We start from the raw sequence: 71,522 nt of genomic DNA on the forward strand, positions 1-71,522 counted from the left end.
TATCACTACGTCCTTTTTAGGAAGGTAGCATGGAACGGAGGTGGGCAGAAGTGTTTGGAAGCAAGGGAAATCAAGATCGACTTAGCACCAGTATGTTTCGGCATATATCACTGCATTAATCCCTCTCCAGAAAACTAGGAGGTAGGGATTAGTACTTCTTTTTATTGACAAGGAAACCCGATCATCATGACCACCAACTGCTAAGTGACCAGGCCACTTAACCCAGACAGACTGACTTGACAGCCCCTGTCCACCGACTCATGAAGCCTGAACTGCCTAAAATTTGCAGCCGAACGGGGGTGGCGCAGAGGGGTTTGTCAGCGGTGCAACAGAGCCCTGGAGTGTGCTTCTTGGGAGAGCCCGGCTCCTCTGGGCCACCTCCTTCTCACCCAGCTTGTGCGGGAGACTCCCTAGGACCCAGAAGAACCCTTGAGGGGCATCTTGAGAGTTCGCAAGCCCTTGCCAGGTGGCCTGGGAAGGGAAAGGAGAAGCTGAGATGTGGCCAGCCTCTACTGCCAATGCCAGTTTCCTTAGCCCCCAGGACGTACGTGGGCCACCCTGGCAATTCAAAGCCGCTATCTAACCTTTCAAATCATGCAATGAAACCATACCATGGGTTCTCGGGAAAGTAAAGGGAACAGATATGAACTCCCCTAAAACTTCATCTCCTACCTAGCCCAAGAGGTAGAGGTCGACCACCCCACACCTCCAGAATGAACTCCTTTCTCCCTCTCCCTGGCTCTCCCTTACACTGCCTGCTGTGACGGAAGCTTATCCCTCTATGTCCGTAAGTCTCTCTCCTTTCCCTCCACCTGCCCCAGCCTGTGCATCCCTTATCCTCAGGAGAGGAGGCCAATCAAGGCAGGTTTGGGGAGTTGAATGACGACGCAGTCATGAACTAAACAGAGGACCAAGAGTCAAAAGAAACACCGTCAGGACTGGCGAGGACCACATGACCTGGGGCAGCTGAGGAGGTGGCCGTGGGGCTTGGAGTGTGGGTGGTGACAGCTGCCTCTCTCCAGACCAGGCTGTTGCCTGTCTTTATGAACCAGAGCCACGGCAAGAGTTGCACCCAACATCCAGTGGCTCCTTTCTTACCTAGAGAATGTACAGATTATGATTTCAGTTGAATTTGATTACCACAAGGGAGATAGCTTATGCTTTCATTCTAAGGAGAAAGGGGAAAAAAACATTCTGGCTGGGGTACAGGTTTCTATCACCTTCAAAATCCCAAGGGCCAGAGGATCAGCACAGGGCTGAGGCACGCGGAGATGCAGTGGGTTTAGGTGAGAAATGGAACACTCCATCCTGCCTTCCTGCACTGCCCAGAACACAAGGGACAGCACCTGTCCAAGCTCTTATAAGGTGCACACAACTTTATATGAGTGTCCCCAAGCGAAGGAAAGAAAGAAGGTTGGTGGGATCTGGGACAAGGGTTCCCCAGGTGAGTTTTTAGCCTAGTGAAATCCCACATCTATGAACCCACCAGGGCAATTCTCACAGGGAAGGGAAGGGGCATTGTGGCCAAAGGGCAAGGGGGTGGGGCGCAAGGTAAGCAGAGGCAGAGGAGAGGGGCTCTGACCCGTTGGTGGTCCCAGCTGAGTACACATAAAAGCCTCAAATGTTTGGACCCGTGAAGTTGGCCATTCTTATACTGGGCACAGAACTGAGGGCTCCCGGCCTTTAGACCTAATGCACAAACTTTAGGTGTCTCCCCTTCCCCACCCCTCCTCTCCCTTCCCTCTCCACTCCCTCCTCCCCTCTTCCCTTTCCTGCCACCCCCGCCCCCCCACCTGGATGCAGCACAGAGTAGGGTGAACAGTGAAGGAAGGTGCAGGTGCTTGTACAACCACCGGGTTAAGCGCTGAGTGTATGTGAGTCCAGGGACCAGAGCTCATCTCAGGTTATTGGGAAAGCCCCCCTCCCCACAGCAGGGGGGCTCTCAGCTAGGCCTTGAAGGCTAGAGGGGACTTGGGTAGGAGAGTGAGGTGGTCCAGGCAGGGGAGGAGCCTGAGCAGTGGTGCTAAGGAAGGACAGTGAAGTGTGGAGGTGGGGTGGGGAGGAGGGTGAAGGGGAGTGAGGAGGCTCGCCTGCCAGGTGGAGAAGGGTTTACCCCAGGGAGATTAGATGCCTTAGGGCGTCAGATGTGACAGTGAACTTGATAAGGCTGGCCTCAGGGTAGAGGTGGAGTGAGCAGGTGGGTGAATGGCCTGGTGGAAGGCCAGCAGACATGTGGCAGGGGGCCTGAAGAGGTGAGAGGGGGTGAGCTGGACAGGAAGGCCACCTCAACCAGCTGCTTTAGAAACGTAGACATTCTCGGGGCGCCTGGGTGGCTCAGTCAGTTGAGCATCCAACTTCGGCTCAGGTGACGATCTTGCGTTGCGTGGGTTCGAGCCCCACGTCAGCACAGAGCCTGGAGCCTGCTTCGGATTCTGTGTCTCTCTCTCTCTCTGCCCCTCCCCTGCTTGTGCTCTCCCTGGTTCTCTCTCAAAAATAAAAAAGCATTAAAAAAAATTTTAGAAACATAGACATTCTGTGTTTCACCCCAAGTACAAAGTTCTCAATTACTTTATTAACAAGCAGACTAAGAACAATAACAAAAACTGACCTCACAGTTTCTCCTCTCATTAGTATAAGTCAAATATCCAAGGAAGATCTGAAGACTGGGGCGAGGGCAGGGCAGCTCTGGATTAGGATGGGGCTCCCCATCCCTGACATGCTAACTGCTCCAGGCAGGCCGGCCCACCCAGAAATGGACAAAGCTATTAGAGGGGGTCTTCGAAAAGACATACCTGCCGGGGCGCCTTGGGGGGCTCAGTCGGTTAAGTGTCTGACTTGATTTCAGCTCCGGTCACGATCTCACGGTTCGTGGGGTAGAGCCCCACGTCGGGCTCTGTGCTGACAGCGCGGAGCCTGCTTGAGATTCTCTCTCTCCCTCTGTCTCTGCCCCTCCCTCTACGCTCTCACTCTTGCTCTCCCTCAAAATAAATTTTGAGGTCCCCTGGATGGCTCAGTCGGTTGAGCCTCCAGCTCTTGGTTTCCAGTTCAGGTCGTGATCTCACAGTTCATGGGATCTGGTCCCGCGTCGGGCTCTGCTCTGAGAGCACAGAGCCTGCCCGAGATTTTGTCTCTCCCTCTCTCTCTGCCCCTCCCCTGCCCTTGGAATGTGGGCTCTTCTCACCTTCCCTGCTTCCAGAGGCTGCTCCAAGGACATGGCCTTGAGATAATGATGTGGTGTTGAGAACACCTGCACAGTATACATGACTGAACCCAGTGAAGGCCTCTTTATCTGTTCCTCTGAGGGTAGGAACCAGATCCAGATTATACCCGGGAAACTCCTGTGAGGATTGTGAGGCAAGTCTGTATCACATGTCTTGTGAATATCTGTGCTTTTTTTCCCCCAAAGATATTTCAGCGCGTTCAGTTACAAGGTGCTGGCCCAGAACCTCTTGGGGGTCTATGTAATTATGATATTGCTTTATTACCTTATTAAAATCTAAAAGAAATCTGAATTTCAACACACATCCAGCCCCTAGGATTTTGGACAAAAGATCGTGGACTGTTAGCCAGAAGAATCAGGTGCCAGGGATTGCTTTACATGTTTTAAATTTTTTTTTTTTTAATGTTTATTTATTTTTGAGACAAAGAGAGACAGAGCATGAATGGGGGAGGGTCAGAGAGAGATGGAGACACAGAATCAGAAGCAGGCTCCAGGCTCTGAGCTGTCAGCACAGAGCCCGACGCAGGGCTTGAACCCACAGACCGTGAGATCATGACCTGAGCCGAAGTCGGACGCTTAACCGATTGAGCCACCCAGGCGCCCCTATACGTTTTATATAATAACCCTCAAACAACACTCAAAAGCAGGCACTCTTGCTACCCTAATTTGACACAGGAGGAAATGGAAGCAGAGAGGTACGCAATTTGCTCGAGGTCATCCAGCTCGCTAGTGGTTCAGTTCCAGTGATAATAATAAAAAAAAAAGCATTGTGACTTCCAGGAGTCCACGTGAAGACATCAGACTCACATGTCTGCAGGAGCCAGCACCCGCATTATAAGTAAAGCAGGTTGGAGCCCAGAGACCCCAGGGCATGGGGGGGTGGCGGTGGGAGTGTGGTGTGCAGGAGGCCACGCTCTGCTTCCGGGAGGCAGCAGCTGATTCGGGCCTGGGATGTACTCCAAGTTCCCAGATCTTCTGACTCTTCGAGGAAAGCAAACCTTCCCAATCGTTATATGAAATCTCTTGATTTCTAAATATTGGCACCTAATTCTAAATTTTGAAAACAGTGTGCAGACCAGCTCCGGGAATGTGTGGGCTAGTGCCGAAACCGTATGCATAATATTTTAGTTCTCAAAAAGAGGGCAGCGAGGCATTAGAGGCAATCTGTTCCTTCTTGGTGATGGGTCCTGGGTGGGCATTACAGCATATTCTGTACTTTTCTGTATGTTTGATATTTGGTTGTGATTCTTCGACTAAATGAATTGTGATTTTTAAAAAAGAATGAGAACTAATGAAATGCATCTGCGGGCTAGACCCACAACTAAGGCTCCCAGTGTCCCATCTCTGTCCCCAGGCTGGTGGGGGCAATAAAGCGTGAGACATGGTAGGTACTGTACGTGGTGAAATGTACAAAGGCCATCAGAAAGGTAATGTGCCTCGGGAAGATCCCATCTGGGCAGGGGACTCAATAAAGCACTTGCACTGGGCTGAATACTGAAAGATGGTAGGATTCTAACGGGCAGAAATGGAGGGCCTGTATGCCAGGCAGAGGGAGTCTGCCGAGACACAGAGGTGGGAAAGGGGAGTCATTTTCAGGCAACGATGAGACCAGTGTGGACAGACCAGAGAGGACAGGTGCAGGGGAGAATGGAAGACGCACCTGGAACGACATAATGGGAAAAGACCAGGGTGACCTTGATTCACCTCTAGGGGAAACTCTGCCTCCTTCCTCCTTTCCCCTCAGAGCACGAATTCTGTTCCCCTTCTAAAGACCATTTGACATTTAGCTACTTTACGTGTAATATGCCTCACCTTCTGTGGAAAATTACACTCTTTCAGGGCAAAGACCATGTCTTCATGTCCCCACTAGCAATGAATATTGACAGTCAGGCGAAAGAACTTGGAGATTTTTCAATGTGCAGCCAGTGAGGATTCTTGTTCAGCTGTCCCTGGAAGAGGACTTGGGCACCAGTGTGCAGGATGGACTGGAAGAAATTAAGAGGATACCTCAAGGGGCGCCTGGGTGGCTCAGTCAGTTAAGCGTCCGACTTCAGCTCAGGTCATGATCTCACAGTTTGTGGGTTCAAGCCCCGCATTGGGATCTGTGCTGACAGCTTGGAGCCTGGAGCCTGCTTCGGATTCTGTGTCTCCCTCTCAACTCTGCTCCTCCCCCACTCACTCTCTGTCTCTGTCTCTCTCAAAAATAAATAAACATTAAAAAAAAATTTTTTTTAAAGAGGATACCTCAAGAATCTAGGCAAGAAATAAAGGTCTGATTTCTGCAGGATTAACAAAAATGGAATGCAGGGGGCAACTGAGGCCAGCCTGAGGCAGAGCAGACACTACTTTAAGAAATACCTGAGTAGGGTCACAGCACTCCTATGCACCCACTCTCTCCAGACAGAAACCGGGATGTCCTTCCCCGACTCTCCCTCCAGCCTATCAATCAGTCCTACCAACGTCACCTCCAGAGTGCCTCCTGACAGTGTCCTCTCCCTGTGCAGTAACACAGCCTAGTTTGGGCCCTCGTTGTCTCTTGCTTGGCCGCCCTGCCTCGGAGAGTCACCGATGAAATCCACTCTCTTAGTCATTGTCCATCCAACATAGACTCTGACCATGTGGCTCCTTTCCTGAAAACCATTCAGTGGAACCCCTTAGGATAACCCTGAGTGTCTTACAGTAACAGCTAAGGCCCTTCAAGATCTAGCCCCTGCCCACCTCTCCAGATGCAACGGTCACCAATTCCTGCCCACTCTCTAGATTGTCCAGCTTTATGTGCCAACGACAGGCCAAGACTTCCCGCATATGTTGTGCTTTTACATACTCCTGTGCTAAAGCTGTGTCCCTTCTGCTGACACCTTGACCATCACTCCTGCCAGCACGTCTTTCTCAAGTCCTTGTTCACTTACCCAAAGCTTCCATTGTATCATCTCTGCATCCTGTGCATATGTAATCGCATGGTAATTATTTCTATGTTCTGCCTCGCTCACTACACTGTCATGTCCTTGAGGGCAGCCACTCACCATTTCATCTCTGTGTCCCTAGAGCCAAGACCTGTGCCTGACACAAAGCAGGCACATAGATGGACTGCAGACTGACGGATGGATGGATGAGTGGTTAGATGGACAGAGGGACGGGTAGATAGACAGACAGACAAAACACAAACAAACTGAATTGCTGAGATGGGGAGGGAAGGGAGTCAGGGAAGGGGAAAGATTTCAAACCTCAAGAAATCAACAAACCTGAAGAAGCTGGGTCATCGTGAGAACCAGGAAGAGGGCAAGCAACATTGGGAGTGTGGGGGAGAGAGAGGAATCCATTTGTGTGGTACGAGGAGTGAGTGGTTGAAAGAAACGTTGAGAGGGAATGTCACCTACGAAGGCAGAACGTAACTGGGAAGATTTTTATGGGGACTGGAAGTTAGATGTACAATCTGAAACAGCGTGAGGCCCAGGGAGTTTTTAGACTACAAAAATAAGGGGATGCCTGGGGTGGCTTAGTCAGTTGAGTGTCCGACTCTTGATTTCAGCTCAGGTCATGACCTCACAGTACGTGAGAATGAGCCCCGAGTCAGGCTCTGCACTGAGCTTGGAGCCTACTTAAAATTCTCTCTCTCCCTCTCTCTCTGCCCCTCCCCCAAGTGCACACTCTCTCTCAAATAAAAATAAATAAATAAATAAAATCTAAAAATACAAAAACAAAAACTAGGATATTCTATTTTTAAAAACTAAATTCAGAAGAAAATCTCATCAGAAAAGAAGGAAGAGGGAGGAGGAGGGGGAGGACGGGGAGGGAGAGGAGAGGGAGGAGGAGGGGGAAGAGGAGGGAGAGGAAGGGATAGGAAAAGGAGGAAGGAAGGGGGGAGGAGGAGAAGGGGGGAAGAGGGGAGGGGAAGGAGGGGGAGGAGGAGGAGGGGGAGGAAGAGGAGGAGAGGGAGGAGGAGGAGGGGAAAATCTCCCATTCCTTAAATGATTACTTTAAGTGGTCACTTACAGTGCTCCTGAAAGCACCCAGGGACTCTGAAGAAGTTTGGAGGGAATCCCCCTCCATTCACCTGGGACAGATCCCACACAAAGGTAAAGAGCAGGGAACAGAGTTGGTGTTTCAAGGCAAGAGAGAGGCTCATTATGAGGCAGCGGAGGGGGAGGGGAGGACTAACAAAAAGTGGATTGGCCACTGTCCCGGAGGGCAGGGGACCCTGGGGTCAGTTGCAAACTCTGGAACAGTCACCAGTCTGTTCTAGAAACCTGAAGCTCCCCACTAATTAAAAATGCAGTCTTTCCTCGAGAAACAGAACCTGAGCAGGCAGAGTCAGCCCATCTTCCAAAATAGGGGCTGGTGACAGGGGGCGGGCACAGTGGGCACAGGATCTAAACTCCTGGCACCAGCTGGAGCCTGTAAAGCCACTGGCTCAATTGTGAGCAGTGCGCTTCATGAGCACGCGGCTTGTGAGGTCACAAGGGCCCTGTGCTTGGCTTACCGCTCTGCCCTGGGGGCCCCCCCACATCTGATTTTGCACCTAGCCTTGGGATTTAAGCAGCCAATCCTGATAATGAGAATTTCTTTCATCAGTAGGCAAAACAACCCCCTCCTAATCACAGGTAAACCTGGAAGGCTCCCTGACCCCTCCTGGAGAGATCAAAGTGTTGGTGGGGTTCAAACTATAGAGCTCAACTAGGCCCTAGAGACTCCGGCATTTAGCTACGGTTGCCTTCTCTTCCTCACTTCACAAATAAGAACACCGAGGCCTGAGAAGTAAAGTGATTTTCCCAGCGTCGCCGACAAATCAGTAGCAGAGCTGGCTAGAGTGTAGGTCTCCATTCTGCCCCTCAAGAACACACGAGAATCCCCATGGTGAAGAAAAGAGGAAAGTTTATAGCAGGGACACCTGGGGCCAAGCAACATACAGAGTTTGAGAAGCACAGCACATGGGCTGGGGGGGGGGGGGGGTTACTTTGTAGCCTCTGACACATCTGAAACACCCACCTGAACCCGGCCACACCACGCTGCTGCCATGGCCGCTCGTGCCTGCAACACATTCCTGTTCCCTGGCACCCTTCCCTGACCCAACGAACTGGTCCTCATGCTTCGGGCTGCGCCTTCCCTAGAAAGTCTCCAGCCTTCCAGGGAGGGGTAAAATGTGTCCCTCCGCTAAGGCACTTGTCACAGTCCAGGTGGTTGCTTATTAACTTGCCCATCTCCCTAACTAGACTGTGGACTCTGGAAGGCTCTGTGAGGACCCTGCTTGGACAACCCACGCCTGGCCCAGAGCAAGCATTCGGTCAACATTTACGGAGTGGAGGAAGGAAGAAAGCCAGTGTTCTTAAAGAAAGAGACTCTGGACCAGAAGAAATGGGATTTTAGGGAGTGGAGGGAAGGTTGTCCAAGTAGGCGTTCCTCTAAGCAAGACAAAGCTGGACTCCATACCCACCTGCCCTGGTGACCTACTATCTACTGCCAAGGTTGGCCTGTGAGCACCGTGCTCAGAATGGGTAGGAGAGACACCGCCTCCTGGAGGCCAAGAAGGCACAGAGCCAGGAGGCCGCCCTACCAACATATTTGCTAAAGAAAAAGAAACAGGGATAAGAGAGAACATTTGGAAAGGGGGCAGAGGGCAGGCTTACCCAGCACACCGAGCCTTCTGCCCGGAGCCTTCTGCAGAGCTGATACAGCCCAGTACGGCCTGTGGAATGCTGGTCTTACACAGAGACAGCAGGTGCTTCATAGGACAGGAACAAAAGTTGCAGGGGCAAAGGGGGGGGGGCGGTGCTGGGGGAGGAGGAAGAGGAGGGAAAAAGAGAAGACAGTATTTTCTCTCTTCAGAAGCTTCTATCTCCAGGGGCGCCTGGGTGGCTCAGTCGGTTGAGCGTCTGATCTCAGTTCAGGTCATGATCTCACAGTTTGTGAGTTTGAGCCCCGCATCGGGCTCTGCGCTGACAACTCAGAGCCTGGAGCCTGCTTCGGATTCTGTGTCTCCTTCTCTTTCTGCCCCTCCCCTGCTCTCTCTCTCTCTCAAAAATAAACATTAAAAAAAAAAAGAAGCTTCCATTTCTGCAAACAAGGGTGAACACCTGGGCTCTCTTCCATTTTGGCCCTTTCAGAATTAGGCAACTCTCTTTACTTCTCTCAGTCTGTTTCTTTAGCTGCAAAATGAAGGTCGTGGCCCATTCCTCAGGTCCATCCCAGTGACACTGGGCAATCGTAAGTGGCTTCCAGCACCACCATACTTCTGCAGCCAACCTTCACCAGAACACGGTCGTCCAGCTGTACATTTATTTGGGCAAAGCCAAAGGTGAGAGTGGCTCCCTGGCCCTGCCCCAGCCCTATTGGCATCTGGTTCCTCATCTGCACAGGACACACTCCCCTTCCCGATGTGGACGACCAAGGCCCAACCAAGCAGGAGCCCACCGGAGAGTCCCCTCCCTCCTGAGCCACAGAAGCTAACATGGACTGAGACAAGCTCCCACGCCATCCTTGTGTTGAGCTTTGGATGTTTCCCAAGCAGGGTTCAAGCTTTCTGACAATCACTGGACACTAGAGTGACACTAGAGTGGGCAGAGGCCATAGAGATGGTGTCTCTTGAAGAGGAAACTGGCCCAGAAAAGCCCAAGCCTTGCTCAAGACCACAGCTGGCGAACGCCAGAGCTCCGTCCTTTGCCCGTCCCTCAAAGGGATGGTAGACCGGTTCCTCCTTTCTTCCTCTGTCCTCAGGAAAGGAGTGAAGGCCATGGCCTCCCATCCCCTCATCCCTCTGCCTCTGGAGCTGGAAATCGGAGAGGAGACAGGCCAGTGGTCAACTCCATGACCCCTCCTACGCCCACTGACATTAATCGAGAGCAGTAGAGCTACTTCAGAGGAAGCCTGGAGGTAGTCCTTGTGTATCAAAATTCTGGCTTTCCTCACCACTTTCTAACACCAGACTTGACAAAAGAAGTGTCTAGCCAGGTCCCTTGGCAGCCCCTTGCTTCGTTAGCCTCTCCAAGGTCACACTGCCTCTTTCGCCCACCCACCAAAGCCAGATAAAGCGGATCACTGCCTGCTCTGCAGCGGCAGTGACCCTGGCACAAGTCCTTGGCAGAGTCCGTTTCCCCCTGAGCCTTTGCTGGAGGTACCACCTTACCCAGGCATCATACCTGAAGCCATACTCCATATTATGGAGTTCTTCCTTCCCCCACAAGGGGCCAAATCCCAAGTCACACTTACAGTTTGCAAAATAATTCTCCACCAGGAAGCTGGTTTGATGTTAGGCAGCGAACAAAACCAGCCTTCTCCTTCACCATTCTGGAGCGTTACAACACGTGAGCTTCTCTCTTTCATACCTATACCCCCAGCATCAAGCGCTACCCCAGCACAAGGTCACTCAGCAGGCTTATGGACTGGGCTTCTCAGGGTCTCTGCTCTTAATGAGCCACAGCCTTGGGGCACCAGGGAGGCCACCCGTCCATAGGAAATGTGTATAGGACATTATGGGTACGTCTCTGCGGAAGAACCACTCCAGCCCTCGTGGGTCAGGGAGGGCATCTCAGGGGAGCATCTTCTGTGAATAAATGACTACCCTAGTTTCCAGCAACTGGCGAAGTCTGGAACCGTTCAACCCTTTCCCTGGGCATGACACCCCTTCAAATATCGGCACGGGAAGGCCAGCTGGAGCCCTGCCAATAAACGGATACACTTCTTAAATCTTTCCTAAGCACAGGGAAGCTTGGTACATGAAACACCTTGCAACCAGGCTCTTTGGTTTCCAGAGCTGAGCATCTGCAGCTGCTGCAATGCAGGTGGATACAGACGAGTCTGTGAACAGTCGCCTGGACCCCAGTGGGGCGGTTGGAAATTGAAAACCGCTGGAGTGTGCTTCGGATGAGCAGAGCTGACCTTGAAAGCACAGGCGGCCAGCAGGGGACTGTAATCTGCAGACACTTGAGGCTCCAACCAGGAAAAAGAAGAGCCCAGCACTAGTCTGTTCAAGCTGGAGACCCGATGGGTGAGCTCCTCCCCTTTCTCTCCAGGAGCAAAATTCAGAAAACCGCTGGATTGCCAAGGGCAGCTCAGAAAAGGAGTAATGAATGGAATTTTGCTTTGTTAAGTGAGCTGAGGCGGAATGAAGGTCGGAAAGAAGGGAAGGCAGGCAGTCTATGACAGGCAAAGACACAGGAAGGCCAGCAGCTGCCTGTGATGCCTATCTGGCACTACCTGATGAAGGGTGAATGTGGGCACTCCCCTGGCCCTTACTTATTATCTATTTGGGGAAGGTGCATGTGAAAGGCAGGCCTAGCAGGAATGACAGGCAGCAAAGCCAGCAGCATCTGACAATGCCCTATGCCTCTATACCCCTTGGCAGAGGAGAGATGGAAGGCTTACCAGTTTTACTTACTGTAACCGCCAAGAAAGAAAGGAGATGCCTAAATGGTCCTACAGATTGCTCAATCCTGGTTGCACATTAAAGTTGCCTAGGGAGCCTTTATAAAATTACAGGTCCTTGGACTTCACCCCAGACCAATCAATCAATCAATCTCCGGACCAGTTTTTTTGGTTGTTTTTTTTTTTTTTTTTTGTGGGGGGGGGGAAGGGGGAGGAGGTTGTTTGTTTTTAAAGCTCTCCAGGTAATTCTACTGTGTAGTTAAGGTTAAATTCAGAAAATCCTGATCTTAAACTAATTAAGCCTAAAGAATTCCAAATTGACCAGATAACATTTTCTCCACCTGGATCTCGGACTGAGCCCTGCTCTAACAGCAAGTTCAGGCTGAGCATCCTTTCGTCGCATAGCCCAGAAGGCCAGGTTCACTGCTATGTCCCCACAGAGCACCAGACAAATACTTCAAATACTCGTTCCTAGGAACCAGGAGCTAGACTGGTTGCTTCAAGCCAGAACAGTCAGGCCTAGGGAGGAATGTTGCAATCTCAGAAGGGAGAGCCCCCTCCACAACTAGGACCCAGCGTTCACTGGACCTGCCAGGCAAAGAAGGACCGGCAGACACACAAGGAGGTAGTTGTGATCATTACAAGAAACTAAGGTATTTTTCACGCTTCCTTTTTTCTAGTTCTTGTGAATCCCTTTCTTACAAACAACTGTCTCATTGTTTCCATGAGGTTGGGCAGAAACCAGCTAAAAAAGATTTTAAGTAGGAGTCCAGTCTAGCTGATAAGTTCCATTCTGAATTATCAGTAGCCATTAAGTTACATTTCTGAGAGCTGAGGGAAAAAAAAATACTTTCTTAGGTGATTCAGGAATATATTATTTTAATAGATTAGAGGTGAGACCTAAGGCTGCCTCCCCTCCCCACCCCGACTTTTCCCTGCCCGCTGCCTAAATGCCCCAGATTGGTTCATACAAGGAATGAACACACAAATCTTTGGATATCAATACCAGTGGCATTGCATTAACATCCTCCCAACACCTCAAAGTCCCATTAGTACAGAAGTGCCCCGCTGAATTATTGGTTAAAATGGGCAGAGTATTTAGACATCAGCCAGTTCCAGGATGATCTAGGATCCACCTGAACATTCTAATAACACAGGAGTCAGCAAAGTTTGTTTGTAAAGATCCAGAGAGGGGCGCCTGGGTGGCTCAGTCGGTTAGGCGGCCGACTTGGGCTCAGGTCATGATCTCGCGGTCCGTGAGTTCGAGCCCCGCGTCGGGCTCTGTGCTGACAGCTCGGAGCCTGGAGCCTGTTTCAGATTCTGTGTCTCCCTCTCTCTGACCCTCCCCTGTTCATGCTCTGTCTCTCTCTGTCTCAAAAATAAATAAACGTTAAAAAAAAAAAAAACGTTAAAAAAAAGATCCAGAGAGTAAATATTTTAGGATTGTGGGCCACGCAGCCTCTGTGACAAAGACTCAACCTTGCTGTTGTAGAGCAAAAGCAGCCACAGACAATCTGTAATCAAGGTTGTATGGAATATGACTGTCACCCAAAAATTTTTACTTGCAAAAAGAGGCAGCCTAGGTTTGGTAGTTTGCTGACCCCTGTTCTACCAACATAGCTTCCATATACTGATCTGAGTGACATTCAATGGATGACAAAGAAGAAAAGAATGACATGGGGAAAGACTGATATGGATTTAATGACAAATATTCCATATTGGTGGCTGAACACCAGAATGCTGTCCAAGGAACCATCATTAAATAAAACAACCTGAAAATAAGGCAGTTCTCACATATACAAGCACACACACAAAAACTGTTATTTTCAGGATCATTAAGTTATTCACTATTTTAACAAACAGCTGTAAAATAACATTACAGTGAAGGAAAATGTGCACAAACTTCAGAAACACAGTTCAGATTGTCTATGAACACAGGTTCTTAATCTGTACTTTTCACATATGTACAAGGCTCTTGATCCTGAAGAGACCACACGGCTCAGGGGGTTAACTTTTCATCTTCTCTTTCCAACTCAGAACTCAAGATTTCGTCAAGCCATTTAACCTATTTAAACTGCTCCTGGCTTCGCCAAGTAAAGAGCAGCCTGTACTTGACCAAACTCCCCAGGAAACAAATGATACACTTGCCTCCGCCATCATTAATGAGTTGATGGAAGGAATCTTCAAAGTAACACTTTTAAGGGTGAACCACAGTTAACAAGCGCTGGCTGAAGAAAAACAATTCTCAAACTAAATGCGAGAAACAATCTCCTGACTGCATTTCGAGTCACCTAATGCAGCTCTGTTCCCTGAAGAATTGTAAGAGTGGAATCACATTTTAAATGCACCATGAGAGTGGGGGTGTTGGTGGCTGGACTGTTTTCTTCTGCTAAGGGATTTGCTCACAAAAGGGATACAGAAGGAGTAGCTGACTCTCTTATCCATGGTACCCAAGAGAGGTCGATGAAATCCAAAGATTTCCACTGCCACTAAGTTATTTTATATTAGCTTCAGTCTCCTTTCCCTGTTGACCTCTTTCTTGAAAGCCATCCATACATAACCTAGCTAATATAGATGACCGTGCAGTGGCAGCAAAACACCAAATAACCCATCAAGTGGAGGATCAATCCCCGAGTAATCAAAAGTTAGATGAGATTTCATAGGCATGAACTTGAGAGAACTTAAAATGGCTGGAAGAGGTAGATGTACACGAAAAAAAAAAAACAAAAACAAAAACAAAACAAAAACCACACACACAAAGGAATAAGATTACCTACAAATTGGCTATATTCTTTTCAGAGGAGTCCTACACACTTAGTATTCAGAGTAAAGAGTCAGAATAAATAATGCACATTTACTTTGCTCATAGTGCTGTCGAGTACTAAAAGAAAATAAAGAATTAGTATCTTCCAAAATTATCTATCTTTTGAAAATCTGTATTATTTGCATTTGTAAGTGACAATAAACTGATTAAGAGGGCAAGATCGACAGGCATTACATTAAGCCCAGAAGTCTCAAGACTTTTCTAAGAAAGTGTTTTCATAAGGACAGAAACATGCTTTCCTATAGTCCCCAAAGAGGTTCCTGGCTAAAACACAACTGATCAAGTATAAAATACCAGCATCCACAGAAACTTTGCTAAAACCATAAAAACAATCTTGCAATTTTTCTTCTTCTCCTTCAAGTGTGTCCAACAGCTTGTGAAGATGCTTCCATGAAAGGTACAGGACAACTCACGATCACTGGTGAGGAAAACAACACTGCTTTCCACAACTCTAACTTCTAGAGGCTAAACCAGGGGCGGGATTTTCAGCACAGGTAACCGAAATCTGTTTAACAGTCATCTAACTACAGCCCTACTAGAAATACAACAAACCTAAGACACCCTAATTGTGTGACAAAGACCAGCTTTGTCAACAAGGACATCTTTGGCCCTTCTAGACTAGCCTTAAGTTTTCCATAAAGCAGAAGAATTTTCAGTGTCTTTATTACATAAATCATGACAGGTTGTCTTCTAGCAGCTGAGCTGGAGAGCACAAAATGTCAGGCCGTACCTATCCCCACGGTCATCAGCCTCTCTTCAGAACAGCCTGCTGTACTCTTGTCCCCAGGCCTTCCCTACGATCATAATACTGATCTACCTCACAAAGATGTGAGAAACAACTAACAATCATTAAAAAGCATAAAGCACTTTACAAATATAAAAGTGCTGTTTTGGCATTCATATAACAACCAGAAAACATTCATTCCTTGTGCTATTTGGCAATGTTGCATTTACACCTCTCCCTGCTTGTGCCCTCCTGGTGTAAAGCCTTAAGCTTTCTACTGTGCCTCCCTGTGTAACAAAAAGAAATTTCTACTCAGACCAAAAGCCCGTATCAAAATGGATAGAGGTGGCTGTTCTATTCCCTCCTCCATTACTACCAAGGTGGGAGGGGTGCACTGGATACAGAGTGAAGGCAAATGAGACAAAGAAGCCTTGTACCCCAACATGTGACCATTTGCTTTCCCAGATTTCTCATGTACGGCTAGCAGAACTCTGAGCTGGTTGACTTCTGTAGCAGGTACTGGTCTGAAACCAGCATCATGCTGACCTGGGAAGGGGAAAGTCACACACAGCCGGGACTGTTTCATTTTCCTGCACTTAGAACCTCACAAGTGAGACCTCAAATACCCGGCTTGGCACACACCGGACTTCCACATGGACCACCTTGACCTAGCATGGAGCTAGACTATTTTAAAGGAAGTAATAAAAAGCCAGGGGCAGGACCAAGCTTACCCAAGTCATCTTAAAACCAGTTACCAATGCATTTCTAAACCTCAGTGTTGCGTTTGAAAACAGAGTGTGTAGCTTTCCTGCCCAGTTTCCCCTGGATGCCTCAAAATAGCAGCTAACTGTGGCTCAGAGAAAAGAAGGGAAGAATGTATAAAATATCCTCCCCCATAGGATCGACAAGGTTTCGTCTACTTTTCATGGGACTACAGCTGTTGGGGGGGCAGGGTTCCAACACTGACTTAACGCCTGGTGAGACCAGGATAGAATTATTCATACCTTCCTTTTATTTTATCCCATAATCCTCACTCTAACCACGCCCTCTCCCGATTTTCACAGGCCATCACCACCCTACCTACCCTATTGCCTGCCATCCTGTTCACTCCCCCACCCCGCCCCCTCTTCTTCAAGGTCCTCAAAGCGCCTGCTCCCCCCCACCCCGCCCCCGTGCTCTTCACCCCCTACTGCGTGCACCTGAAGAAGTCTTCGCGCTCAAGCACATCTCCCCCAAGCGTGCCCTCCTGGGGGAGGAGGCAGGCAAAATATAACACCCCCAAACAACGCTTAGTCAACCCTCCCCTTCAAGACCCCCTAACACCAAAAGACTCCCCCGTCACTCTCCGATTGCCCCTCCCGCCCCTTCCCATTTCTTTCTACATGGCCTATCCCCAGAACATCTATTCCCCTGCATGCTCCCCCCACCCCACCCCCAGGGCAGCCTCCCTGCGGCCCAGCCCTAACACAGGTGCAGCTTCTGGTGTTGCGCGAGGTGCGTTTTGTAGCGGAAGCCCTTGCCGCAGCCCGCACACTTGTGCGGCTTGTTGCCGGTGTGGATGCGGCGGTGGCGGATCAGGTGCGAGCTCTGGATGAAGCTCTTGCCGCACTCGATGCACGTGTAGGGCTTCTCGCCAGTGTGCGTGCGCTGGTGCTGTGTGAGCGTCGAGAAGTCGCTGAACCGCTTCTCGCACTGGCCGCAGCGGAAGGGCTTCTCGCCCGTGTGCACGCGCAGGTGGTTCACCAGGTGCGAGTTGCGCCCGAAGCCCTTGCCGCACTCGCGGCACACGTAGGGCCGCTCGCCCGAGTGCGTGCGCTTGTGCGTGAAGAGGTGCGAGCTGACGCTGAAGGTCTCGCCGCATTCGGAGCACATGTAGGGCTTCTCGCCCGTGTGCACGCGCTGGTGCTTCACCAGGTCTGAGCGCCAGCTGAAGCGCTTGCCGCACTCGCCGCAGCCGTGCGGCTTCTCGCCTGTGTGGATGCGCTGGTGGTTGGCCAGGTGCGAACGGCGCACGAAGCCCTTGCCGCACTCGCCGCAGGCGAAGGGCCGCAGCGCCGCCGCCCCCGCGCCGCTGGCCGCCGCGTGCGCGCGCCGGTGGCTCAGCAGGTGCGAGCTGAGGCTGAAGGCCTCGCCGCACTCGGGGCAGGGGTAGGGCTTCTCGCCCGTGTGCAGGCGCCGGTGCTTGAGCAGGTCGGCGCGCCAGCTGAAGCTCTTGCCGCAGTCGGCGCACAGGTTGGGCCGCTCGCCCGTGTGCAGGCGCAGGTGATTGGTCAGGTAGGTGTTGCGGCTGAAGCCCTTGCCGCACTCCCCGCAGCGGAAGGGCTTCTCGCGCGGGGGCCGGGCCAGCGCGGGCCCCGCCCCAAAGCCCCCCGCCACGCCCACGCCCACCATCCCCACTACCGCGCCGCACTCGCCCGCGAAGCCGAAGGGCTCCAGGCTGGCGGCGGCGGCGGCCTCCGCCAGGCGGTGGATGCGCTGGTGCTGCAGGAAGGCGGCGCCGGGGCTGAAGCTCTCCCCGCAGTCGGGGCAGATGGTGGGCGCGTCCATGATGCTGGCCATCAGGCTGTCGAGCTCCCCGAGGTCCATGGCCATGGGATGGTGGAGCCGGCGGAAGCGGCGGTGGGCAGGCTTGTCGCTCCGGTGCCGACTCCCCAGGGAGAGGTGCCGCCGCCAGGGAAGCATGGGAGGGGGCGGCTGCTCCTCTTCGTCTAGCGGGTTCTCCCCAGCGCTCTCCTCCTCCTCCTCCTCCTCCTCTTCCCGGGGGCTGCGGGAAATGCTGTCCGACTCAGACAGTCCCGGGAACATCGCCATCTCAGCTACACCAGATGGGTAATCTTCTTCCTCGCGGAGAGCAGCCCCTTCTTCCTCACTCAGCAGCCCCTCTGCAACAGAAAAGGTGGCAGTGGGGGGTGACCATACTTGGCGCTCAAAGGTAAACCTAGAGGAGACCAGCCTCTTAGAGTGTGGGCCACGGAGTAATCCCCTTCCCCAGGTACTCTCAAGCCTGTCTCTCCAGGGCCCCCACGATTCCAGCCTCTTTCCCACCTGGTACCTCCTGGGGAAGGCCTACCTGAGAGTGGGCTCTGAAACCTGGGAAAGGCTCACTCACCTGTTCCCTTGGGGGGCCAGTTCTTCCAGCAGCTGTCTCTGGGCCCAGGCCCCACCCACGGTACACATCTGAAGGCCTGACAGTCGGCTTGAAATGGTCAAGTCTGAGCAGGTGGGGCTCTGTGGGATCTAGGGACAGATTGGCTCACTCTAGCAGCTCCCAATGCGTTTCCAGGTCCTGGCCTCCAAAGACAAGACCAGTCCAGCCAACCACAAGAAAAGACCACCTGTCCTAACCAGGTAACGGGCTGATTTTTATAATTTGTTGGGGTGGAACAACAACCAACCCCAACTTAAGGGCTTTACTATGTAGGCCGGGCAGGGAGAGTGAGCGCAGGGCCTAGAGCTTAGAGACTGACTCAAAACGCACACCTGTCCGTCTCTGGTGGCCATCTCTAAGCAGAGGGCACTCCGGAAGCTTACTAGGATATGAAAAGACCACGTGCTTGTGCACACTGCAGGGGAGGGCAGCAGGAAGTCCAGGATGTGTCACAGGGGAAGGAATGTAACTCCACAGTCTTGGCCATAAGGTATTTGAGTTCACTTCTGTCCCCCAGGCACGCACAGGGCAGTATGAAGCAACGAATGCCCAAAGGTGGAACCAAGGAGGTGGATGGAGGGCCAGCACTTACTCTTTCCAGGTCAGGAGTAGCAAGGGACTTAGCAGAGGCCTTGAGCCCTCTGGGCATTACCCACATGCACCTGGGTAGTCACTTACCACTGAGTTTACTTATCTGCAAACAAAGATGATGACTGTAACTGTAAACACCTGGATGCTTTGTTTGCTCAGTGCTGTGCTAAGTTTTTATGCACAACTCATCTGAACTCTCCCAACACCCTGATGAGGTAGGTTCTGATCCTAGCTGTGTTCCCTCTCGTGTGGTTCCAGGTGTTCATTTATAGCAGTGTTCTGCATACTGTAAAGTGCCACGCCAGTGAGTTACCCTCTTCACCCGTGTTAACCAGTTACATCCCACCTCAGGCTGGACTCAAGAAAAGGCTGTTCCTCAGGCTTTCAGTGGCACCGAATCTGTTTAATGGTGTCCACTAAAGGACTCTCCCGCAACGAATGCCACCCCTGGTTCTAACTCTAGAGGAGCTAGAAATGATGGTGAGTGGGACAACTTCCAAGGAAATGCCAGCTTCGTCCTCACCTGGGCAGATGTCAGACACCAGTTCCCTCTCCTCTGGGTCCCTTCCTAGAGCTGCGTCCTGTGGGTTGGAGCCCATCTTTGGCTCGGGGTGGTCTTGTCTCTTGAGTGCATCCTGTGGATTAGAGCCCATTCCCGTTTCTTCTGGGTCCCGTTGCCTGTCTTCAGAGTTCTCAAAATCAGAGCCCATCCCCTCGTCTTCTGAGTCCTGGGCTTCACACACACCCTGTTTATCTTCTTGTTCCATCCGGGAAGAACAGGACAAGGGACGGGACCAGGGACCCCTGTTCTAGACAAAACACAGATAAAGGTCACGTCAGTCTGGCCTCCTGCCCTCACCATATCTGGCTTGGATTTCCATGAAAATCAGTGGCACAGTCTAAGAAAACGTGTAGAGTTCCATGCCCCAGATGGCAAATCTCTGCTCCACCTCTCATTTTAAGACGCACAGAACTGAGTGCAAAGGAGGCTGGTCTGGGTGGTGTAGGAACAGTGGCATTCTGAGGCTAACATGCTGACTCCCGCTGGATACAGGTTAATCTGCTTCCATATCTGAAGTGGATTATTCTATCAACATGGCTTTTTAACCTTCATGGTGGCTGCACCCAGTTTTCAGCTGAGAAAACATAAAGCTCAAAAAGAAGGCCCTGTTAGCCTTAGACTAACTTCTAAGCAGGAAAACCTCATTAATCCAATGAGGACCTACTGCTCTCCTACGAGCAGTGAGTCAAGATAATTCAAGCTATAGCAGGTCAGCTAGGGGTGGAGGCAGATGCAGGGACCCTCTATATTAGAAGCCATCTCTATAGCCTCAGTACATCTTTTGCCTTATATAATATACTTTAATTGTAGAAAGCCCTTAACAGGAACATGACCCTCACATAGTTTGTAACCCCTCTACAGAACAGGCCAACATGTGAACTGCAGGAAGAAAATGACATCGGATTCCTAAACCTTTTGTTAGACATCAGGTTTAAAGGCCCCTTGGGGCGCCTGGGTGGCGCAGTCGGTTAATCGACTTCAGCCAGGTCACGATCTCGCGGTCCGTGAGTTCGAGCCCCGCGTCAGGCTCTGGGCTGATGGCTCAGAGCCTGGAGCCTATTTCCGATTCTGTGTCTCCCTCTCTCTCTGCCCCTCCCCCGTTCATGCTCTGTCTCTCTCTGTCCCCCAAAAAATAAATAAACGTTAAAGGCCCCTTGCCAAGACTGAGCAGTTGAGCCAAAACTAATGGGCTCCTGCCATCCATCACTCCTACAGCTCAGCTCAAGGCAGCAAAGATCTTGAACTGAGACTCTGAAGTGTCCAGCTCTTTCCATGCCTCAGCAGCATCTGAACTAGCAAGATGCTCTTTCCTTGGCTGGGAGCTTTTCCTGCCTCTATTGAGAGGACTTCCCCAAGGCAACCCTGGTTCTGTAGGCTCTTGCCAGCCTTACTCCAAGGCCCAAGGCAAGTCAGTTCACCTGTCTTAGTGTCTTAGTGTCCTCATCAGTGCAAGGAGGACAATGCTACTTAGCCTTTCTCCCAGGGAGGATGTCCAAAGGAAACATTAACAAAAGTGCTTTGGAAAACACTGTAGAGAGGAATTGATAATTCTTGAGTTTTTTACAAATTGATCCTCACGAGAATATACCTGTCATTTCTATTTTTAATATGAAATACACGGATTATTTCTCTTGAAGTCCTGATGCCGTTTCCAGCATACCTCAGACACAGGGGCACCACCATAATTTTGGCAGATTTGCTGCCCTAAGTAGCAAATTCTATCCTTTCTCAAAGGTGAGGATATACTCCCTAGATTAGAGTGAAAACTCATGCCTGTCCCTTAAACATCATAAGAAAATGGCTGTGTCTGAGGATGTTCAGTCAGCAGTGTCCAGGAATGTTGCTGAGCCCCTTTAGAATATATACAGTTCAAAATGCAGGTTCTGGGACGCCTGGGTGGCTCAGTTGAGCATCTGACTCTTGATTTCAGCCCCCAGGGTTATGGGATCTAGCCCCACATCGGGCTCCCTGCTGAGCTGAAGCTTAGCATTTCACCTCTAAACCCTTTTAAAAAGGACACAAGACCTTCTGAGTACTTCAGAGCAAACACAGAATGAGAGTACTTTCTGATTTGTGATTTCTCAGGAACCAAGAGATAATTCATACCAGAGATACTAAGCAAAGAAACATAGTTTGTATAGATTTAAGCGGGAAAAAGGAAAAGAGGCAGAGGGTGAGTTCCCCAGATGGGGCTGGAATATAGAAGTTCACAGCTGCCACACTCAGAATGAAGAAAGTTCTGAGCTCCCGAAGGGAACATGCCCAGATCCTCATTTGCGCCAGGACATGGAAGATTAGGTATGCTCTAAAAAGGGTGGGAAGCTCCTGGCACCTAGAGCGACACCACTCATGGTGCAACATCTACTCAGATTTATTTGCAAGTGCATGAATGTTAGAGCAGACCTGGAAATCTGCATGGATTCAGTTCCATTCATGGCCTCACATCATGGGGTCCCAGGCAGCCATCAAATAACAGAGAAGGCTATTTAGAAGTAAGGAAAAGCAGTCATGATATATTGTTAGGTGAAAACTAGCGGCTCTTTAAAAAAAAACTCATTTTTTATTAGTATATGCATACTAGTATATGTGTATCTACACACACATATACAGGTTCAGAGGGGAAAACCAGAACATTATTTATTGAGCTGCTAATCAGCCATCTCTTGGCCACTTGTAAGGGTTGTGCATCATTTAATCTTAACCCAATGATGAAGGGTATGATCTTCAACTCCGGAGACAAAGATACAGGCACAGAAACTGTGACTAGCTCAAGGTCATATAAGTCATCAGGGGCACCACAGAGATTTGAGCCCCTCAGTAGAGAATTCCAGGGCCCATCTTCTTAGCCAGAAGCCTAGTGTGTCACTTGGGGTCACTCTTCCTTTTTGTGAACATCTGTATTTTCTACAATAAAGATACATTTTTTTTATCAGCAAAAAAGCCAACTTTGTCTCTAATGTGACAAAATACATTAAAGGAAAGACTACAATTATTTTAAAAACCACAAAAAGACAAGGACAGAAGTTGTGTCTGTCTCCATCTAGAGAGGACTTCATCTTTAGACCCGTTATCTAAACACTGCGGTATAACTGAAGTGTCCGTCAATAGTGCTGTAAGCACTTTTTGTTCCAACTCCTTTCCCATTCATTCTCAAAATAAAAGCTAGCAACGTGTTTTCTTGGGTAAGGCCAAGGGGTAGATACCGAATGGGTAGCAGGGCCCCGTGACAGATGTGCGGCTAGACTGCCCGAGGTTCAAATCCTCTCCTCTCTGTCCACTACTCTGCTAGTGCAAGTTACTTAACCTTGCTCATCCTCAGATTCTGCACCCGTAAGAACAAGCATGGTACCGCCTGGCCTGTTAGATTTGTTCCTTATATCCTATAAGGTTTGTAAAAGCCGTAGGCATAGAGACGTAATAAATGGTATAGTCTTACAAGCAGAGCTTCCTTTGGCCTGGCAACTAAAGGCTCTATTAATGAACAGCCCACCCTATGGACATGACCACCAGGGAGGGGCTAGCTGCTTGGGGGAGCAGGGGTGAGGGAAGAAGATTCAGTTCCATATTGGTTTGGGGATGTTAAGAAGGGATCCTGTATTCAGAATGTATAAGCAAGCTGAATGAGGTGCATGGCTCAGTAAACCCTGACTTCCACTGTGTGTAAGGGACAGCCTTCTCCCAGGCAGAAGAGTTAGAAGTTTACAAGGGTAGGGTGGGGTGGGGGGAACCAAACAGGTAATGGTGGGAGCAGCAGTCAGGCAGACAAGATTAATTCTGCATCTATTTCTAATCATTGCACTAGCAGCAATGGGGAAGAGCCCAGGTTTTTGGCCAGCACAGCCACTGTGCTGTGTGACTTTAAGTATCTGCCCCCCTCTGGAGCCAGGCTGGGTCTGAATGTACCTGAGTCCTCTTCTAGCTTGCCATACGGTACACGGGAGAGTTAATCCAACGAGGCACCCCTGTCAGCTTCGTTAGACATTTTCAACTGCAGCCTGTTTCCTCACCTAGCACAGCAAGTGGTTAACTCCCCAAATGCCCACCCCCTCCCCCCACACCTTTCTCTTGGGTGCAGATCACTTCAGGGTGGGATCAGTCAAGTTGGCCAAGGCTGCTCAAATCCTAGCTTTTAGAACTAGCAGTATTTTCATGTCCTCTACTCCTACCCAGACCTCCCCACTCAAAAAAGGGTAATGTTCGTTATCCTATAAAGTCACTACGAAAATGCTCACGTGCCTTCCACACAAACTCGACCCCATTTCAAAGACTGATCACATCAATTTGAGGAGAATGCTACAGAGTAGAAGTAAATGGGATAAAGGATGTTGGGAAGGAAGGAAAGGAGGGAAAGGAGGGAATGAGCTGGGGGAAGAGGAAGTAAGGCCAGTAGCACAGACAGAAATTAGAATTTACACGGAGTTTACTGGCACATTTTCCCAGAGCCCCTCTGCGGCTCTATGCAAACCTAGCCCTCTCCAAAAGCAAGAGGCCCACCAGTTCACAGAGTTGAGGGAACTTCCTGGGAGCGGGGGGGGGGGGGGGGGGGGGGGGGAGGCAGACAAGCGCACCCCTCTCCCTCACCTTCCTGAAAGATCAAGCACTGGCTGTCTTTCTCCAGGGCATCTGGCACGGATGGCACAGGGTCATGCCACCGCTGGCCAGGGCAGGTGGGGTGGAGTGGAGCAAGGTGCTCCCAGGCACCTGCGGTGAGACGTCTCCTGCTGGGCGATGCAGCTCATTTGACTCCAATAATCCCATGATCCCGTGAGGCAGACATGGAGGGTCACCCACCCTGTTCTATGCGTCAAGAATGCCGAGGCTCAGCAGATGAGCTCCAGGTGACGCAGCTCCTAGGTGGAGTAAGGACTCGGACTGGCCCCCTGCCTTGGGGGGACCCCAACCGGGGGGGGGGGGGGAGTGCTGGCAGGTGCTGAGCCCTGAGCCCCAGGAACCTGGGGGAGTGCGCGCGGCCCCCCAGGGGCCCTGGGCAGGCGGAGGGGGCTGGCCTGCGCACAGACCTCCCCCTCCCAGGTCCAGCGGGCGGGGGAGTCATGTGCCATGGCCATTGCCAGGTGGCCAGGAGCCAGGGCAGCGGGGCTGTCATGTCAGGGGAAGGAAGCGGCTGGGCGGAGGGCCAGGAGCGGCTCCCACTCCGCCTCCTCCAGGCTGCAGCGCCTTTCCTGTCCCCCAGTCCTCTAGAGGGTGCCTTCCTTACCTCCCTGCGGGCTGGCCGGCCTCCCGGCCTCCCCCGCGGCGGTCCGAGGCCTCCAGCCTTCACTTCCCACGCCCCCTGCACACCACTCGCTCCCTGGGGAGGGTTTCCATAGCAGAGGCAGGGCCAAGACACCCCGATGGGGGGAGAATGCTGGAAAAACAATCTGAAGTCTGCGGTCCAAAAGGCTGAACTCATGACCATAACTGGGGTCTAACCAGGGATTTCAGGGGGTTAATCATTTGTCAGTCCTCAGCACCAACTGAGTAAACAGTCAACTAGCACCAGCCTCTCAGGGGATATGGCCAGCAGGATCCTGCCACCTTGCGGGAGAGCCTGCGGTCAGCAAGAAGGCAAGGGCAAAGAAATCCACCCCACCACATTTGCACAGATGCCTCCGGTGATCCGGGACAAGGTGTCCATATCCAAAGGGTGCAGCTGACTTCCCCAGTCACACACCCAGACTGCCAACCCAAAACGCCAACCCTCCTGAGTGGCAGGCTGCCACATGAGTGAACATTCATTTCCCACAGAAAGCCAGAAGATGACTGCAGCTAAGTACCAAGTACTGTCCAGACAGGAGAAGCTAAAATAATACGGTTTCCTCCTTGTGGTTACTGCTTTTTTTTTTTTTTTTTTTTTTTTAACCTGGAGGGGGAAGCCTGGGTTGAAAAAAAGAGAAAGGCTTAAACCAAGGCCACAGAGAAATCAATTCACAACCCCAGTGGTCAGAGCTAGTCTGAGACGCCTTCCAATCTCTTTAGTCAAGAATAGCATGAATGTCCTTGGGGTCAGGCATTTCCTGTCTGTTGGTTGTGCTGGGGCCCCTCAGTTTGGCCAGAGGGGCCTCAGCTTGTCACAGCTGTCAAGGCTTCACCAACACCCTACTCCTGCTGCAAAAAATAAGGATGACTGCAATTCAGAGACAGATTCTAAGCGCCCTCAAAATTAGACCATCCGCCATCAGAGGAGAAGTCGCAAAAGGTAGATTCTCAGGCAGGCATTTACTCGTCCATGGTTTATGTTTAACCGATTCGAAAGTCCTACCTGATGCACAGAGTATCCCCTCTGTTGATATTTTTCCTCCACTCTGCTTGGCATTGTACCACGACCACTACCTGGTACACAGCCTCAGCCTCTTTTCTTATCTTGCACTTGGTAAGTCCTCAGAACTGTCTTCAGATACCTCGTCAACAGCTGGCTCAAATGTTCCACACCTGTATTTCATGGAATCCTAGAGCTGGAAACCCCTTAGCTCAAACTCCTTTACAGACAGGAAAGTGAGGCTCAGAAAGGGAAACATGCGAGGTCAAAAATTGAAAGTCTGCTAGAAAGGTTATGGCCAGGAGAATCTCAATTTTTTCTGATGGCCTCTCCAATGACCTTCCCATCTCTTTAATAGAAAACACCACTTCAAATACAGCCAGCCAGATAAACCCAGCGCATATACTTACTTGTCCTCCCCCCACTCCGCCACCCCCACCACACCATTTGTCAGCATTCTCCAGAGAAACAAAACCAACAGCATGTGTATATAGAAAGAGAGTTACTATAAGGGTTTGACCCATTTTGGAGACTAGTAAGCCCAAAATCTACAGGGTGGGTCAGCACACTGGAGATCCAGAAAAGATGATGCTACAGTTCCAGTCCAAAGGCACGTCTGCTGGAGAAGTCCTCCTTACTCAGGGAAATCTGTTCAGGCCTTCAGCTGATTGGATGAGGCCCATCCATATTATGGAGGACAATCTGCTTTACTCAAAATCTACCCATTTAAAGGTATAAGCCTTCAGGTTTGTTTGTTTGTTCTTTTAATGTTTATTTTATTTTTGAGAGAGAGGGAGAGACAGTGAGCAGGGGAGGGGCATAGAGAGAATGAGGCACAGAAGCTGCAGCAGGTTCCAGGCTCTGAGCTGTCAGCACAGAGCCCGACATGGGGCTTGAACTCACAAACTGTGAGATCATGACCTGAGCCGAAATCAGATGCCTAACTAACTGAGCCACCCAGGCACTTGAAATCTACCAATTTAAATGTTAATCTCATCCCAAAATTCTGTCACAGAAACACTCAGAATGTTAGATCAAGTATCTGTGTACCTATTGGTTCAGCCAAGTTGATGCATAAAATTAATCGTAACACACGACAGCTTTAAAAAAAAAGTCCACGATAATCCCATTGTAAGTCAAAATTCACCCATTAAAAACATGTTCTTTTTTATAAAAAATCATTCCTATATACAGATAGTTGAACAGGGTCTCCAGGTGTAGGCACCATACAGGACAGCAGGGAAGAATCAAAATTAATCTTAACCGACAAGCTACACAGACACACACATATGTTTACAGGCACACACTCCCACTGCAGAGAGAGACGCAATTTAATAATCTGTTTCGCTGAAGGATGAGGGAGAAAGCAGACTTAGAAGGCACGGTGGGCGAATGTGGGCTGCGGAAATTGTTAACAAACAGCTTTGTTCTGGAGAGCTGATGCTGGAATCCTGGTTAAGGTTACCAGATGGGGCCAGGTGACTCCAGGAAGTCTTTACCCCCCACCCCGCAGATGATTCTGTGATCCTATTTCCACTGGAATGAACAGTCCTCAAGAGAATGCAGACAGCGAGAGAGGAGCACTGGGACCAAGGGGTTTGATGTATACATTCAATCACCCCGGTTTCCCACTTACAGATTCAACAGGAAAAACTGCTCTCTCCATTCTCTGCCCAAAATAACTGTTTGGCGTTGCCGATGAAGACAGGCTGGCGTGTTCCAGCCCCATTCGTTTCAGCAGTGGGCAAGTGACACCACTGCATACAATTTGCCAAGGCGTCTTCCAACAGAGAAAGCAAGAAGAAAAATGTAGAGACATCTCCTGATGCTTCAATTTTCCTGCCTAATTAAACTGCAAACTCTAGAGCTGCACGGTCTTCAGCACAGAGTGAGATGTTACATAGGCTGAAAAACATGTTTTTAAAAATCACATACTGGGGCGCCTGAGTAGCTCAGTCGGTTAAGCGTCCGACGTCGGCTCAGGTCACGATCTCGCGGTCCGTGAGTTCGAGCCCCACGTCGGGCTCTGTGCTGACTGCTCAGAGCCTGGAGCCTGTTTCAGATCCTGTGTCTCCCTCTCTCTCTGACCCTCCCCCATTCATGCTCTGTCTCTCTCTGTCTCAAAAATAAATAAACGTTAAAAAAAATTAAAAAAAAATCACATACTTGCATGACTCCTATTTCCTTAAAAATAACATTATCAGGGGCGCCTGGGTGGCTCAGTCGGTTGGGCATCCGACTTTGGCTTAGGTCATGATCTCGCGGTTCATGAGTTCCAGCCCCGCATCAGACTCTGTGCTGACAGCTCGAAGCCTGGAGCCTGCTTGGGATTCTGTGTCTCCCTCTCTCTCTGCCCCTCCCCCACTTGTGCTCTGTTCTCTTTCTCTCAAAAACAAATAAACATTAAAAAAATAAGAATAACATTATCAGCAAAGCCCAGATCATAGGAACTATGGGAGACATATGATCCAGTTTCTTTACCAACAATGACAAAAATAGCAAGAATGATACACAAGGAAACCTCCAAGTCAAAAGACTTGAGATGTCTCAACCAACACCAGTGTTCAGACCTTACTTGAATCCCAAGTCAACTAAGGTACAGAAACAAATTATAACACAACTGGGAACTCATGAATGCTGATTAGATATTTGATAGTAAGAAACTTACTCGTGTTTTTTTTTTTTTTTTTAAGGTGTTGGTATTGGGAATAAATTTACAAAGAGCTCTTACAGCTTTAATATATTCATAATGGAGTATTTACAGGTGAAATGGTATGTCTGGAATTTGCTTCACTTGAAATGAAATGTCCAGGATACAGGGGAGTGGGCAGAGATGCAGAAAAAATAAGACGCCCTTTCAGTGATCACAGCTGACTGCCGAAGCAGAGCGGTATATGTGGTTTTATCACACTGCTCTGCTTACTTTGTGTCTGCCAGGAAAGCTACTAATAAAAAGTTGTAAAATGGAAAACATACGTTTTGTTTCTGAAACTTAAGGCTGATTATATTCATTCAAACGCTGAACTGACTGTAATAAAAAAATCAGTGACTTCCACAAACGGATTAGCCTGCTTTTACGAAGTATGCCAAATCAGGACTGATTACGATGCTCAATATTGAATAGAGCCCCTGAGAACTGGGGAGAGAGGCAGTAGGGGAGAGACGAAAGGAACTTAACTTTGATGTTTTGAGCTTTTTTTTTTTTCTTCTTCTTATGATAGAATAGCTGTTCTATACAAAATAGCATCAGAAAACTGTTTCCACTTTCATCACCTATTATATTTCCAAGGAACTCAAAAAACAATCTTGCCATAGCTGGTGCTTATTGTTAGTCCAGCCACTTTACACCCAAGACCAAGGGGAGACAAACCTGACAGGGGACACGGTCCTGACAACTCGGCCAGAGGAATGCTTTATCCCCGGAAAAGCCAAAATGACAAAATGACACGAGCATCCAACAGACTGAGTACATTGGTAACTGGTCGTCCCCAGAACGATCTTCTGAGGGGATGAAAAAGGTCAGGGTGCATGCCGGTGAAAAGGAAGCTAATACACTCGTGACGTATGAAAATGTGATCTCCAGGAGATGAACTCTGGCAGGGACAGAATTACTTTACTAGCCCAAGCTGAGAACTGTTACATTTAGAGAGTGTCCTTCTCGGAGAAATGCCATGCAAATTTACTCACACCGTATCACAAAGAGAGCAGCTAGACGGTATTACGTTCCCACTTCAGGCTGGAAACCAAAAGCTCATAGACATTGTCCGTTTTAGCGAAGGGGACACAGAACTGGTCACAGGACACAGCTGTCATCCAGGAAGTGGTGCATTTGTCTCAACAAGGAGACTGTAGCATCCAAGCTCATTCACTGCTTCAATACCACAGTCCCCAAGCCAGTCGTGAGGCTCAGGGTTTCCTAATGTCCCCTTTACCTTCGGCCCCTAGCATTTCCTGGAGAGAACAGCATCCTATACAAGCTTGGAAGCAGAATAATGGTATCTTTCTTGGGCGTGGGTTCTTAGCCTGAGAGCCTTCGGAGTCCATGACCTCCCTGCAGTCTTATGTGAATGTGTCTCTAGAAACTTTCTTCTGCTGAGAAGGCCCATGGCTTTCCCTTGGACTCTGAAAGAAGTTATGGCAAACAAAACCAAACCCTGTTATAAACCACTACTACGGAGGACCCATGATACATTGCCTATCACAGTGTTTCAGAAGTCCACAGTGGTCTGGGGGAAGAGGTGTAAGAGCCCACTGCACCCCCACGCGCCACGGGATGTTTTGGTGGGCTGGTGGAGAAGAGAAGGTGCTGACAGTAGATCCCAAATCAGGCGGCAGCACAGACACAAACGTCAGCTGATGACAGAGCAGAACGAGGCACCCGGCAAGAGGGGAATCTGCTGGTCTCGTCCAGCACCACTTTACAGAAGCATAAGCCTAGGGACTCAGAAAGGTTAAGTGAATTACCCATGAGTTAAGGGCAGACACGAGCTTCGATCACTGACATCGCAACTTTTGTTCTAATCCCCCTTCTATTCTACCCCACGCAGCCGACAGTGCTTGGCTGAAACACTCACGCTGATGATCTGGGCCTCCCTGGATCTCACTTAGCTCACCTGCTTCCCACTTCCTAATCACTTGTGTTACACGGCAGGTGCACTAAGAGGGACTTAAGTCGCTCTTCAAGACTCCAACACACTGCCTCTCTGGGACGTAGCTAATTTATACAAGTTTGACCCTGGGTTTATAGCTCCCATCAGCTGCTTACATGGGCAGTGAGTCAAAGCACATTAATCAAGCCATTACCTACCCAGGACGCAAAATGCTTTGTTAGCTAATGCTCCTTTTCTCCAAGGAAAAAGAACTAAAAATCTGGCCAAAGTCGCCAACTCATTCCTAACAGATCTTCAAAGTGCTCACAGAGTCATCCTGCCTGCAAATAATAACTTGGAAATACCCAGGTGAAAAAAAAGGATTCTAGGAGGAACACAAAACTCCGCAGTATAAGGAATCCTGGCTCACACTTCATGGCGAGTAAAAAAGTGTTCCAGGCACGCTCATCCGACCTGACCCATCACCACCAATACGGTTTCTCAGATTCACCCTCCTTCCTCTTACATCTTCTTGCTCCTGCTGTAATAGCTTGGCATGCTCTGTGTGGGAGGCGATGCAGAAACAGACCAACCACAAGCTAAATTTTGCCGAAGAGACAATATCCACAGATGACGAGCCAGTAGCACGATTTTTCTGGCTGAAAAATGTCTTTAAAGGATCCCTCCTTTTACTGATGAGGAAAATGAGGACCAGGGAAAATAAGTGGCTTGTTTGAATTCGCAAAGGTGGGGAGCTGGTGGTAGAAATGGGACCGCCCTCCAGGTTATGGGATTCCTTTCAAGCTCCATGTGCCCTGCAGTGCACTCCCCAGCCGGCTCAGTCATATTTGCGGGGTGACTGCTCTGGCTTTACCGACACAGCACATCACGGATGCTACCTTCCTCCTATTTTTCCTGTTCTCTTCCAGACTCCTGCTAATTGCTTCTTTTCTATTTTGATTTTAATTATTTTTCCCTCAGACAGTGTTCTTCAAACTTATCTTCGTGCGATGCTTAAAAAGGGTCTCTGATTTAACTGTTTTTCTTAGAGAAAACAGACATCTTGTTGGCTAGGAAAGAAAGCAGTCATTTGAGTTAGCTTTGGGTTAATGGAGTGTTATGGTAAACAGTTAATAATTCCAAGTCCTTGGTACAGCATCTGAAAGAAAAGTCATCATATGAGAGAGAGAGAGAGCAGAAGACGGGCAGAGAGAGGGAGATGCAGAATCCAAAGCAGGCTCCAAGCTCTGAGCTGTCAGCACAGAGCCCGACTCGGGGCTCGAACTCACGGACCGCGAGATCATGACCTGAGCCGAAGTCGGACGCTCAACTGACTGAGCCACCCAGGTGCCCCTCACTCCATTCTAACAAGAATTTTAAAAGATATTTTTCTACCAAATTATGAAACTCTAAGAAGGGGCACTTTTTCTTCACATTACTGTTTTTTAAATGCCCCAAACCAACGATCAAACTATATTACATTCCCTTCTGCAGTGCCTCCTGGGAAAAGGAGGGGTCCGTGCCAGTGGGACCTGATAAAGTGCTTCATCACCACACACATCAGTTCCCCAGGGAACCACAGGCTTCCCAGGTGTGAGCCATCCCAGCAGATAATACTAATGGCTAACATTTAGAGAGTCGGGCTCACATCAGTACCAGCTATAATTTCTGAGCTTCCAAATCCAGTGGTCTCTTCTCCTATGATCTTGCCATTGTGCAAATTAATAAAAGGAAACCTCACTAAAGTGGAGTCTGGATGGTAGGAGGAGAGGCTAAGAGAAACGGCCTTTACTACTCAAGTCAATTAAAGCAAGAACCTCCAATCACAGACCCCAATAGGAAAAGATGTACATTACATCTCCTGCAAGAAATCAACTACCCTGCAACTCAGCCAATGGGGAGTTCAGCAGCCCAGACTTGGGCTTGTCTCCACTGGACTTGTATTAAAAACAACCTCTTTCCACTTCCTCCTTCTTCTCCATAAAATAATGTTCCTCTCCTTTGCTTGCTGGACACACCTATGCTTTTGCCAAAGCTTGCATGTCTCAAGTTACAGTTCTGTTTTTCCCAAATAAACCCATTTTACTGGTAAAGTAACTGACCTTTATGTTTAAGGTTAACACCATCAACACCGCAAAGTGCTTGTATATGTAACAGGGATTCAGTAAATGAGTGCAGAAATCCTGCTGAGACACGTCCCATGGAAGTTCTCTCCTTCCTGAGTTTCATAATCCACTGTCCCAGTCCTCCTGAGCACTTACCACCTTGGCTTCTCTTTATTTTTTTAATTTTTTTAAGTTTATTTATTTTGAGAGAGAGAGAGCAGGGGAGGGGCAGAGAAAGGGAGAGAAGGATCGCAAGCAGGCTCTGGCTATCAGTGCAGAGCCCAACCCTGGACTCTATCTCACCAACCATAAGATCAAGCAGGACCTGAGCTGAGGTCAAGAGTCGGGTGCTTAACCGACTGAGCCACCCAGGTGCCCCACCTTGTCTCCTCTTCTGAACTCCTCAAACAAGTCAGCCTTCAAGGTTCTTGTCTACACTTTCTTCTCTCTCACCTCTCAATCATCTAGCCCCTTTCCCTAATTTTAGATAAACTCTGCCCAGAGACCTCAGTATTTGAACCTCTTACCCCAACCCCTGATGTGCACTCCAGGTCCACGTTTCTAATGATGCACCAAGCATCACACCGAGGAGCATTAATACCACTGCCCTGAACATCACACGGGACACAGGACAGGAGGCAACAGACCTGGTTTCAAACGGCGGTTTGCCTCTTACATAGTGTATCCCCCAGGACAGTTACTTACCTCCTTGAGACAGAGTTTCCTTGTCTTTGCAATGAGAAAAACAAGTGACCTTGAAAGGCTGTTGTGAAGACTAAATGAATTTCCACCAAAAAACAGTAGCTCTTCTCCCAAATCTTTGTTACAAATCAGTTCCTCACAGTACCCATTTCTGTCCATGCCTCTCTGTTCTTACTCATCAGGCTCAAAACCCTGGAGTCTGACCCTTCCTCACCCCTTTCAATCAAATCAGTTTCGGAGCCCTTCCTTTTATTTCTTTCCTCTTTTTTTTCTGTGCCGGAGATCACTGCAATAGACACTCTTACCAGTTACACGCACCTACATCCCACCTGCTGGATTGATCTTAAAACATAGTTACCACTCCATTTGGAGCTCAGAACCCTGATAGACTCTGCCATAGTCTTCAGAGAAGCATAAACTCCAGGTCTTCAACAATGTAGCCTAAGATTCTCTTACCACTCCCTGACCTCTAATTGGCTAACCCCAGGCAAAACCCTGATGCTTTAAGCCTCCCAGAAGGCACCCTGTGTTTTTCCTCTCTTGCCATGCTATTCCTCAAGAAACAGCACGATGCATTTCCTGGTAGGAAGTAATAAAAGCTCAGATGCTGAAGCCACGCCACCTGTATGAATCCAGCCTCTAGCTCTAGAACCTTAAACAAGTTGCTCTATCTCTTGGAGCCTTGGCTTCATCATCTACAAAATGGGTACAACAAGTATATGTACCCTATAGGATTATTGTTAAATGCTCAGAGAGAATTACTATTATTTCATTTTGTATGACTCTTTAAGGTACTTTTCCTTATCTTATTCTGTCTCCTATTAGTTTTTAAAATACTGTCGGTTTTAAAATTACAATAATTGGTATTGTATTCGTTTTCTCTCCCTCCCTACCAGCTCCCAACTGCCAGCTCCTACAGGGAACACGTTGATTTACTCACTTCGGTTATCCATGCCCCCCCCCCCAATAATGAGCCCTCAAATTATTTCTTAAAATGCATAAAATTAGGTGTCCTTATTTCTTTCCCTCAGTCCCAAAAGGAAGAACTAACAAGACCAGGAAATCTAGTGATGTGGCCAAGATCACATCAGGTAAGGCAGAGCCATGGAAACTACCTAGCTCTCCGAACAGGATCCAATAACCTGTCAGCACCAAGAGCCAAGCCTGCTTAATTATCCTGCTAAATAAGTAGACATGATAGAAAGTGGCGATTAGCTTCAGAAGTCAGACAGAATGTTCTAGAAAAAGAACCCTCATCCCTTGGCCAAATGCCAGCACCCTTGTTTGCATCCGATTGTCCTTTTGGAGTCCTCCCCTCCACTCTAAGCTTTTAACACTCAGTTCAGCTCTGCAAAGGACAGAGGTGGCATACAGCTGTGTCTGTGTTCGTGGTGGGAAATGCTACTAGACTCTTGCCAATGTGACGGGACAGCTGCTTCTCTGCTCACCCCTGGAGGAAAAGCAGGACCAGAATGAACAGAAGTTAAATGATGAATGAAAAAGACTAACAACCATCCGTTAGAAGTTGCTTGGTTGGGGAGGGGGTCAGCGGGGAAGCACATCAGGAAACACAATCAAATACGGGAGAAAACGTCTATTTAACATTGTAAGTGTCTGGTCAGACCAAAGCTGCTTCTGTGGCCATTTGCAGGGGGTTTGTGTTTTTTCATTTTCTACTGCAGTCTTGTTATCTCTCACCTACATACAATCATCAGCCTAGAAACCCCTTTTCCTCAAGAGTCCAGAATTAAGCTATGGACAAACAGAGGCTCTTCAAGAAGTGTGTAAAAAGGTCCATGCTCTACAGGAAGTAGGTGACCAGAAATATTTACCAAACTACCAGTTCGATCAATACATACAAGTACCTAGTTGGGAGCAGGGAAGAAATAAAGGGAGTTCTTACAGCAACTGCTTCTGAGCTAGTCCAGGCTGAGGTCACAGTCTAGTAAAATTCAATTGACATTCACCTTATTTAAAAAAAAAAAAAAAAAAAAGAAGTGAGGGAACATTTCTGCAGGTTTATTTTACATGAGATTTCTCACTTCTGGGGTAAGCTGGGTTTGCATTAAAATAGATATGGCACACGTACACTCACCAAAAGAAGAAAAACAAGAAAAGTTCATGTATATAAAAATATATCAAGAGAATGAGAAGGCAAGCCACAGACTGGGAGCAAATATTTGCAAAAGACACATCACATATAGGCCTGTTATCCAAAACACACAAAGAACCCTTAAAACTTAACAACAAGAAAATGAACTACTTGATTTAAAAATGGGCAACAGGGGCACCTGGGTGGCTCAGTCGATTAAGTGTCCAACTTCAGCTCAAGTCATGATCTTGCGATTCCTGAGTTCGAGCCTCGCATTGGGGTCGGCGCTGACAATACAGAGCCTGCTTGGGATTCTCTCTCTCTCTCTCTGTTCCTCCCCCATTTGAGCTTTCTCTCTCAAAATAAATAAATAAAAACTTTTTAAAAACTCTTTTAAAAAATTTAAAGTAAATAAAATAAAAATGGGCAACAGTTCTAAACAGACACCTCACCAAAGATCTATAGATGGCAAATAAGCCTATGAAAAGGTGTTCAACATGATACGTCACCAGGGATCTACAGTTTAAAACAACAACACACTACTACACATTTATTAGAATGGCAAAAAATTCAGAACACTGACAACATCAAATGCTGGTGATGATGCAGAGGAACAAGAACTCTCTCAGCGCTGATAAGAACGCAAAATGGTACAGCCACTTGGGAAGAGAGATGGGCAGCTTTTTATAAAACTGAGCCTTTCATACCACACAGTCCAACATTCTCACTCCTTGGTATTTATGCAAATGAGTTGAAAACTTAACATCCACACATAAAACCCTGCATATGGAGGTTTACAGCAGCTTTAATCATAATCACCAAAACTTGGAAACAACCAAGGTATCCTTCAACAGATGGATAAACTGTGGCAAGTCCAGAAAACAGAATATTATTCAGAGGTAATAAGAAATGAGCTATAAAGTCATGAAAAGCCATAGGGGGAACTAAGTGCCTATTACGAAGTGAAAGAAGTCAATCTGAAAAGGCTACATACTCTATGACATTCTTGAAAAAGCGAACTATGGAGACGGTGAAAAGACCAGTGTTTGCCGGGAGTTAAGAGGGGAGAAAGGGATGAACAGGCAGACACAGAGGACGTTCTAGGGCAGTGAAACTATTCAGCATGATGTTAAAACGGTGGATACATGTCATTATACATTTGCCAAAACTCCTGGAATGTACAACACCAAGAGCAAATGCTAACGTGTACTGTGGACTTTGGGTGATAATGATGTGTCAATACAGGTTCATGGATTTTTAACAAACATACTGCTCTGGTATGCGATGCTGATAATGGGGAGGCTGTGCATATGTAGGGGCAGGAGGCCACTCTGGAACTCTCTACCTTGTGCCCAACCTTGCTGTGAACATAAAACCGCTCTAAAAAATAAAGGCCACCTTTGTAAAAAACAATCTATATTTCCTCTGCTTATATGACATTTAAGCATGGACGCTTTGCCACATCACACGGTAGGAAATTGGCAATGCCATCATATTAGGAAAGAATCAAAATGAAATACTTTAAAAGATAACACATTCACTCACTCAACAAATCGTCACTGAACACTTACCATGTGCTACCCATTGTACTGGGTTCTGCTTTGTGGAGGTTACGTTCTAATGAAATAATCACTGCTTTCAAAACCACCTACTACTACCAGAAATTACTGTCAATACCTGCTTGAGAGATTGTTTTAAAAAGAGAAAAAAGGGGCACCTGGGTAGCTCAGTCAGTTAAATGCCCAACTCTTGACTTGAGCTGAGGTCATGATCTCATGGTATGTGAGTTTGAGCCCCGCATCAGGCTCTGCACTGACAGTGTGGAGCCTGCTTGGGATTCTCTGGCTCCCTCTTTCTCTGCTTGCTCTCTCTCTCTCAAAATAAATTAAAAAAAATAAAAAAGACTAGAAAAAAGAGTGATTCTTTGAAATACACAAAGGTTCCTAGGTGTTGGGCGGGGTGGGGGCAGGCAGGAGGGCGGGGTGGGGGGGGTGGGGGGTGGTCAACAACTGGAAATGGGTTATTCCAATAGTGCTTTGCCTTAGTGTTTCAAGCACCAAAGATATGCTAACCACATGAATGTGCACAGCACTGAGATAAAAGTGACACATTTCTGATTAATAAAAACCAGAAAGAATGGCTCCTGTTTTCTAACTCATGGTAAGATTCTAATAAAGTTCTCAGGAGACAATATATACCTAAAATGCCTCTCTGAAACAGGTAGGATCTTTCCCCCTAACTACACGTAGTTTAGCAAATTACAGCACGTACAGGATGCATACTTTACCCTTTGCAGGAAGGGAAACTTGAAGACTCACATGTGGCCCAGCCACACACCTCGCTGGAAAGCTTGCTGGCCTACGGATGCACAGTGAGTGACTGCTGAACGAAGGCAGGCATCCCAAGAACTATACTAGTTGCCTTAAAATGATTCATGTGCTTAAAAACACCCCACAGCACGCTGTGTTTATACCCAGGCTTCCAAAGTGCTGCACAGCCTTGAGGTCAGGGAAAAAGGACGCACAGTGGGTCTCGGGGATGAATGCGATCTTGTGGTGAGTAAAAGCCTTTTCCACCCGAAGAGGAGAGGCCGCTGATCTTTTTTACCATCCCCATCAACACAGGACGCCATAAAGTCCAAATCCATACCCCACACAAGTGATGCTGCTCTCAGAGGTAAAAACAAACAAACGCTCTTTCTTCCTCACCCCAGCCTTACCTTCCCCGGCCCAAACATATCTGTAGGAGCAGGGAAACTTCTGATTTTCTCAGATGTGCAATAAAAAGGCCCTTCCTATAAGATTACAGGAGAAGGTGGGCATGACATCAAGGGGGGAGGTACTGAAGCAATGGCCCCGCCCATGCTACCCCATTATCCATAAAACACCATAATCATTTATCAGTGATGTCAGTCAAGCTCATGAAACTCAGCAATGCAGGGGTTGGCTCTGGCATATTTCCAGAAGGTGTTTATTTCTTGCGGCAGTCATGTGAAAGGGATGAAAATTAACCAAGAACATGATCCCAGTGACCTCTCTTCCAAACTGTCAAATGCAAATAATGTTTCATGCCTGCATTTTTGCATTTTCAGTCATTACCAATTTATGGTCGACTCAGCTCCGTTCCTGAAGGGCCACCCCACGCTGGGTTGTGTTCTGGACACATGGTTCCTGCCATGCGCAGGGAATACGCAAATATTCCCTCCACTGTGGGGCTTATTCAGGTTTGCTTTCATTAGGAAGACGCTGACCTTCAGGTATTTCAGACAATGCAGAAAATTAGAGGAGAGGCTGAGTGTAACCTGGAGTGTCAAGAAAGGCTGCTTGGAAGGGGTAAGACTTGGTCCGGAGGGAGGAATAGAAAGAATTCAGACAGGCTGGGAGAGAGGGGAAAAGGATTCGAGGCACCGTTCCGTGCTACAGGGTCTTATTAGGCATTCTGAACCTGAGCTTTCCAGCTGATGGCCCTGGGAGTTTAAGGGCATAAGAATAATGAATTTATGAAAAACCAGTACCTCTCAGAATGAGATCCACTAGCATGAACTTAAAACCCAGTGTTGCTGGCAGGAAATTTGGGAAGTGAAGGAAGAAGGAAGAGAGATCTGGCAGTTTTCTCCCAGAGTGAGGAAAGATTCACCCTTTCAGACCAGGGTTGGGAGTCAGAGAGCCAAATTCCAGTCTACCTCCAGATCGGAATCTGGCACTTGAAGCAAGTTACTTTAACTTCCCTCTGAGCTCCCATTTCCTCCGTTTTTGAATGGAAATCATAATAGGTAAGTCATCAGACGGAGGCAATGCATGGAAATTATCTAGTGCGATAGTTGCTACACAGGTGTTCAATAACTGTAACTGTTGCTGTGATCAAGGGAAAAGCAAGCATGAAAAGCTGTCCAGTTAGAGCTAAGTGAGGGGCGACAAAATTGCAGTGTCTTGGAGGAAAATCTGAGAGTCTGATCTGCTACAAGGTAACTTGTATATACTACGTTTTAATCCTGGCAGACAGCTTGGGCTGTAAAAACCAAAGCAACATGGGGCGCCTGGGTGGCTCAGTGGGTTAAGCGTCCGACTTCGGTTCAGGTCATGATCTCGCGGTTTGTGGCTTCAAACCCTGTGTCAGGTTCTGTGCTGACAGCTCAGAGCCTGGAGCCTGCTTCAGTTTCTGTGTCTCCCTCTTCCTCTGCTCCTCCCCCACTCACACTCTGTCTCTCTCTCTCTCTCTCAAAAATAAATAAACATTAAAAAGTTAGAAAAAAAAAAAATCAAAGCAACATGACAGACGTCAGTGGCTTCACTCCAAACAGCAGGAGAGCCTCTGCGGTGCTGCTTTCTAGAAAGCACATCTCACCCTCACAAAATTGAGAGGGAACAGTTACCTCCTTCCGTCCAGGAGCCAGCCAAAAAGTCACTGATTATTCACCTGGGATTAATCCATTCTGCACCCTGTCTATAAGAGTCTGAAAATGTAGGCTGGCAAAGAACCTACTCAACAAACTTCTAATGAATGTCTTTGTACTAGACTTGGTGATAGATCCTTCTAGGGCCTCTTAATCCAGGAGCAAAAGGAAAAGTTCCAGACTATTATGCACCAGATGCTTTAGGTTCACAATTGCAATGAATCCTCACAGGTCTATGAGAAAGGCTTCATCCCCTTTTTTGTAGAAAAGAGATAAATTAAGACATATGCATTCTTGGGACCCCTAGGTGGCTCAGCCGGTTAAGCGACTGGCTCTTGATTTCAGCTCAGGTCATGATCTCCTGGTTCTGAGTTCAAGTCCCAAACTGGACTCTGCAGAGCCTGCTTCAGATGCTCTGTCTCCCTCTTTCTGTTTCTCCCCCTCCCCCACTTTCTCCCTCTCTCTTTCTCTCAAATACATAGATGTTTAAAACAAAGACATATGCATTCTTTCACTCACTCCTCATTTACTCATGCTTTTCAAATAAACACCTGTTTTGCACTGCTAGGTAAAGCACAGGGTAGAGTGACCACTGCCCTCAAGGGGGTTACAGTTTGATGGGGAGAAATATGAACATCCAGCTATCACAAGACAGACCAGAGGTGTGAGTCATCCAAAAGATACAAAGTACCACGGGGATGAGATGAATTCTGACTGGGAAGTCTGGGAAGACTTCCAGAAGGGTGCTCCATCAGTTGGGCTAGGATTTACAGAAAATAATCAGAGGCAGTGCCGGGATGCCTAACAAGCATGAAGTTCAATCCGGTGGAGACACACTGGTGGAAGGATATCTGTGGCATCTGGGAACGGGCACTGTTTGCTGCAAGAATGGGTAGGTAATTTGGGGTGCTCTGGATCCAGTGGAGGATCAAGGTGAGTGGGCACAGCACTGTGAAGGGTTTTGAATGCCAAACTAAGGACATACCTTTATTGATCACATTACCACTACATAGTATGTGGTGCTAAGAAACCTGATAAGGGGGGTTTAAAAAAAAAAAAAGGCAAAAAAGAAGGAAAAGAAGGAGCATCTTAGATACAAAGAAAAGCCCACAAAGGCACCAGGGTGGCTCAGTCAGTTAAGCCTCGGACTCTTAGCTCAGGTCTTGATCTCAGGGTTGTGAGTTCAAGCCCGGCACTGGGCTCCACACTGGGTGTGAAGCCTATGTTTGGGAAAAAAAAAAAAAAAAAAAGCCCACATAACACTGGCATAGCTTCAGGCTCCAGACCTCTTAAATGGCACTGCAGTTTTGTGAGGGTTTTTTCCCCACTCCACGTGACCTGGGAGTATCTTTGTCTTAATTTATCATCTTTATACTCAACTTTTACCCTTCCTCCTTCCCTTAAATGGATGCTAGAAATTAGGCAAACATGTAGATTTTGAGGAAATCCAAAGCTTTCTGGGGGGAGGGAGAGGAAATGTGGTGCAACTTTATCAGCCTTAGTCACACAGCCTCCAGTGAGGTCAGCCTTCCCGCCCCACTGCAGCTGCATCAGCCGCTTTGCCTCAGTCTGATTTGTCTCCATTCCCCTCCTCGATGCCAGTGGTTTTTGAAGGCCATCAACCTTGTGCGTAAGGTAAAGGGTGGCCTGGCTTCCCATTTATGACTTTGGTTCACTCTGGCGCCACCTTATTCTGCTGGGGGCCCGGCTGAACTTCTGACATCAAATTCTCCGCCAACAACAGCCTCTACCGCCAACACACACATACACGTGCACATGCACACATACACACACACACTGCCAAAATGTTCCAACTCGAAATCGTCTTCCAAACGAACATACCTTTCCGCTTTATCGGAAACATACCTTTCCGCTTTATCCGCCATCCCCATGCCCTCAGCCTGGACAACTGGGTTTTTCCCAGCTCCATTCTTCCCTTCAGACGGTTCACGTCTCCTAGACACCAGCGTGGAGAGTCTGTTCCCCCTACAAACCCTCTATAAACAGTGCTGCCCTCTGTGCCTCGACACATCTTTCTCACCAGGAGCCTTGGCTGCTCCTGTCTCACCACCAAGTGGCATTTTTACAGGTTCATTTGGCTCTTAAAATACATTCCACGTTAACTAATATCCATATGTTGGTTTGTTAAGAGAGGAGGGAACCATTTGGATACAGAATTTACAAAAAAAAAAAAAAAAAAAAAAAAAAAAAGACGGGAAGGGGGAAAAGGAGAAACCGAGGTCCCTCAGGAAAGTGAGCTCTGATACAGCAGTAGCACTTGGGCCGCATTCAAAGTTGCCCACCTCATCCATCACTATGGATGGATGACTATTAACTTGCTCCCCGAAGACTATTAACTTGCTAGCCACCATTCAACCGCCTTCACCACACCCGCAGTTCCCCGGGGACGAGGATAACGCCAGAGGAGATGCAGCGTACCCGCGTCACCCCACAGGTAAAGGACGCATAGGCCCGCTATAAAGGCAGGGAGGCACACACGACCAAATTGAATCCAGCCCGGCGCTCTTGTAGTAAGGGGTGGGTGATTCATTACTGGGGGGGAGGGGGACAGTTAGGAAAAAGGAAAATCGTGGAAAGTCCCAGAGGAAGTGGTAACCCGATTCTGGAAGCCTGGCCGTAATGTGCACTGGCCGTTAGGTACACCCAGCGCCCCCTCCACCTCCTACTCGCCCTGTCCTCCCAACACGCGCCTCACCCCATGCCTCCACTCACACCATTATCCTCGGGTGAGCGCGTCAGCTTCGCCCCGTTACCCGCCCACGGGCACACATGGACATCGGGGGTTGGGAAGCCCACCCGAGCTAAACGGCGACCCTCCGGGGCGGCGAGCTGCTGCCCATCTCCCCACCCACTCATCCTTATTGTGCCATCTGCCCAGTCTGATGGCAGCCCAAGCCGCTGATGGGAGTCGGCTGATGGGAGAGGGAAGAGGAGGAACGCGTTTCGCAAGGACCCAAGATGACCCGCTGCCCCTCCTTGGAGTGCCCCACCCCCACCCCTCCGGCCTCGAGTGGGGCTGGGGGCGCAGACAGACAAGGGGAGGGAAGCACACTCGGTCCCTGTCCGCAGCTGCACACAAAGCCCTTCACCTTCTCCTTGCCTTCCAAGCTCCTCCCCGGGCTTCGTTTTTCCGAGGGTCTCGGATGCCCCCTTCGGTGGTCGGCGGGACGGTCCCACCAGCTCTCGCAGCGCTGCCTCCTCCCTCGCGTCTCGGCCGCCTCCTCCCCGCCCCTCGCCACAGATCCCGGAGCTAGCTCAGCTTGGGCTCGGGGGCGGGGGGGGCTCTGTTCCCCCCCCCCCACCCCGCCACGCGCGCGGGGCCTCTGCGCCCCGGGGGAGCGGACAGCGGTCCGGTGCGCGCGGCACAACTTCGCCCAGCCGCTCCGCCACCCGCTCACCGGCGCACAGCCCATCCCCGCGGCGACCGGCTCGGGTCCTGGTCAGCCCCATCCCCAGGCGGCCGTGAGCCCAGCCGCGGCCACGCTCCTACCTGCGCGGCGAGGAGCGAGGGCAGCGCGCGCCCCGGCCGGAGCCCCGCGCGCGGCGCGTCTGCCCTTGTGCTGCGGCGGCGGCGGCCGCGGGCTTGGCTGGCAGACTGGCCGCCCGCCCGGCTGACTCCTCACTGGGGCTTCCTGTAGGGCTGGACAAAGGACATTTCCTGGGAGGAGCAGGGGAATGTTCCCAGCATGCCTCGATTTGTAGTTCCCGGGGACTTCCTGCCACCACGGCGGCGGGCGCCCGGGAGGCTGCCCCGGCCGGATGGGGACCCGGTACGCGAGCACCGGCGCTTGCTCCTTCCCGCGGCGCTCCGGGACAGGGAGCGGCGGGGCCGTCGCTCCCTGAGCCCCGCCCCGCCCTGCGCCCCGCGCCCCGCCCCGTCCGACCCCGCGGGGCGCCAGTCCGCGCTCCCCGGTCCGCGCTCGCCGCCAAGGCTGCGGTCCCCTAAGTGGTGGTCCGCCGCCTAGCCGTCGCGGTACACGCGGGAGCGCTCTGCGGCGGGAGCGGCCTTTTCTTCGGAGAGGAGGAAGTTTCGGGTGGGTTCGCTGCGGGTTGACTTGTGTTTGCAACAGATTTTCTTTTTCCTTTTCCTTGTGTCTTTTAAACCGCTGGAATCCTGCTGGGAGCGGATTAAAAGAATTTGACTGCTCACCAGGAATGCAGGTTCCTTAAAATCTTGGCGCTTCATCCCTCGGACCGTGAGAGCTGATTGTTTCCAGATCCTGACCCGGTGACTTTGCTCCCTCCGACGTTGGCGTTGTCCCGGGCATCTTTTCAAGAAAAGTAATTAAGTTAAGCGATTGAAAACAAATTATGTGAATTAGCCCCAAGACAAGTAAATACCCCGTGTGCTGCTGGAATTTCTACTCGTTCACCTTTAGGAGTCAGTATCCTGGGTCCTACAAACAGACGCAGTACCCACTATGGCCGTCTGTGGAGGGGGCTTCGGGACGGAGAACTCCACTTGCAGCCTATCCAGAGTCTACAACATCCTCCACAAAGTCCTGTCTAGTTCTGGAACTGTATATCCGGGATCTCGTGGGAAAAATCAAGGAAGGGCCACTTGGAGACTAAATGATGAAAAGTTGTGTTCTCTCTTCAGGGGAGTGAGACGCATGGGATGAACCGAGCTAGGAAAGGAAGAGTTCTAGCATGCTCTGAAGTGTGTTTGAAAGGTAATCAGAAGGTCATAATCACCCTGTGTATCCACTTGGCCTTTCACATTTCAAATGCACACGAATTACAACTGCACCGGGGTCTCCGTGTACTTTTAAGAAAAGTGCCTTCGCTTTTCTTTTCTGCTGTCGTTCTCTTTCTCTCGGAACACTTGACCACAGGGATAAGATGGGCTGAATCCATTTCAGGTGTAGAAATTGTGACAAGTGTGCAGATAGGATCACCTACCTCCCCAAGGTTCCTGCTGCATTCACTGCAATCCTCGCCATTTGCCAGACCCTACAAATTACAGCTTCCTAAAGGTTTGCAATCTGGTAACATCCCCCTGAAATTGCCCCCTCCACTACCACCAAGGGGAAAAACAGATAATTGATCATCATTTGGCAAATCCAGCGACCCCTCGTAGTGTGCAACTTGAAAAGATGAAACTTCCCTGTGGCATTTAACGTTGCCTGCTACGCCCTCGGTGAAGCTATTTTCTGCCTTCCTTCTAATATAGCACACTCTCCTCATTCTCCTCCTACATTTCTAAGTTAGCTCAAGATCCCTAAAATTTCGCTCCTCTCCATCCCATATCAAACCTGCCCTTCTCTTTTGTTGCCAACCCAGGTTAATTAGTTGCTTCAAAAGAGATCTGTGTAATGCTCCCTACATGCTAGTCACCATACCTACAATAGACGTATGTTAACATTCAGCCGTAAGATATTGACTAACTGCAAACTCTGTCTTAACTCTCGGGAAGTTCATACTCCAGTTGACATCACACAGACAATTACCATCTAATATTCTAGTGCTATGACAAAGCCATAACACCGAGGTTTTGTTCTTAGAGAGTGGTGCTCTTTCCATAAACTCTTTTGTTCCAGCAAGATCAGGAGTGGGACAGCAGTGGCCAGAGGAGGGAACAAGAGAGGCCAGGAAATGCAAATAGTACCTAGGGACTCTCAGTGTGTGAAATCTGGTTATAAAGAAGTGGTAGCTGAGAAGGGAGAAGGGTCTAAGGGGAAGGCCGTTTCTGTTTGTGGGCTTTGTATTTGTTTAGTTTTTAAGATGAGAGCTCCTTGGGGATGTTTAAATGCTGATGGGAAAGGACTAGGAGAGAGGCAGAGGGTGAAGACAGGAGGGAGAAAGGATAAGAGATCAGGCATTCAACAAATACTTGCTGAATTAACTAATTCCTGTTACATATCATTGCTGAAGATGTTGAGATGGAAATTAATAAATTGCACATTCCCAGCTAAGATCAGCAAAGTCTGAGACCAGGCAGAAATGACATTCCTTTCTCCCTCGTCATGCATCCTCCCCCGCCCTTCTAGCCCTCTGGGGAGGTAATAGGGAGTGAGGGGAGGGAAACCAGGGCTCCCCACTGCTACAGGCTGGATGTCAAGTTTTCCGACTCCACAACGGGTTCCAAAGGCATGCAGCAACTTCAGAAAAGTCTAAACTTTTAAGTGTGTGGATTTAATTTTTTAATTAAGCAAATATTTTACCCTTGCCTTCCCCCCACCCTTCACTTTAAGATAGAATAGTTAACTATTCTCAGCCTCACCTTTCAAAGGGGGAATTGAACCAGGAGACATCTGCCTACACGTTTTAAGCTTTCAAGTATAAGGTGGACATCTGTTGTTTTCTTACCCTCATAAGCATCCATTCCCTACCCACCCCCCCCCCCCAGCCTTCTTTTTTTTTTTTTTGGTAACAGCACCTTTGGGGAAATAATCCCCTTTTCACCTTAATCCTTATGGTTTAGAGAAGGGCAGAGCCCATCTCCTCCTGCACTCCAGTGATGGGTACGTAATCAACACCTACCAGCTAATCTGCTCCATTGCTGTATAGAGGATAAGCTACTAGAGGATGCAGAGTTGAGAAAGAGGGAGGGGTGGTGTGCGAGAGAGACAGAGACAGAGACGGAGAGAGACAGAACGCATGCACAAGCAAATCCTTGTGATACTGTTTGATCATGCCTGAAGCCAAGATAACCCTAGATTTTCTTTTTGTTAGATGAGCCAAAACATTCCCTTTTGGGCTTAAGCTATTTTGAGTGAAGTTCTATCTCTTGCAGCCAAGAGAGGTCTATACCATTGAGTGTGGAGTGTTGCAGTGCAGATCATTAAATGTGCACCTGGCTAAAGTGAGGAAGGGTGACACGTGAAAGGACCCTCGGTACCAGGCTGGGGAATTGGAAATCCTTGTGATACGGTAGCCAAAACGCTGAATGCAAAGGTCTCCAGCCCTCGGCATTTCAAGGGTGTGCTTGTAGAGGTCTTGATTGACAAATGACAGCATTTTAGAAGGTTTGGACTGTTTGCAGTGTTTATAAATATTCTGAAGAACCAGATATGCTAGTGTTGAAACTGGCCTCAGTGGAAGCAGGGAGGAAGAAATTAGAGCCTGGGTAAAGACGTTCTTTCTGACTCTAGCCGGCAAACCCAAATGGTCAAGAGTCAGATATATCGAGCCATGCCAGGTTGGAAACATGAAATTCTCTGCCCTTTCCAGAGTAACAGCAAAGGCAGGAGGGCAAAAAACTCAGATCATGGTAAAAAGACTGTACAGGGTCCGCATCAAACTCTTCCTGCTGTTCCCTCCCTGCCTGAGGAAGAAAAGGCTTAACCTCATTTTAAGTAGGGTGACTGTATAATTTATCATCCAAAATGGGACAGTTTGGAATGTGGTGAGGGGTGCTATTAATAATTACAGCTGAATGACAGCTCTAAAACAGGTCACCCCCATTAAAAGAGCTCACCGCTAGGATACGGCCTTGTATCGAGAGGCCAACCTGTCAGTCGTCTTCAATCCCAGTTAATTGTTTCCAATCGCCCCTAGGCAGAGGTCAAGCTGGCCCGTTAAACTGAAGCCTGGAAAGTGAATCAACCCTAAGGTGTTTCCTTAAAAGACAGACAGCTCCAGGCCAGGGTTCAGAGTGTAGATGAGCTCCACACTGCTGAGGGACACCAGCAAGTCGGTGGCCAAAGCGGTTCAGTCCTGAGAAGGGAAACCGTCCTGAGTTGCCATCACAGTTGTGGTCATGGATGAAAATCATGAGAATCTTTCTGGGAGAGTTAATGTGGCGATAGCTACGTTGTTTCAAGAACTCCATTCCTTTCCTGGCAGGTAATCCTTGCTACTTCTAATTAGCAGAATTGAATGCATCGTGTAGGACAATCTCCCTGCTTATTATTTTCCCCTTGCCTTTGTTTTCCGGTAGAAGTTAGCCTGTTTTTCCTTCTGCCGCTTTACAGCGACTGTGTGGGGAATCATCAAATTTGCAGTTTCACCATGAGCTATGAGAAAGAATAGAAATCACTTAAAGGTCAGGGACCAGGAGCTAGAGCTAAAGTCAAGTTCTCTCCCTCTGGAGTGTGGGCGAGTACATGTTCATGCGTGTGCATAACAATTACATGCTATTAGTGGGGACATTTTAAAAATCATGTGTATGGAAGAAGAGAAGCCAAGGCATGGCTATTATTTTTTGATGGCTCAGCTTGCATTTCCACTTATAACAATGCCCTCATTTGACTTCTGAGAAGCTGTCCCTCCCTCAACTTTAGTCTTGCCTGGAAGAGCCTTTCACCTTCCCCACCTCTACCTCTTTGTCTTGTGGCTCCTGGTGGGGGCGGGGGATGGGTAGGTCTGTAACCCAGGGGGCCCAGCAGTGCTCCCACATCTCAGAGACCAGTGATGGGTTCAGGATGGGCAACCGAGCCTGAAGCTAAGGTAGAAGCCCTCTTTCTCCATTGGAGCCGCTAATTGAAAAGACCACATCAATCTGAAGCTGTCGGAGGCTGGAAGCTGTAGCCTGAATGTGGCATCAAAACAGAGAAAAGAGCGGAGTGGAGGGAAAGACAGAGAAAGTAAAAGAAGTTTATCTGAATTCTTAAGTCCAGCCATTCCTAACCTATCCCACTTGTCAGTCATATGAACGATTAAATAGCCCCAACCACCCCTGTGTTTGTTTATTTATCTAATTGAATTGGACGTCTACCTCGTCAACAGACATAGTTGTAACTAAACGCGGAGATTTTGAATGCTTTACAGTGTGGCTCCCGGTGTTTTTCAAGAAAGAGGGAGGTGAGCAGCAGACAAGAATGTACTCACCTGGACAGCACGTCAGTGACGTGTGTTCTTTTTCTCAGGAGGTGCCTGTAGTTGCCCCTGCCAGCTCTCTAGTTCCATCATCCAGGCTGGTTAGGACTGTGTGTGGGAAACTAACCACCTTCTAGGGTTGAAATGACCCGGAACGTTAAGGATCCATCAATGCCTGACTTGGGCGAGATCAGCCATGTTCTCATCTTTGTATTGGTACTTTTGCTGAAAAATCAATTAACTGAAAAAAAAAAAAAAAAAAAAAGATTTTCAACACTCACACTTCTTGTGGAATCTGGTTTATTTACTAATAGGTCACATGCAGCTTAGTTTTTTGTCCTTAGATTTTTGTCTTGTTTGCGGGTGGCCTTTCGCCGCTTCTTTGTCAAGTTGAAAAACTTGTATTCCCTCATCAGAGCCGATCTCCCTTCTCTTCTCGGAACCAGCTTTCCACCTTCAGTCCCGATCTCTTTGTGGATGGATACTTCCCACGCTAAACCTAACTGCCACCTCCTTGTGGAGACCTTCTCAGAGCCTTCCATCTACAGTGGACTCCGCTTCTTTTCTCTCAGTCCTTTGTTTTCCTTCGTGTTCGAACCACTTTAATAAATGTTGCTCTCCTGTGTTTTGTTTCTCTCCTACAGCTAGAGTGGAAACTCTGTGAGTACAGAGTCTGTGTCTGTCTGATTCACGGTTTTGTCCCAAGAGACGAGCACAGCACTCAGCTTTTACAGCAAGAGCTCAAAAGGTGCTTGGTGAATGCATCCAATAAAGAAATATGTTTTAAGCATCTGTGAGGAGCATTTAATGTTCACTTGCGGGCAACTTCTCTTAGATACTTTTTTTTTTTTTTTTTTTTTAGTAAACTTTCTATTAAAGTATAATGTGTAAAAATGAATATCTCATTAAAGAGTAAAGTATTCAAATGTTGAAGACTGTCTTATTTCCTGGAGGAGAATTTGGGGATGGGAAAAGTGAGAGTGTTTAAAGGATTAAAGGAAGTAGAGGGAGGAGAAGGGGGATGCTTTCGTGGGGATTAACTTGGCTGAGGGCTAGCTCTAAAATGGTCTGCCTCCTACAAGCGTTTCCCCTAGCATGAGCACAAGACTTTGTTTCCTTGCTGGGCTCCAAATAGCCTGGAAGCTCTTACCCCTCAAGGGTGGGGAGAGGAGGAAAATAAGTTGTGAGTCACAGGAAAAATTAGGTTAATATAGACCAAGGTATAGATTTCGGTCACTTCTGTACTCCAGAAAAACTAGGGAGGGGGGGAGAGGAGAGGGGGGAGGGGGGCGGGGGGGCGGGGTCCAGGAGGGTCCCGCAGAGTGACACAGGCCAGAAAATTAATTAGTTGTGGGCCCGGGTCCTGAATGACAGTATGAGCTACATGAAAGAGTGTGGACAGGACACAGCACTGGGGGGATGAGACAGACTGGATAAAAGAGAACATCTGAAAGGGTAGACATTGAAAAGAAAATGGCTCAGTCCTTATAGGTTGAATGAAGATGTGAGGGGGACGGGGGGGGGGTGGGGGGGGGCGCCTGGGTGGCTCAGTCGGTTAAGCGTCTGACTTCGGCTCAGGTCATGATCTCGCGGTTCGTGAGTTCGAGCCCCGCGACAGGCTCTGGGCTGACAGCTCAGAGCCTGGAGCCTGCTCCGGATTCTATGTCTCCCTCTCTCTCTGACCCTCCCCTGCTCATGCTTTGTCTCTCTCTGTCTCAAAAATAAATAAAACATTTAAAAAAATAATAATAATTAAAAAAAAAAAACAAAGATGTGGGGTTAAACCGCTTTATTTTTTCATGTCTACACTCAACATCAGTGATCACTTCCGTCGCCATCTCATTTTCCTGTAATTTACCACCAGTTACAGCTTTTATAAAAGTGTTAGTAAAACTTTTCCCTATTCTGAATATGATTGCATTAAACCTTCAGTCCACCTGACAAGTACCCCCCCACCCACACATCACCTTTTCTCTTTGATCCTTGTGGCTTCATTACTAGGTCTAACATCTGTGATCAAGCAAGAGGGTCCCCCAATACGGCTTTAATGAAACAGAAAAGAAAAATCCATTTATTCAACAAATATTGACAGAGCATTACTAGTGCTAGGATACCACAGTAAATAAAATATGGTTCCTACTCTGAAGTTTATGGGCTTGAGCTAACCAAACAGATAATACTTAACACTAGAATCAGCAAGCATTATATGACACTGTGTGACAAGCCTTGTTCTTCCATATAGGAATCCGTCAATCATTTAATTATCTGGACAACCCCCATCTCACCCTGCTACTGGGCTTAGAGCCCCAGCAGCACAGCTCCTGTGTCTGTGACTTATCCCATTCACTTTAACAGCCTAATGACAATCTAGTGTGATAAATGACATGATACAGACACACTGCATTAGAGAAATGTTCACCTAATCCAGTTGGAGGGGTCAGGAACCATTTTCTGGAAAAGCTTCAAGCCGAGCTTGACAAGGGCAGTAGGAGTTAGCCAGGTGACAGAGGAAAGGAGGGATGTGATTCTGGGTCAAAGATATCCTAAGCCCAAAGATGCAGAGCCCAGAAAGAACTTGGCACCCATTGCAGAATATCCTGGAAGGCCGAAAGAGGCCAGGATGAGGGAATGAAGGTGGGGGTGGGGAGGAATAAACGTTAAGTCAGCCATTTTAGATTTCAGCATTTAGTGGTAGAAGAAAGCACATAGACAAGGCAATGGTTCCAGAAACTCCTGAGTTTAAATATTATATCCCTTTCAAGACATGATGACTTTTTTTCCAAGCCAAAATTGGAATCATTTTTGGGATTTGTGGATTCATTTTAATGTCTTAGAAAAGTATTTCTTGGGGCGCCTGGGTGGCGCAGTCGGTTAAGCGTCCGACTTCAGCCAGGTCACGATCTCGCGGTCCGTGAGTTCGAGCCCCGCGTCGGGCTCTGGGCTGATGGCTCAGAGCCTGGAGCCTGTTTCCGATTCTGTGTCTCCCTCTCTCTCTGCCCCTCCCCCGTTCATGCTCTGTCTCTCTCTGTCCCAAAAATAAATAAACGTTGAAAAAAAAAATTAAAAAAAAAAAAAAAGAAAAGTATTTCTTTTTTTTTTTTTTAATGTTTATTTATTTTTTGAGAGAGACAGAGACAGAGCATGAGCAGGGGAGGGGCAGAGAGAGAGGGAGACAGAGAATCGGAAGCAGGCTCTAGGTTCGGAGCTGTCAGCCCAGAGCCTGACACGGGGATCTCACTAGCCGTGAGATCATGACCTCAGCCAACGTCAGATGCTTAACTGACTGAGCCAGCCAGGCGCCCCAGGAAAGTATTTCTTATTAACTACATGAAGTTACATATTTAACCATTTATCTTTGTTGAAAGACATAGAATTGCATTAAAATAACTATAAAACAATCCCTACAAATCAGTTACTACTACAATTGAACTGTCATTCTTAAATTCAACATGTATTTATTGAGCACCTACTATTATGTCAGGCCTAGTATATGACACCAGAGGACACCTCAGTGAAGAAAACGTGTCCATGAGCTTGCACTATGTACATTTCAGCAAATCTTGAGTATCTTAGAAGCCTGAAACCATGGTTTTCCATATTTGTAGAATATACGAAGTCTTTTTTGTCCAAACATCTCATCTTACAGATGAAGAAACTAAAGAGGGTAAGCGATTTGCCCACATTCATACAACTCCCTGCAGTGCAGTACTGGGGATGTGACCTCGACTCACACCCTTCCAGGACATTGCTCTTTCCAATAGTATTCCAGTCACTTATGTATTCTGAACCATGGGTTCAAGAGGAGTGTTAGACAAGCCAAGAAGTACTGTGGGTCCGGATTCTCCTGGAGTATTTCTTGAGCAATCTAGCATTCTCCCCCTCTCACGAGATAACAGCCTAGAAAAAGCCAACATTGTCCAATGTACAAAAATGTTTTTACATTCATTACCTCATCCAAGCTTCAAGTGACCCTATGAGGTAGACGCTATAGATACTATCTCCATGCAGGTGAGGAAACTGAGCTTTGGAGTTTCCATGACATGAGCATGGTGACAAAATAAGGACCACGAGAGGAGGGTCAGCTGCCCCAGGCCGCAATCCATGGAGCCACTGAAACACCCCAGGAATTCATCAGAGATTCAGTGCCATTTACATCAGATTTCCACCAACACTCTCAACACAAGTGAGGAAATGTAAATTGTTTCTATTCTCACTCAAGAAGTAAGTGTCCTTGGATAAAAATAAAAAAAACACAGACTCCTAGGTCTGTGGATTTAGCTTAGTTGAGATTTTTCTGTGATACATACATGCACGTTTCTTGGTGTAATTGGAGTCTGGTCCCAATCCCAAGAAGACCTGAAGCTGGCAGCCGAATTCTGAAACCAGTGTAAGACAAAGCACAGAGAATAAGAGATCTTCTTAAATATAATTTTTTTTTAAATTTTTTTTTCCAACGTTTATTTATTTTTGGGACAGAGAGAGACAGAGCATGAACGGGGGAGGGGCAGAGAGAGAGGGAGACACAGAATCGGAAACAGGTTCCAGGCTCTGAGCCATCAGCCCAGAGCCTGACGTGGGGCTCGAACTCCCGGACCGCGAGATCGTGACCTGACTGAAGTCGGACGCTTAACCGACTGCGCCACCCAGGCGCCCCTTAAATATAATTTTTAATCCCTTCATGTTCCCATGGACGCATGTAGTGGGAAATGAAAACTGAAGAGAGAACAGATTGTAGCAATGTGCCGTTTTATGGGTATTGAGGCCAATAAGTAAACAACAGAAAGGACACGTAAAAAATATACTCATTATACAAGAGAAGTGTGAGTACATTGCTGTTAAGGAATTAGAACAACAAGGTATTTAGATTAAATATTAAAAGCCACTTTTCACATACCATGAGTGGTCTTGCTACTCTCCCAGTGATTTAAGAAAAATATTTTCTTAGGAAACATATCTTGAACAAGATTTGCAGCTATCTCCAAGTAAGTTATCTCTGCCTTTGTGAGTGTGAATGACTAATGCTTTCCAGTTACGGGTGCTGGAAAAACTGTCGAACGAAAGATAATTCCAAATAAGTAAAATATTCTGCGATAGTTAGCACATAAAATAAATCCCTTTCTTTGATCATAAAGAGAGATTTGATTTTTCTTTTTTTTAAATTTTTTTTAAAAAGTTTATTTTGAGAGAGAGCGAACAAGCGGGGAGGGGCAGAGAGAGACGGAGAGAAAGAGAATCCCAAGTAGACTCTGAACTGCCGGTGCAGAGCCTAACGTGGTGCTCGAACTCACGAACCATGAGATAATGACCTGATGATCATGAAATCAAGAGTCGGATGCTTAACCGACTGAGCCACCCAGGAGCCCTGGGATTTGATTTTTCTTAATGGAACTGATCATCACCAGCCGTCCTTATTAAAGAATATGAGTTTGAAGGGAAGCCAAATGATCCCGGGGCCACATCCATCTATCTGCCCTCCAGGCCTCAATTTGTTGACTGAGGCTCAGTTCTTTTACCCTACAGTCTGTTTTTCACTCCAAATTTTTTGCTCCTTCCACTATCCTATTTCCCACCCCGAATGCCTAGAGTCCTGGTAGATTGCACCACAGAACATTCGAACTCTATTTTATTCCGATTTTTTAAGACCAAAGTATAACCAACATAAAATGTTGTATTAGTTTCAGGTGCACAACATGTTGATGCAACAGTTCTGTACATTGCTTGATGCTCACCGTGACAAATGTAGTCGCCACCTGTCACCATACGTTATCACAAATTATTGACTATATTCCTTGTGCTGGACTTTTTACCCCCCGCTACCTGTTTATTTTAGAACTCAAAGTTCATACTTCTTAATTCTCTTCACCTTTTTCACCCATCCCCCCACCCACTTCCCCTCTGGCAACAACCAGTTTGTTCTCTGTATTTTAGAGTTTGTTTGGTTTTTTGTTTCGTGTTTTTTCTTTCTTTTAATGTTTATTTATTTTTGAGAGAGAGAGAGAGAGAGAGACAGAGAGACAGAGCGTGAGCAGGGGAGGGGCAGAGAGAGAGGGAGACACAGAATCTGAAGCAAGCTCCAGGCTCTTAGCTGTCAGCACAGAGCCGGATGCGGGGCTCGAACTCACGAACTGTGAGATCATGACCTGAGCCAACTCAGATGCTTAACCGACTGAGCCACCCAGGTGCCCCCGATTTGTTTCGTTTTTTAGATTCCACATAAAAGTGAAATCATATGGTATTTTTCTTTCTCTTACTGACCTCTTTTGCTTAGCATAATCCCCTCTAGCTCCATCCGTGTTGCACGTTGTTGTAAATGGCAAGACCTCATTCTTGTTACAGCCGAGTAACATTCCATCCGTATGCATACGCCACACCTTCTTATCCATTCATCTATTGAGGGACTGCATTCTATTTTATACTCTTTACCCTGGTTCATGAGATGTTTTGTGCAAATTGTTGGTTCTGTCTCCCCAACTAGACTCAGAGCTTGGGGGCAGGAATCTTGCCTCACGTTTATCTTCATCTACGTCTCCCACTGAGTGCCCTTGCTTCACTGTGCACAGAGTAGGTTCAGAAGCACCTGTAGGGGTGCAGCCCCCCCCCCCTTTCTCTTCTATCGAACTCAGAGGAAGTACTCAGCAGCCACACTGTCATGGCCTGGAGCAGGTGCAGAGTTCAGATTTTCTCAGAGTGAAGCTAAGGCTGAGCCTGCCCCTGGCCTTGTGAGCTCTCCTCCAAACTCCACTAAGCCTCTTCTTGGTCTTGCTTCCCAAAGTAGACGCTCCCTGGTCCTATAGTTAGTAGTCCGGCTGCATTTAGTTCCTGGGTTCGCTTCCTGATTACTCTCAGCCAGTCTTGTCTGGTCCAGGACTTAATCCACACTCTCTCTCTTACTTTGCTAACTTTGTTTCCCTCTACTACTCCAGGATTCTCGTACAGACTTCTGTTTCTTCTGGCTGCTCCCAGAGGCACTTAATCCATTACCAATGGACTCTTTAATCGTTGCTTTAATCATTAACACTTACAATCATTTATAGAGATTACCCACACCAGCCCATGAAATGGGAATTCTGTCCCAGTATGGCTGTATCTTAGGTGCTTTGATTGTACCCACATGCTCTCCTGCCTGGAACATGATCTGTAACTCTAAAGATAAAATACTGCACATTTTTTTTTCCCCTGTGAGGTTTTACTCATGGTCATTTGCTTTGGCTGCTGAATATAAACAAACCAGTTTAACAGCTTTAAAAGGTCAGCTGAAAAAGGAACCAGTCAACCTGCGTACCCGTTAAAAATAAACAGAGGAGTTATGGAGAGTTATTACATCTTATGTCAAGACTTTTTTTTTTTTTTTTTTTTTTTTTAGAGGGTGAGTGGAATCCAGCACCAGGCGGGAGGTGGACGGTTAATCGGGACTGCATCCTTAGATACATCTATTGGGATATTTGGGTTGACTCCACGTAAAGATGCTGGAAGATCAGAACAAGGGTTTGTCCCAGGCTGGAGGCTCCAGTTCAAGATCATGTGAAGGGTTTTTGAAGGCATGGAAACCAGGGGAATAACTATTCTAAGAACTCAGAAAGCTACATATAGAATGCAGTTTTAACTAGAAGCCAGGGGTAAAATCTCACAGTCACCACAAAACACCAGATGTATCCAACGACCATATTGAAATATTGTCTGACAGGGGCACCTGGGTGGCTCAGTCGGTTGAGCATCCGACTTCGACTCAGGTCACGATCTCACCATTCATGGGTTCGAGTCCCATGTCAGGCTCTGCACTGAGTGTGCGGAGCCTGCTTGGGATTCTTTCCCTCTCCCTCTCTCTCTCTGCCCTTCCCCCACTTGCATGCTCTCTCTCAAAATGCATAAATAAACTTAAAAAAAGAAAAAGAAAAGAAAAGAAAAATTGACCAAGTAGAGAGGGAAAGACACAGCAGCTCTGAAGCCAGAGTTGGTGGATCGGGCTGGATTAAATGCCCATGGTTAATGCCAGTAGCTTCTCCATCTGTATATTGCTTACATCAACCACATTTTTGCATCCTACAGTACAGTCAGTGTTTAAATCTGAAAACTCAGTATGTTCTGGACTGATAAACAGCAAAGGAAGCGTAAGGAAGAAAGGAATAGGTGGGCGGGACTAACCTGCAGCCCCAAGGTACCAACGGAGCAAAAATGAGTGACCGATTCTCTTGCAGGGGGCAGAGGAAGAAACCGATTGTTACCAAAGACAGTCTCCCGCCCAGGAGACCCTGAGGCATTACACTAGCAGACTAGGACACATGACTATTTCTCAACTCTGTCTCCAGTTTGACCTCGCCTCTGCTGTAAATGGTGTTTGGGGAGAAGGGGTGAGGTGACATATGTTTTTCTGCTTCCGGTGTCTCTGTCAAAAGACAGGTGCTGTGGGCAGCGTCTTCATCATCTGCTTTCTTGGTAACCCCTCCGATCACGGTGGCTACTTTGTGGTGGTGTTGGATGACCCGGTCAGGAAGGATGGTTAATGCATAGAAATAGGAGGACAGGGGCCAGTCGGTCCTAAATGTTTACATCTGATACCCACCTAGGGACAGAGCTTTGGAGAAATGATGGGTGGTGATTATTAAGAGCTTCCTTGGGGCGCCCAGGTGGCTCAGTTGGTTAAGTGTCCAACTTCGGCTCAGGTCATGATCTCACGATTCGTGGGTTCGAGCCCCGTGTCGGGTTCTATGCTGACAACTCAGAGCCTGGAGCCTGCTTCAGATTCTGTGTCTCCCCCTGTCTCTGCCTCTCCCCTGCTCATGCTCTGTCTCTGTCTCAAAAAAAAAAAAAATGAATAAACATTAAAAAAAAAAAAAGGAGCTTCCTGTGTGCCAGAGACGGTGCTGAGAGCTGTAAATTTATCTCCTCATTTACTCCCCCCAACAAACCAATTAGGCGTGACTACTTTTTCTATTGTAAATGTGAGGACACTGATGCTCAGAGAGGCTCAGTAATTTGCCCAAGGTCACAGAGCTGGTAAGTAAAAGAGTCAGATCTCAAACCCAGGTCCGACGCCAGATCTCGGGCTGCTAATGACTGTGCCGTCCTAGGAAAGGCACCTGAAGGGAAATCTAATAATGCAGTCCTAGATTTGAAAAATAAGGGAAAGATGCTTATTTCTTTGCACTCTTTCCCCCAGTTTTCTTCATTTGATCACATTTTACATCCCGTTTCCAGATGCCAGTATTGTGCTTGCAGTTGCGTGCTGAGTTGTGGAAGGGTGAGCAGTTTGTTTCCATGCAAGAATGTTCATCCGTCAAATGGACCTGCCATTACACAGTTTTCACGTAGATGACAGTCTACCAGAGTGTGGAGGGGGGAAGGTGAGGGGAGGGGGGATGCACAGTCCTCATGCTCAGGAAGTTTACAAACTCCTGTGAAGATAAGATGTTCATATCTAAAAGATCATCCAAGGCCACCTATGATAAATGCTAGATCAACAGGAAGGAGAACCAATCTCCAAGATGGAGGAGGGAGAGATCACGTCTGGATGGGCGCTCAGGGCAGAATTCCTGGAGGCCAGATCTGAAGAGAGAGGGAGGGTATTTACCTGGGGGCAGTGGCATAAAAAAATTGGGGGGATGGAGTGAGGAAGCGAAAGGCGTGTTTGGGAGCAGGGAAAGCACCAGTTCCAGTCTGGCTCCACTCAGCAGGGTAGGAACAGGAGTGAGGCGGGAGAGGCAAGCTGAAATTAGATTGTACAGATTCTTGAAAACAATGCAAAGCAGTTTGATCTCATTGTAATACATAAGATTCCCCATGATAAAACACCAAGCCTACGTGGGCACTTGATAAACTGGAGGCTGTTGTACACTTAGGGCAGAAAGAGCCAGGGATTTGGAAAGAAAGGTGCCTCTGAGTCAAAGTCTAGCTGTGCCATTCACTAGCAGTATGACTTTGGCTAGTTACTTAATTTTTCTGAGTTTCCATTTATTCATCAGCAAAATGCAAGTAATTCCCATGGCATGTGATTGTAGTGCAGCAGTCAGCAAACCGTTTCTGTTATGAGCCAGATTGTGAATAGTTTAGACAATCAACGCCATATGGTCACTGCTCTCATACAGTGAAGACACATAGCAATACGTAAACAAATGATTGTGGCCGTGATCCAATAAAATTTTACGTACAAAAACAGTCAGCCAACCAAATTTGACTTGTGGGTCGTAGTTTGCTAGCCCCTTATGGAGGATTAAGTGACATAATATCTGTAAAACATCCAGAACAAGATAGACTTTAAAGAACCATTCCCACATCTGTCAGTTACTTTTGCCGCCCGCCAAAGTGTCTTGTACCCCCATTGCCACACTCTGATGTAGTTGATACATATGCATAATATTCTTCATCACTTGTTTTTCTGCAGCGCTGACCATATTTTCCCATTAAAATGGACTTCGAAACTAATAAATTACGTAGGGTATTATTTGCGAAGAGTGTAAAGAAAAGGGATCTTTCTGGTCATAATCATACATAATAGCCATGTCCCAACATCTAGGCTGAGAGGACAGGAAGCAGTACCCTCCCTTTTCTTGCCATGGAGCTGCATAGAGAATATGGAATGAACGGGTGCCCCCTGATGGAGACTTAGAGAACTCAGTGGATTCTGGTCGACTTTTCCAACTGGGATTAACCAGCATGAAAATACCTTGTAAGCAGTCTACTCTTTACAAGTCCCCTCACATATGACCTTATTGATCAGCAACTGTGTTGTGGGATGATTTTGCTCCAGGAAATTGAAACAGAGGTGGTTAGGGATTGGGCTAAGGTCACACTTCATGAGGTGAAACAGTAGAGAGAGAGGTTAGGTGTTCGGGGTAGACACAGAAGAGGCTTAGCAGGGTACATAGTGGGAGATTTGCGCCCCCCCCCCCCACAACAGTTGTACCGATTGCTAACACCATAACAAATTGAACTACATTAAGAAACCATCAGTTCACCTCACTGAAACCTATTTCAGTGCAAAAGAGTTCTAACTGAGCTTGATATGCTATAGGCAGAGCAGTCTTCCGACTGATAAGCCAAACTACACAAAAGAACCTAATGGTTCTTTACCCAAGTTATCAGTTGGAGTCAAGAGACACTCATTTGCAGCTGGCTCATTATCCCCTTCCTTGCTTGACGATAAGTCACTTCCTTAGTTGCTGAGTGAGGTTTGTTCACTATGGGACAAAGTCCCTGCATTGCAGAGTATATATGGTCACTCTCAAGTCCCCAGGTAGTCACCCAGGAAAGAACTAGAAGCATGAGAGGCAAGAAGCAAACAGGACCATGTTAAAGGAAGAGAACTCAGATTTTGTTCCAGACAGTAAGATCTTAATAAATTGCACATGTGATTCATCTTTGAACTTGGAATAATAGGATTTGCAGGGCAAATGAAGAGCAGACTCAAGATTGTGATGGGAAATGTTTAACTTAACAAAACAGGTCTGAAAAAAGAAAAGAAAAAAAAGATATCTGAAGCAAGTTGAAGTACAAATCCCAAGAGCCTTACTTGCTCTTTAGAGTAGTGGTTCTCAAATTCGGCTCCTACTTTTTCCCATAAACAGGGAGGTTTTTTCAACTGACTTTGAACCAAATGGTGTCATTTCCCCGGAAAAAAATTAAGTTAATGGGAAACTTCTCAATTCTATCCATAATTGTTTATCTTTCACTTACACCAAAAATCTAGTTATCAGCACGAAAGTACTCCAGTAGCAAACATTTAATAGAACAGTATTTTATGTTTTTTTGTGGGGAGGGATGGTGTTGTTTTTGTTTTTGGTGAAGAGTACCGTGGCTTCAGACTGTTCCTCACCTGGATGTGTTTGATTCTTCAGCTTTGTCTAACGACAATGAGTCTCCTAGTTGAATTCACTTTAGCCAATTCAACCTCTTGTTTACTTCACTCTGCAGCTGATGAAATGAGAATTTTCTCTGCTTGGTTGATACCCATTGTAAAGATTTGGGCTTTCCACTTGATCCCAGGATTTTTCCAGATGGATCTCCAGGAAGCTCAGGCTCTCCATAACCAACATCCAATTTCCTCTCTTTGGTGATGATCTGTGGCTCGGTTTCTGATCATTTGGCTCACTTTCTCTATAAGTCTTGCCTTTATGCACGTGACTTGGTCTGGAAAGCCAGCAAACTCTCCAGCTCCAGATTCCTCAAGAATTGGCGAGACATGTTTCATGCGGGCCAGGAAGAATTGGGTCTGCCAGATTTAGGACAGACTCTTCAATTGACTGTGGGCCCAAGGGCTTTTAATTCTCGGTTTCTCAATTTTCTTGTCAAGGTCTAGCCAGTAGGTTTGCATCTAGAGATAAACAACAGTGTCCTCTAAAGGACTTGTGTGTGCTCTGGGTAGATAAGCTATTTATTTATTTATTTATTTATTTATTTATTTAATTTTATTTTGAGAAATACAGAGACAGTGCGAGTAGGGGAGGGGCAGAGAGAGAAGAAGAAGAGAGAGAGAGAATCCCAAGCAAGTTCTGCACTGACAGCACGAAGCCCGATGCAGAGCTCGAACCCATGAAGTTGTGAGATCATGACCTGAGCCAAAACCGAGTCAGATGCTTAACTGACTAAGCCATCCAGGCACCAGAAGCTGGATCAACTTCTTAACTGCTGTAGATAATCAGGGGCAAATTAAAACAGATGTCCAGCTGTGTCTAGTGGGGCCCATTCTGGGTCCCAGAAGCCAGGTTTATAGGGTCACCAATCATCCCGGTTTTCTTGGGACTGGGGGGGCTTTGGGGATTTGGGACTTCCAATGTTAAAACTGGGAAAATCTTGGGCACATTAGGATGAGTTGGTTACCCTCCTGGTTGGAAGGAAGTAGATCCTTGTCTGTAATTGGGGTTCAGAAACATACAAGCTATCTAGTGAACGAGAGAACCCTCAGGGAGGCAGAATGGTAGGGGCTCTGGCCCATAGAGAGCAAATGACTTCGAATAAAGAAGTGTTTCTAGAAATTTCTAACATGGGTTCTGAGCAATAGCATATGGGACACCCATTCCAGGCATAATGTAGAACAGTTATTTCTACCCCTTGTCCCAGTCACCCATCATTGCCAGGGTACCTGTGAGTCCTGAGAGCTGTGGCAGAAATACTAGGGTTGTGTCTCCAAGGGCTCACAGAGGGCAGCTGTGGGGGGTCTTCCTCAAGGAACTGAATGCGTGGATGACCTGGCCAGAGAGAAGAGAGCACAGAAGACTGGAAGAGAGAGAACAAGATGTCCAGAGAAGGACAGCAGTGGCAAGACCAGGACCCAGAAGTGATCAAAGTGACAGCGGACAACAGAGGAGAGGGGCAGCAGGGACTCTGACTATATATGGGGTGATGCTCTCACTTCTGGAAATCTCAGAGGGATAAGCTGTCCATTGAAGTCCATTCCACAGCTCAGAGAATTTTCCCAAACAGAACACATCTGCACAGCCAGAATCCGGATCAGGAAACAAAATGTTATTACCGTCCCAGAAGCCCACCTTGTACCCCCTTCTGTCACTGCCCCCCTCCTGAGGGTAACCACTGTCCTCACTTCTAACACCATATATTAATTTTGTCTGTTCTTGAATTTTATGTAAATGGAAATGCCTATAACTCTTTTGTTTTGCCTTCTTTCTCACTCAATAGTGTGTTTATCGGGTTCATCCGTGTTGTTATGTGGAGGTTGTGGCTTATTTATTGTCATTGCTGTATAGGATTTCGTTACAAATATACCACTGTTTATTTATCCATTCTACTTCTGCCGGGCGTTTGTGTTATTTCCAGTTGAAGGCTCTCTTATGAATAGTGTTGCCACAGTCTTTCTACTACGTGCGTTTTGGTAAATATATGATGCGTTTCTGCAGAGTATTCACCTAAGAGTGGCTGCTTGGGCATGGAGGTATGCTCAGCCTTTGAAGATACCGCCCAAACAGTTTTCCAAGGTGGTCATGCAATTGACACGCTCCCAAATGACGTTTGAGAGTTCCAATTGCTTTATATCTTTCACAGCACGGTTTTTGTTTTTGTTTCATTTTGGCCATTCTGGTGGGTGTGAAGTATACATAAAACTGTTAGTTTCATATTCACATCTGGCAGATTCCCTGGACTACACCTCCCCGTTATTAACATTTTTCCTGAGGGGCACCAGGGTGGCTCAGTGGGTTAAGCATCCGACTTTGGCTCGGGTCATGATCTCAAGGTCTGTGAGTTCGAGCCCCGCGTCGGGCTCTGTGATGACAGCTTGGAGCCTGCTTTGGATTCTGTGTTTCCCCCCGTCTCTGCCCCTCCCGTGCTCATGCTCTGTGTCTCTTTGTCTCTAAATAACAAATAAACGTTCAAAAAAAATTTTAAAAAGAAGATTTTTCTTGAATTTGGCCAAATGGAGTCCTCAATATAAAGATCCAAATGATTCTCTCTTTCTGAGATTCTCTCTTTCTGAGGATGCTTGTAAAAGATTTGGCTTATAGAGAAAGCATTTCCTTGTTTTTGAGGCTTTAGGCTCTTTCGCTTTCTGAATGCGATAGCAAAACCAAAAGCGAACAAAACCAAAGGCAGATGTAAAGGTGGCTTTGCTGTAAGATGTGAGGAAGAACTTTTCCTTTCCTTCCTGAACTGGGTTTTAATTTTTATTATTTGAAAAATTTTTAATGTTTATTTATTCTTGAGAGAGAGACAGAGACAGAGAGATAGAGCACAAGCAGGGGAAGGGCAGAGAGAGGGGGAGACACAGAATCCGAAGCAGCCTCCAGGCTCCGAGTGTCAGCACAGAGCCAGACGTGGGGCTCGAACTCATGAACCGCAAGATCATGACCTGAGCTGAAGTTGGACACTTAACTGACTGAGCCACCCAGGCGCCCCCTGAACTGGTTTTTTAAGAAGACATCTGCAGTAAGTCTCCATACTAACACTTTTACTAGAGCGCACATCATCTCTTCACATGTTTGGCTACTATGGCGTAACATATGGACCTTTCATTTAGCCGACACATCTCACAACAGAGAAGATTATTTCTGGAGACCTGCAACCAGTAGTAGTTGAAGAACCGCAAGGCTTTCCTTGTAATTGATCTTGAAAGGGAAGGCTGTTTTCTCAAAGACCATTTCTCTGGGGACAGCTGTGTTAATTTAAGCGGAAAGCATCTTTTAGGACCAAATTACAACAAAGCAAATCTGGAGTGGCATGGGGATTTCATGAGTCTCTGCTCTAGAGATAAATATATAAAGTGTGCATGTTTGGCTTTCTCTGTTTGTTACCACCTTTGGCCTAGGGAGTTTGAATTCTGCCAAACTGCTTTTTGCCTTTACATTAATTATTGACTTAGCTGTCTCCAAAGTATTAGTGTTCTTGGGCTGGTATATCAGAGCATTGACAAGATTGAGAGGAGATGCGGCCTAAAAATAATGTGGTTTTTTTTTTTTTTAAATAAACCGAAACCATATTTCTGCATTTGTGCAGAATGGGCTTCACTCTTCCAGCTAGTGACAGGGACAGGTAAGAAACTGCAAGCAAAAACAAGTGTTAGTGAGGAGGTGGAGAAAAAGGAACCCTCTTGCCCTGCTGGGGGTGCAAACTGGTGCAGCCACTCTGGAAAACAGTGTGGAGGGTCCTCAAAAAGTTAAAAAGAGAATACCCTGCAATCCAGCAATCGCACTACTAGGTATTTACCGAAAAAAACCAAAAACCAAAAAACAAAAACCCTAATTCAAAGGCATATATGGACCCTGATGTTTGTAGCAGCATTATCTACAATAGCCAAATTATGGAAGCAGCCCAAGCATCCTTGGATAGATGAATGGATAAAGAGGGTGTGGTGTGTATATGTATGTGTGTGTGTGTGTGTGTGTGTGTATACACACATATATATACATATGTATATGTATATATATACATATGTATGTGCATATATACATATATATATACACACACACGCATTCAAGTGAATATTATTCAGCCATAGAAAGAATGAAATCTTGCCATTTACAACAACATGGATGGAACTAGAGAGTGTAATGCTAAGCTAAATAAGGCAGAGAAAAATAAATACCATATGATTTCACTCACATGTAGAATTTAAGAAACGAAATGGGGCGCCTGGGTGGCTCAGTTGGTTAAGCGTCCAACTTCAGCTCAGGTCATGGTCTTGCAGTTCATGAGTTCGAGCCCTGCGTCAGGCTCTGTGCTGACAGCTCAGAGCCTGGAGCCTGCTTCGGATCTTGTCTCTCTCTCTCTCTGCCCTTCTCCTGCTCATGTTCTGTCTCTCTCTTTCTGTCACTCAAAAATAAATGAACCTTAAAAAAAAAAAAGAAAGAAACAAAGTAAAAGAGGAAAGGGTTTGGAAAGAGAGAGAGAGAAACCAAGAAGCCGACTATTAACTATAGAGAAAAAAAACATTGATTACCAGAGGGAAGGGGTGGGGGTGGGGGAAATAGGTATTGGGGATCAGGTTAAGGAGGGCACTCACAGGGTGATGTATGGAAGTGTTGAATCACTATATTATACACCTGAAACTAATATAATATTGTATGTTAACTATCCTGGAATTAAAATTAGTGAAAAAGAAACTGTGAGCAAAAGCCATGACCATGTTAGTGAGGAAGCACATGAAATTGAAATGAAACGAGATGAAATGAAATAATGAAATGAAATGAAATGAAATGAAATGAAATGAAATGGAAAAGAGGTTACCTGAAAAACATTTAAGAATTATGTTGTTACTAGGATTTTCCTCAAAATCACTTAGGTATCACAAAGTCTGACGGGGAAGGGTGGGTTTGGCTGTGGGGGAGCCAACTAGGGACACGGTTACCCAGCGGTTATCTGAGAGATAGTCTCTTCCCAGCTGTTAATGTCATAGATGGTGTACGACAGACCCCAATCAGACTACACGCCTCTGGAGGGCAGGGACTAGTTATTCCCTCAGAAAAATTCATTAAGCACCTGTCTGATGCTGGGGGTGGCAAGACGACGTCTCCCCTTGGCTGAGCTTCCTGGTATCGCGTATGGGAATCCTTGGCTAGTCCTGCTCTCAAACTCCTGACAACTCTCCTCCTCCTCTGGAGACACTCTGTATGTTTTGCTGAGACCTCACGATGCCCATCATTTATTCGGACTAGCGCCTGTCACTTGACTGAGTGTGTTTTCCCTCACAGACCCTTCTCCCAGCCCCTGGAGCAGGTCCCCCACCCCTGCTTCCAATTAGTGGTTCTACTGGTGTTCTAGGCCCTTCCAGACTTCCCTGTCCAGCTTTCCCTGGGCTACGTCACTTCACTCACAAGTGTGTTCATTCCACCAATGTTTTAAGCTACCACTTTGTGCCAGATGCTGAAGTTGCCAACTGTTTACAGTCATTACATTGAGAAGGGAAACACAGACCTGTGGACAAATACGTATAAGAAAATCTTACAGGGGGTGCCTGGGTGACTCAGTCCGTGGAGCGTCTGACTCTTGGTTTCGGTTTAGGTCATGAACCCAGGGTTGTGGGGTCGAGCCTCATGTTGGGCTCCGCACTGAGCTTGGAGCCTGCTTGAGATTCCGTTTCTTTCCCTCTGCCCCTGCCCCCCACCCCACTCATGCTCTCGCTCTCTCTCAAATTAAACAAAAAAAACCAAATAAGTGAAAATGTTATAGATACCTTGGATGGATGTGTGTATGGCATTCAGTGGGGCACCAAGGGCTAGCTGATAAGTACTTCATGAGGTTAGGGGTAGGCAGGTAAGACTTCCAAGGATAAATGTTAGATGAAGTAGCTTGAATCAGACCTCTGCTCCTCCAACAGCTCTCGACATTCTGTCCTGACCATGTTGCACTGCTGGTCAGAGCTCTGGCAGTGGTGGACAGAAGAGAGGGCAAATACATACTACTAAAAGGTGCATCAGCCTAGAGTCCAAGGGAATACTTGGTCGTGGTGTATGATTATTTTTACATGTTGCTAGTATTTCATTGAGGGTGTTCGTGTCTAGATTCATAAAGGATGTTGGTCCGCAGTTTTTGATGTCTTTGATTTCATCAGGGTAACACCCCATAGAAAGATTGGGAGCACTCCTACCTCTTCTCTTTCTTTGGAAGAATTGTAAATAATTGGTCTCAATTCCTTCATCAAATGTTTCCCAGAATGACGTGAAAAGCTCAGAACATATTCTTTGAACCTGAAAGGAACAAACTAATGGTTTGTCAGAAAAAAAAAAAAAAAATGTTCTTTTTAATAGAAAGAAGACCAGCCCAAATTGAGAGGAAAAGTGCTCGAGTGTTTGGGAGAACTTTTCATGGTCTGACAAGACAGAACACCATAAAAATTTACAGTCCAATCCATTTTATGAACTGTCATATGAAAATCCTCACCCGAAGTACCAATGAATCAAATGTGACACCACCACTAATGGAAAAATCATGATGACAAAGCAGTTTCATATCAAGGAGGCAAGGACAAAGTGCTATTAAAAAGTCTATTCATATAAATAATAGGTCAAGAAAAAAATCATACGAACTCAGTTCATGCTAAAACAGCATTTGATAAAATATCCATTCTTGATAAAGGCTGTACAAAAGTCATTCATAGATGGCATGATAACAAGAGGGATAATGGTAGCGATGTCTCAATTTAGGTCCAAAGATTACAACAAATGTACCGCTTTGGTGTGGGATGTCGATGGGGGCCAGGCTGTGCATGTGTGGGAGCAGGGGCTATATGGGAACTCTTTGTGCTTTCTGTTCAATTTTGCTGTGAATCTAAAACTTCCCTAAAAAAAAATAAAATGTTATTTCAAAAAGGAATGGCTCATAGAAAAATGCTTCTTTAAAAATGATTTAAAAAACATAACTTCAGACCAAAAGCCAGCATTGTATTCAAGGTGAATTCCTGAAAGTCATTCCATTGTAATATCTACTATCTCTTGTATTATTACCGTCATTTGAAAGATCCTGGCTAATACATGAAGACAGGACACAAAAATAAATCCCCTTTAGAAAGGAGAACACGGAGAATTTCTATTTACAAAGGATAACATCCACTAAAGAACTCAAAGAAATAAACTAAAAAAAAAGAAAAAGAAAAAGTTAAAATGAGTAAGAACAGAAAGCACAATGGCCAAACGCAAGGCAAATATAATTCAATAGTTTCTTTCGATAAAAATACCCATATCAGGTGAGCGCATGTTACTTATGTAGCAGACACTGTGGAAGTGCTTTTCATGCACAATCTGATTTAATCTTTTAAAACCCTGCAGCCACTAATGAATGAAATTCCACAGCAACTTTTATGAGGTAGGTACTATCATTACCTTCATTTTATAGAAGAGGGAGCCTGGACTTAGGCAAATAAACTTGCCCAAGGTCACAAAGCTAGTATGAGGCACAGGTAGAATCAACTAAGTCCCACTCTATTATTATTGCTATTATTGTTATAGTTATTCTTATTATCAAAGAATATAGTAGATCCAGGTATTCTGAAATGGAAAGGTTGACTAAGATGGGTTCGTTAAGTTTTTTTTTTTTTTTTTAAGCAAGTTGCAGGAAATCAGTTATCGTGGGAAGCCATTTTGCAATGCGTGGATACATTTTTGGTTGTCAGAACTGGGTGGCGGTGGTGGGGTTCCTACCGGCAGCCAGTGGTTAGAGACCAGGGATGCTGCTAAATGCACTACAAGGCACACAGCAGTCCTCCAAAAAAAAAATAGTGCCAAGGGTAAGAAACCCTGTTCTAGAGGAATATGTGCCAAACTCTCAACAGTGAGTATCTCTAAGACTTGAATTATACGTAGACGAATTAGACCCTTTCTAAGTCATTAATTTCTCTTTGCATTTCTTTTTTTTTTTTTTTTCAACGTTTATTTATTTTTGGGACAGAGAGAGACAGAGCATGAACGGGGGAGGGGCAGAGAGAGAGGGAGACACAGAATCGGAAACAGGCTCTAGGCTCTGAGCCATCAGCCCAGAGCCTGACGAGGGGCTCGAACTCCCGGACCGCGAGATCGTGACCTGGCTGAAGTCGGACGCTTAACCGACTGCGCCACCCAGGCGCCCCTCTTTGCATTTCTTTTAATGAGCTTATAATCAGAAAAAAAACCCAACGTTTTGAAAAGCTATAAGTTGTTGGAATAGACACATTAAAAAAAAAAAAAAAAAAAAAAAAAAAAAAAAAAACAACCAATATATTTAATCAAGTTAAATAGCAGATGAGCAGATGGGGACCAAGACCAGAGCAGCTATGGGAGGAGAGACTGGGCTTGTTCCTAAAGGACACCGCGGAGCTGGTTAATGAACTCAGGTGACAATCAGCCTTCCTATCGAAAGGTGTTTCCTGCCCCCTGCCGGGGCAGTTCTTTGCTGGTCTCACTGGGAAAGGGCTCCGCCTTCAGATTAGCGTGGGCAGGGCAGGGGCCGGCCGTGTGGGAGCTGGTGCTCCTCCCGGTCCCAACATCACACCCAGAGTCCTGGGGGTTGGGGAACGTTGGAGGCTTGATGGGACATAAGAGTACCGTGAAATGGAAGTCATGGTGCCACGTTCTTCCACGGGGTAAATTTTGCCCCGCCCTCGCCATGCCCGGGGTGGTTTTGTTACACTGGGCTCTCTTGAGCGCCACCTGGTGGACAGATTTCTATTACCAAGTCGGACGTGCTCTGGTGTTCCCCACAAAGATTTCAGTCACGTTAGCTTCTTGTCTGCGTTTTCAGTTCCTTCCGCAGTAGCGCCAAGACTTGTCTTCAATTCCTCAGCACCGTGTGCAATTGACAGAGTACAGGCAGCCAGAAATTGTTGAAAGAATAAATATTGATCCATGAGGGGCTGGGAGTGGATTTGGAGTCAAGGCTGAAACTGTAATGGAAGGAGCTGAAAAGCAGGAATAAGGGACTCTGGTTGTAAAGGGTGAGTGCAATGCCTGCCACTAAGGGGAAAAACAAACAAACAAACAAACAAACAAAAAAACAGCTCCAGGCCAGAGAGCATCTGAGATCCCAGACAGCCTCCTGGGCACACACAGGAATCTGGGAGTCCTGGACTCCAGGCGATTTCTGACAGAGTGGACGCGGGCCCCCACCGTGATGAGAAGCCACGAGGGGCGCAAGTTCTCCCTGTGTGATTTCACTCGCCTCTGCCATTTCAGCTCTGCCCTCACAATTCCCCAGTAACACAACTGCCAGCCTCCAGACAGTGGGCCCCAGGGGAGTGCAGGCACTTCCCCTTCTAGAAGGGACAGCTGCCAATGAGGGGGCCCCAAGGGAACACAGGGCCGGCGCTGCAATGTTTCCAGACTTCTCAAAAGAAAAGGAAATCTTGATTATCATGTGAAATCCCTGAATTTTCCAATATTGGCTCAAGTTACTTTTGAAACACTCAGCGGGCCCAAAACCCAGTGTGTTTTTGGCCAGTAGTTAGTGACCCAGCAACTAGAAGATCTCTCTGCTTCTTTTCACTCTTCTGCCTCTGGCCTCCGCCCACATCTATGCATGGCTGGTTTTTAAATGAGGTCAATTGATAATCCTGGCTCAGTGTGAACCTCAAGGTCGGGAGTGCTCTGTCTTTGAAGTTTCAGGACAATGAGCTTTTCTTTAAGGAAAAAAAAAACAAAAACAAGGTGTTTCTCTTTAGGTAAAATATCTTTCAGAGCAACCCAGGCCTGCCCCCTAATTCGACCCCACCCAAACCCAGCTGTCTCCTCTGTTTTTTTCTGCTACAGATCTCTGCAGCATGTTGTGTTTTGTGCATCTGAACTAGATCAAGCCTCTGCATTCTGACCTTTTCCCTGGGGTGCGGTCTTTCGAACTTTCTGCTTTCATTAATTTAGAAGCCTATGATGCTGTCAAATTAGTCAAATTAATTTCAATCAAGCACCATGCGCTGAAGCTAGTGAATCACTTTGCCAATTGGTCTTTCAAAAGAGCAGGGTTGCATGTAGACCCCACGACACACACACACGCGCGCGCGTACAATTATATACGTATAATTATATATGTATATTATATTCCATATGCACAGGCTATATTACATAGAATGCGCATATATAATTGTCTATGTGTTTCACTCAAACTACATGTTTTCACTTTATTCATGGCTTGAAAGTTCTAGAGAACTCAGTGTGGAAAGAAAAAGTTAATGAAAATGTCTGACCCTTTCACTCAGCATTGCTGGTAGTTGTGGGAAAGTTTCTAGAGTTGTCAGTCACAAGTTCCTATGAGAATCTGACCTAAACAACTTAGCCTTCCCTCAAGAAAACACTCCTAGGCATACTGTCATACTATTTCCCAATGCCTGCTCATAGATGGCTAGGAATACATGGACCCCAGGTTACAAATCCCTGCTATGCGAACGAGGAGTAAGGCCACTGCACAGAGCCTATAGATTTAATTTAATTTGAAGGTAGCCTGTCAACCATAAACTCCCAAAATACGTCAATCACACCTTCCAACAGAATTGAACCAAGACTCGAGACACACTTTATACTGTCTTATTAACTCAGGGCCTGTACCATGCAAAATTTCCTGTGTCGTTATAGCCTATTAAGGTCATATCTGACCACTAAGCATTCGTACTTCTGACTTTTTGCTTGGGTCCTGTCTCCTCCATTTATCTGTATCTCTCTTCCTTCAGCTGGATTAGGGCTGGGTTAGGGTCAGAACTGGGGGTCTGTTAGCATCGATGAGGGGCTCACCAGAAGGCTAAGACCCCCCCAAACTTGACTGTTCTACCATGTTGGGATAGGCTTCAGTAATAGGTACCATGAGGCTGTCCTGGGAGTCGTATCAGGAAAGTAACTGGGGGGGGGGGGGGAGTTGGGGGGGGGGAGGGCAATGCAGCACCTCAAGGAAGCCTGACAGGATATCAAGTGGCATCAGGAACCTAGCCAGGGAACTGAGGGTCAGGCCAGGACTATAATCTCTAGGATTGGGAGAAGTAAGACAGGAACTAGCATTCCAAGCTAGGAGCCAAGACAGGAAATTAGACACAGGGATATAAAACAGACCCCTAGTCACCAGTGTTACGGTAGAAGTGGCAATTTTGAGAAAGCACATATAGTAAAACCTTGGTTTGTGAGCATAGTTCATTCCAGGAACACGCCTGTAATCCAAAGCACTTGTATATCAAAGCGAATTTCCCCATAAGAAATCATGGAAACTCAGATGATTTTTCTGCAACCCAAAAATATTCATGTAAAAATCATTACAGTACTGTAACATAATACAAACTAATAAAGAAAATG

The 71,522-nt window shown here is 47.2% G+C and overlaps 1 protein-coding gene across 3 annotated transcripts; it reads right to left on the reverse strand.

Moving 5' to 3' along the window:
* Positions 1–13,255: 13,255 nt before the first annotated feature.
* ZNF697 (zinc finger protein 697) lies at positions 13,256–43,405 on the reverse strand. 3 transcript variants are annotated; one of them, XM_045478836.1, is made up of 3 exons: positions 43,076–43,405; positions 19,389–19,669; positions 13,256–18,008 (listed from the first exon to the last, which is right to left on the reverse strand). In XM_045478836.1, exons 2-3 carry the CDS (start codon positions 19,630–19,632, stop codon positions 16,588–16,590), a joined length of 1,665 nt encoding a protein of 554 aa, XP_045334792.1. In that variant the 5' UTR covers positions 19,633–19,669; positions 43,076–43,405; the 3' UTR covers positions 13,256–16,587. The 3 variants fall into 3 exon arrangements, with proteins under 3 accessions (XP_045334792.1, XP_045334793.1, XP_045334794.1); XM_045478837.1 differs by lacking the exon at positions 43,076–43,405 and adding an exon at positions 42,675–42,831; XM_045478838.1 differs by lacking the exon at positions 43,076–43,405 and adding an exon at positions 18,236–18,363 and having other exon boundaries at positions 19,389–19,500.
* Between the last annotated feature and the right edge of the window lie 28,117 nt (positions 43,406–71,522).

This window comes from Leopardus geoffroyi, chromosome C1 (assembly GCF_018350155.1).
Source record: "Leopardus geoffroyi isolate Oge1 chromosome C1, O.geoffroyi_Oge1_pat1.0, whole genome shotgun sequence".
In the NCBI taxonomy this organism is placed as follows: Eukaryota; Metazoa; Chordata; class Mammalia; order Carnivora; family Felidae; genus Leopardus; species Leopardus geoffroyi.

What these genes read in the sequence shown, in the direction of transcription:
- ZNF697 (XM_045478836.1), bottom strand. Translation starts at nt 19,632, where the DNA reads ATGGAACAAGAAGATAAACAGGGTGTGTGTGAAGCCCAGGACTCAGAA. An exon ending in GGTGTCTGACATCTGCCCAG is followed by an intron (nt 18,009 to 19,388) that starts GTGAGGACGAAG and finishes TTTCTGTTGCAG; the next exon opens with AGGGGCTGCTGAGTGAGGAA.